The 72,089-nt window shown below is 43.4% G+C and overlaps 1 protein-coding gene across 1 annotated transcript; it reads left to right on the top strand.

Moving 5' to 3' along the window:
* The first annotated feature begins 34,718 nt into the window (after nucleotides 1-34,718).
* Nucleotides 34,719-36,288, top strand: C5H11orf87 (chromosome 5 C11orf87 homolog). Its single transcript, XM_063127824.1, has one exon. The coding sequence runs from the start codon at nucleotides 34,787-34,789 to the stop codon at nucleotides 35,249-35,251; it is 465 nt and encodes a 154-aa protein (XP_062983894.1). The 5' UTR covers nucleotides 34,719-34,786; the 3' UTR covers nucleotides 35,252-36,288.
* The last annotated feature ends 35,801 nt before the right edge of the window (nucleotides 36,289-72,089 follow it).

The raw sequence follows: 72,089 nt of genomic DNA, 5'->3' as shown, positions 1-72,089 counted from the left end.
ATCTTTTTAAAAATATTGCTGCTAGACTGATGTTGTAGCTGCAGTAGTATGGCAGAAATAAATAAGGTTTCTGTTCACTTTGTGGATATGAGAGAGCTGACATTATATTGGTTTTTGACTGACCGAGATAAAAGATGTTCTTTCACATACCATCCAACTACAATAGTTTCCCCCCTTTTTTCGTAGAGTCTTTGTAATCTTACAAATTAGTACCATTGTACCCTTGTATCTAGGAATTTCAGTGAAAATCACTTCTTTTGAAGTTCATAAGAATGTAGCCAAATGCACGGAGGACAAAAATAATATGGAGACATTGCTGCAACAATGATAGCATAACCGTGTGGTGTGTGGACCTTAGATGTCTATTAATATCTGAAGCTACTTACACCCCCATATATTCTAAATATATGTTCACTAGCTCCTACTTTCAGCAGAGATAATGAGATTCTACAGAGAAGGAGAGTGTAAGTGATGAGAAAACGAAAGCAAAGGCAAAATTGCAGCCAACCCAGAGTATCTGACATGACTTATACAGCAAGGAGGAAAGGGTCGGTTTCTTCAAATTATTGTTGTTAACCCTTTCTATCGAACAGTGGAGGCTGGTGGGTCTGATATCAGTGGGGCTGTGAATTTGTTCTGGGTTTCAGTCAGAACCAGTCAGGACTCTAAAGGAGCTATCCATGGTAGTTCCTTTAGAGTTCTGACTGAAATCCATAGTGGACTCACAGCCCCACTGACATCGGAGCCACCAGCCTCCACTGCTATCGAAGTCCCGTTGTTGTTTATTGTATACGAAAGACTTTGCAGATGACCCATCCATGTTCTGGTGCCTCCCCGATGGGTTTGACTACAACTCCAATCATCCCCAGCCAACATGACCATGCTATTTGAAGGGGTCCTCTATTTAAAGTGCTGCACAGTCCATGTCCATTTGAAAGTTAAAAGACCTTAAGAATCTGGCAGAGTAGCGGCCTTGAAGTTGCCCATCCATAGTTTTTTTAACAAAATTATTTATTTATTAAAACATTTATATCCCGCCCTATACCACAAGGATCTCAGGGCGGCAAACAGATAAAACCATACATATAAAATAGAACAAGAAATATACAATTCTAAAACAAATTAAACCATTAATATATTAAAACCAATATGAAATTTTAAAACAGTAAAATCCAATTAAAACACGACAGTGTGCAGGCTGTTGGATTTAGCCATCCAAGGCTTTGTTAAAAAGCCATGTCTTAACCTGGTGCCGAAATGAAGCCAGTGCCGGTGCCATTTGGGTCCCCAGGGGGAGGGCATTCCACAGCCGGGTTGCCACAACAGAGAAAGCCCTCTGGACAGCAGACAGAGCAGGCACACAGACCACCTGGTCACAATCTTCTCCACTATGGTGAGATGTATTGCATTTCTATTTACGTTTACATTTTAAGAATTATTTCTACATTTGCATCTATGACGGGTAAATTAGCAAAGGCACCTTTAATGCAAATCCATGTCCTCCTCTATGGCAATATGTCAGTGGGTGTCCACTTAAATCTCCCCTTGTGTGCTAAGTGATCCGACTGCCGTGGAATTGCTTTTGCCATCCCCTGGGAGCTCCTGCTCATTTGTCATTGATCCATCCCAAACTGAATCCAACGTATTCCAGGTGGAGTCACTTTACAATCGCGCAGGGAAGGGTTATTAGAGCATAGGCAGCCACAAATTGTGCTGACCTTTTCCTCTGCTGTATCAAATTGCAGTCTGGTGAATAACTTATTGTTCCCCTTTAAAACAAAAACCCTTTAAGCATTATTTCTTCCCAGATTCCTCCTTTCCTAATGAATCTTTGGGGTTAATCTTCCCCTAGGGTGACCATATGAAAAGGAGGACAGGCCTCCTGTATCTTTAACAGTTGTATCAAAAAGGAAATTTCATATATATATTTATATATATGGAGAACCTGGGGAAATTTCCTCTTCATCACAACAGTTAAAGCTGCAGGTGCCCTGCCCTCTTTTAAATCTGGTCATTCTAGTATAGCTCCTGCAGCTTTAACTGTTGTGATGAAGAGGGAATTTCACCAGGTTCCCCATATATACAAATGACACCTGCTGAAATTCCCTTTTCAATACAACAGTTAAAGATACAGGATCCCTGTCCTCCTTTTCATATGGTCATCCTATCTTCCCCTGGTGCACTGGCTGAAGCTTTTATTTGCCGGGAGACTCCTTTTTATTCACCCTTGCCCTGGGTTCTTCATTACTCTCCTTTTTCCTTATCTTCAGCGTCATTCCCATAAGTTTCCAGTTTAATACCATTCATGATAGTCTGTGATGCATGACGCTTGCCCAGGGACCATGGGATTGTTTGGATCCCACCTTCCAAGGTCAGAGATGGCGCTCCGTCCTTGGAAGGAGGAGTTGGAATTCTGACCTTCCTCCCCCATGCCTTCACAGCTGGTGCAGAAAAGAACATGCTGGCTGCCTTTCGAGGTCAGAAAAGCAATTTCAGAGGAGGAGGAAAAGAGGTGTTCCAGTGGGTGGGCAGAGGAGGAGACCAGAGAGGCCTGGATACAAGTTATCCTAAGCCTCCTTCAGCCTCCTCCAAAGCACCCTCGCTAAAAGGCCCATCTAGCGAAATCTGCAGGACAGGAGGATGGAAAGGCGAAGATCACCTTTAATAACAACAACAACAACAACAATAATAATAATAATAATAATAATAATAATAATAATAATAATAATTTGTTACCCGCCTCTCCCTCTGGATCGAGGTGGGGTGCAACACAATTAAAAACACCATAAAGTACATAAAACTACTTCAAACATTTAAAACCAGGGCATCATTAAAAGCAGCACACCATTAAAAAAGGCATCTTAAAATTCAGCTGGGTAGGCCTGCTGGAAGAGATCAATCTTTACACTTTCTTAAATTCTGGAAGACTGTTAAACTGACGAATCTCTCCCGGCAAGCCATTCCACAAACTGGGAGTGGCAGAAGAAAAGGTCCTCTGGGTAATAGTTGTCAGCCTTGTTTTCGTTGGCTGGAGTAAATTCTTCCCAGAGGACCTGAGTGTGTGGGGCGGATTGTACAGGAGAAGGCGATCCCACAGGTAGCCTGGACCCAAACCATGTAGAGCTTTAAACGTGATAACCAAGACTTTATACTTCACCCGGAAACTAATTGGCACACCATTTTAAGACTGGTGTGATGTGATCACCCCTAGGTGTACTGGTGACCAACTTGGCTGCCATATTTTGAACTAGTTCAAAATCTTGCACCCTGCATTGGATGATCAGATGCCTCCAAATTTAGGGGAATCCAGAGGGCTTCCAACCATTTCATTTCTTACATTTCAATACTGCCCCAAACCAAAGCTCTCTGGGCAGTTTACAAAGACCAATCCATCTTTAAGTGTATTCATGAAGCTATTGTTATGTAGTTTTGTGGCTTTGGGTGGTCCTGTGGCCTTTTTTAAAAAACAACAACCACAGAGGACCATTTAAAGATGTCCTTTATTTGAAGGGCTCTCCTGCCCAGTTCAAAGACAAAGAATTCTAAGAAGGGAGAGTCCTTGAAGTTGCCCATCAACAATTAGCACCCAAACAACAGACTGAAAAGGCAGGCACCAAGGGCCTTCCTAGACGAGGCCTTAGTGCGCCTTCAGACCCGGTTTCCCTCCTGTGCGTCCACATGACGCACAGGGGAATCCGGCGGCAGGCCACGCTGAGGCCTGGTCTAATGCGCCATAAGCGAATTCGTTTATGGCGCGCCTTTTCCCCAGCTCCGGCCTCAGGCCGGGGCTGGGGGAAGTGTAGTGACTTCTGAGGCTTTTTGCGGCTACTCACTTACTCGCGAGCGCTGTGCCCATCGGCCCGGGGGGGGGGAAAGAGAGGGGAGGGGGAAGGATGGCAGGGTGGGTGGCAAGGGTGGGTGGGTGAGAGAGCGCCTTGCGCCGCCGCCACCCGAGCAAGCAGGCGAGCGGCGCTTGCCCGGGCAATGCCGCCCCATGCCAGGCATTGCCCGGGCAAGCGCCGCTCGCCTGCTTGCTCGGTCGGCGGCGGCGCACGGCGCGATCTCACCCGCCCCCCCTTGCCATCCCGCCTGCCATCCTTCCCCCCCCCCCGGTAAAAAAAACACAAAAAAAAGGACTTACCAGTCCGCTGTCTTCGGGCCGCACCCGGCCCCTTTAAAAAAAAAAAAAAAAAATGGCGGACGCCGCAGGGATCCGACGTCCCTGCGCGTCCGACGTCTGGAACCCTGGGCGAGGCGCGCTAACGTTAGCGCGCCTCGGCCCCGCCTCCCTGCCACGATAACCCAGCAGGTCTAGCAAAGCCCCAAGTCACCAGGGCCTAATCTATACCAAGCAGGATATTGCACTATGAAAGTGATATGAAAGCGGTATTTGAAAGGCAGGAGCCACACCAAGTAGGATATAGCCCTATGAAAGCGGTAAATGGTACGTGTCAATGGGCCGTAACAGTTGTCAGTGTACTTCAGTACTGCTATAAAGCAGTAGTGTGGCTCCTACCTCTTATATACCACTTTCATAGTGCAATATCCTGCTTGGTGTAGATGAGGCCTGGATCACAGTATTCCTCACTATGAAATTGTTTTTGTTTTAAATTGAAATTAGAATAGTCTCCAAATTTGCATATATGCATGTATATTAGCATATGCAGACTGACCCATTTTGAATGTTATGCTAAAGTATGGTTTAGTGTTACATGGCTAAGCAGGCATGAGTCTTGGGTTCTCACTTCTCCTCTCCTCCTTTGATGGACTGACATAATGGGGTGTGGGTGGTTTGTTAATCATGGCAACAAGCTACTCTTGCTGGTTTCACACATCACAACTTCAATATTCACAACAGCTGCCGGCATGCACCAGACCCCAGCATGGTGGGCTGCGGCAATCATACGAAGTGGCCCACTGATTTTACAATATTGGTACGTTATGTAAAGAATGGGTAGGATCTTTGCACCAAAATGAAGAACAAGATCCCCCCCCCTTCCTTGAATTACTGTATTCTACATTACCATTTCCTGCAGTGCTTGGAGATGTCTACCTAAGAGGTGGGTCTGAAAACTACATTTAAGCGGTATATGAGTGCCCTAGCGCAGGGGTGGTGATTGGGAAGATGATTGGGATCTATTAATAGATCTCCGGGTGATTTGCAATAAATCTGCAAATCTTTCTGATTCCCAGTTGTTTAACAACAGCAAATACCACCCTCTAAATTAAGCTGTAAAAATGAAGAAAGCTTGGGAGGAAACCAGGGGTTTATCTACAAGCAGGATATTCCACTATGAAAGTGGTATATAAAAGGCAGGAGCCACACTACTGCTTTATGGTGGTATTGAAGTGCACTGACAACTGTTGGGGCCCATTGACACATCCACAGCAAGCTGGATATTGCGCTATGAAAGCGGTATGACAGTGATATATGGTCTGTGTCTACAGGCCCCAACTGTTGTCAATTTACTTAAGTATTGCTATAAAACAGTAGTGTGGCTCCTGCCTTTTATATACTGCTTCATACCGCTTTCATAGTGGAATATCCTGCTTGGTGTAGATGAGTCCTAGGAATGGATTTTTGTGTGAAAGGACTTTGATGTAAGCCTATGCGGCAGGGCCTTGCTATTTACTGTTTTACTCTGTACAGCACCATGTGCGTTGATGGTGCTATATAAATAAATAAATAATAATAATAATAATAATAATCGTTCTGAAACTGATATTGAATTCTTGCTCTCAGCCATGTGCTCAGAGACATCTGTTCTTTCATTCTGGGCATCTCTCTCTCTCTCCCCCATTTCCTAAACTGCTATGCTGAACATGGATCCAGTGGGTGGAACATGAGGTTCTGGTAAAAAAAGAAAAGAAAAGAAGATCCCAGAAGTCTTAAGTTTCCTCACCCATGCTGTAGAGATAAGGCCAACATAGGACTAAACTTTTGTAACTGTTAAGTCTTCATAACTATATTTATTTCATTTAGAAGAGTCTGCTAGAGATCAAGAGAGCAACATTTGACACCCATGGCTCCTCCTGCCCGATGCAGCTACTGCGGCTGCAACTTCTTAAAAATCCCGGTTAATAGAATCTCTTGGTGTGGGTTTCTTACAGAGTAAAATGGCAAAGATTTGATCAGGGACAATAAGGGAGCCGATTAGCTAGAGAAAGTCAGTCCACATGCATTAAGGCGAAGTCACGCTTAGCAAACTTGATTAATTTCTCTGAGGGAAAAGACGCCGAGAGTGGGGAAGGGTGAAACTGCGGACATAATTCACTTGGCTTTCCAAGGAGCTTTCAATACAGTATCCTCCAAAAGAGTGATGCACATATTAAACACAGGGCGGGGGAGTATTGATGGAGGAATTCTTAAGAGTATTTTATTCTCTCAATATTTTAACACTTGATTTTAACTTAAATTTAAATTTTACTGTTCTAACTCTGTATTTTAATCTTATATCAATTTTGCTGCGTGGTTTTATCCTGGTTGTGCTTTTTATACTGTATTTTGTATTTGTGTTTTTAACCTGCTGGTTGTTTTATTATGGTTTTAATTTTTGTGAACTGCCCAGAGAGCTTCGGCTATTGGGCAGTATAAAAATGTAATAAATAAATAAATAAATAAATAAATAAATTAAGAGTGGGGGGAAAAGGTCTGGCAGCAGGATGCATTATGGAAAAAGCAAGAGAAGGATGCAAGGGAGGCAGTTGCTGACCAATTAAACAAATTTATTCTGGATTGGGAAAAGCAATTGTCTCCCAGGTATCCCTGTCACCTCTGCCCCAGGAGAACCAATGCATCAGGTGCAGGAGGAGGAAGCAGTGGAGGCTGGTGGCTGCAATTTTGGCGGGGTTTGAATCCATACTGGGTTTTAAACATAACCAGCCAAAACTCTGAAGGATCCATCCAAGGCACAGAGCCCATTTTGGAGATAGGATTCAGCAGCTTGCATAGCCCATTTAGAGTTCTGGCTGGTTCTGACTGAAATCTAGAATGGATTCAGAACCCCTCTGAAATCAGAGTCACCAGCCTCCACTGGGAGGACGTGCTGTGGCAATCAGGTGGATATAGGAAGGCTGCAGAAAGCCTGAGGCCGTGGTCATCTCTGTTGTTCGCCATGTTGGGAGGTTATTTATGCTCCCGTACCTTTAACAGTTGTATAGAAAAGGGAATTTCAGCAGGTATCATTTGTATGCATGTAGCATCTTGTGAAATTCCCTCTTCATCACAACAGTTAAAGCTGCAGGAGCCCTGCCCTCTTTTGTATCTGGTCACTCTAGCTTAAGAGGGAAGGGCTCCGGCAGCTTTAACTATTGTGATGAAGAGAGGACAATTGTTCAGCAGATAGTTAAGTCACCAAAAGGGAAAAAAAATCTCTTTTGGTGCGCTTCCATGCCATTTGTAGCAGCTTTTATGTTTCTCTCCTGCAGCAACTTCCTCAAAGAGAACCATCAATATTAGGGTGATGGTTAGGGTGAAATACCCTCTTCACCACAACAGTTAAAGCTGCAGGATCCCTGCCCTCTTGACCAGATACAAAAGAGGGCAGGACTCCTGCAGCTTTAACTGTTGTGATGAAGAAGGGATTTAAAGAGGTGCCGCATGCATACAAATGACACCTGCTGAAATTCCCTCTTTTATTCAACTGTTAAAGATACAGGAGCCTTGTCCCCCTTTTCATACGGTCAGCCTAATTGATATACCCAGTCAGATTCAAGATGGTGACTGCCTATGAAGCAAGTTGATCCTCTCATGGCTTTTCCCGTCCCTGCTGTTGCAGCTGATAGGAACATCGTTTTCTTTTTCACTAATAAAAAGGCTGACTGCATCATTGGCATTGTGTTAGTAGCAGTGACAGTTACAGCTGCTACACTATCGAGAATGGATGCCAATTGGGGAGCATTCAAGTTGCTCCCTAGAGTGCCATCCAGATGTGTGCCATTATCTTGCCTGTGTATCTGTCACTGTAAGTGGATGTGTAGACCCCCATGATCCAAGAACGTGGCACCCACAGTATTTTCCAGGGTGCAACCTGATCCTTGACATTTTTGAGTGTCCCCAAAAAAGAAGGGGGGAAAGTCATTTTTTAAAATCTAAATGACAAATAGAATTTTAAAAAACGCAACAGTGTTTGTTCATAAAGCCACCTTGAGGGCACGGTTGACCCATGTTGGTAGGGCAGAAAAATTAAAATAAATAAATAAAGAAGCTCTGCTCTACAGGGGCCTTTTAATAATGTACTGAATGCAGTAAAATGATAGTGTTTCGTGTAAAGGATTGCAAGGACGGAATGGCCCCAGGGATTTTGAGAAGGGGGAACTTGCAGGTTACATATTATCATGCACTGAAAGGCATTAAGGGGGAGATGAATAATGTACCCATATGGAAGTGCTACTATATTCCTCTTGTGCTGGAGACAATAATTAGAAAAAGACAGCACCACTGCACAGAAGCTTAGGAATGTTTGAGTCCCTGTTAAGATCTTCTCAGTCCTTGAAAGACTATAGATGACAAGAGAAAAACCACAAATCCTGACTCAATTGCACCGTACATTTTATTGTATTGATGTATGCTTTTTCAGATAGCCATCTTAAATGTGGAGGTTATTGATCCATCAAAAGTGCATTTCAGCTTGCCATGGTATGAATCTGAAATTGGGCACTTAATGTTTCCTTCTGGGTCTAATACTTTAAGCCCATCTCTTCTCCTGACCTCTGGTCCTGCCATCACTCCTTGATATTGTTCTACCCACTTACTAAGGCCCTCCTTTTCTTTTTAGCACCGGAGAAACTAGAATTGTACTTCCTTACCTGTACTAATTGGAACGCAAACTCAATGATACCCTCCAGTGTGCAACAAGGGGGAAATAAATTATGTTTACTGTAGATCAGGGGTGTTGAACCTCTCTCAGAAGCACTTGGAGGACACATTCAAGTGGTGGGTGGGGCAAAAGGGCGGGACAAAAATACCAGCATATTTTAGCATAAAGGCTAGGGTGACCCTATGGAAAGGAGGACAGGGCTCCTGTATCTTTAACAGTTGTACAGAAAAGGGAATTTCAGCAGGTGTCATTTGTATGCATGCAGCACTTGGTGAAATTCCCTCTTCATCACAACAGTTAAAGCTGCAGGATCCCTGCTCTTGACCAGATACAAAAGAGGTCAGGGCTCCTGCAGCTTTAACTGTTGTGATGAAGAGGGAATTTCACCAAGTGCTGCATGCGTACCTGCTGAAATTCCCTTTTCTATACAACTGTTAAAGATACAGGAGCCCTGTCCTCCTTTCCATAGGGTCACCCTAGTAAAGCTCCTGCTAATAGTAACTCAGTGTTCGGAAAGGCATTTCAAACTTTTAGAAGGCGGGGTGGGGTGGGGGCAAACTTCACAAAAGCTAGAAAACCATCAGATGATCAGTGGGAAGGGGTGTTTTTTTTTGCCACCTGGTGAATGAAGGGCCCAATTGGGACCCATTTTATGCATGCTTATCTAGAAGTAAGTATGCTCACCCACTGTGTTCACTGGGGCTTACTGCCAAGTAAGTATGCATTGGATAGCAGCATAAGTGACCCAGCAATTCATATTATTATTTTACAAACATAGACATACAGTTTTCCCCAAGCTCTGGGAGGTTCAGGGCATGCTGTAAAGAACAGAACACAAAAGAGCTCCTGCCTTTGATCATATACAAACGAGCAAACTCACTGCCAATATGACTGATGCTATTTTTGTTCTCCCATAAAATCTCCTAATTTTAGGATCTGTGACTTTTCTCGTTCTGTTTTACTTGATGTTTTTGGGTTCTTGTGTCATGGCAGGCTCTGATCCCATAGCAGGCTTGTCACAGGCCAGATCTACACTTGGTGCCAAATCATTACGAATGTGGAATAAAATAAGCGGAAAATAACACTATGGAAGTGGTATATGGAATTGGATTTTTTAATTCATTTATTATATTATTGCATTTATATCCTGTCTTTTTTCCTCCAAGGAATCCAAGGCGGCATACATAATCCTCCTCCTCCGCTCCATTTTATCCTCACAACAACCACTCTGTGAGGTAGGTTGGGCTGAGAGTCTGTGACTGGCCCAAAGTCACCCAGTGGGTTTCCATGGCTGAGTGGGGACTAGAACCCGTCTCTCTTGACTCCCAGTCCAACACTCTAGCCACTACACCACACTGGATTGTGCCCCAACAGTTATCAGTGCACTTCAGTACCACTATAAAGCAGTAGCGGTACAGTAGCGGTACCACAGTCTCTCAGGGTGAGGCATCTGAGGCTGTTGCTAGACCTACCTGATAATCCAGTGGTGAAGTAGTGGTGTCGCTCCAATCCACACGTCAGATGTGACGGGCTGCAGGAAGGCCCTGTCTCGTCCGCCATTTTGTTTGTAGTGTTAAAGGGCTGGGTGCGCAGGAGTGCACCAGCGGCAAAGGTAAGTCTTTTTTAAAAAAATCGTTCTCCCCACTCCCCCCTGCCCCGACCGCCCCACCCAGCTCCAATCTCCCTGCCCTCCTGGCTCTGATCCTCTGCCCCCCGGCTCCGATCTCCCTGCCCCCCTGGCTCCAATCTCCCTGCCCCCCTGGCTCTGATCTCCCTGCCTTGCCCTGATGGCCTCAGCGCTCCTGCAGAGTGCTGCGCCCTGTCCTCCGCTTTTCCCGGCTACTTGCGAATAATTGCAGTAGCCGGGAAAAGCGGCGGACCGGTCTACATGCTGAGCCCGAGACCGCGGGAAATACCGGGCTACAACTGTAGCCAAATACCCTGGGGCAAGGGAGGGTTACCCCTGCCTGACCCTGGGATCCCCAGTGAGTCATCTGGATGCACAGGGGCAAGCCTGGGCTAAACCCTGGTCTAGCAATGGCCTGAGTGTTAAGGTCTGTGACATCAAAAGCCTTGACGATGTTAGAGCTGGTCAGCCAATGGCATCAACAGATTTGGATTCTAAGGTTGCATTGCTTTAAGACAGGGCATGGCTAGATGGGGCAATATCCTGGGGATTGCCCCGGGATCATCCCTGTGCATCCACATGACACACAGGGGATCCCGAGAGCAGGGAGGGATGATCCCTCCCTTGCCCAGGGATATCACCCTACCCTTCTATCTCAATTTTCCCCATGGTCCTGGGATGATCCTGAGACCACAGGATGAGTGGCCTGCCATCGCGGTTTTGTCCCGGCTCCTCACGAGGAACTGCGAGGACCCTGGACATCAGGGGTGGGGTGAGGAGGAGTGGCAGAAGAGAAGGTCCTCTAGGTAATAGTTGTAAGCCTTGTTTTTGTTGGCTGGAGTAAATTCTTCCCAGACAACCTGAGTGTGCGGGGCAGATTGTACAAGAGAAGGCGATCCTGCAAGTAGCCTGGACCCAATCCATGTAGGGCTTTAAAGGTGATAGCCAATACTTTATACTTTGCCCAGAAACTAATTGGCAGCCAGTGAAGTGATTTTTAAATTGGTGTAATATGGTCACCCATACAGCAGTCCAACCTGGCTGCCATATTTTGAACTAGTTGAAGTTTCTGGACTAGGCACAAAGGTAGCCCTATGTAGAGTGCATTGCAGAAGTCAAGCCTTGAAGTTACCAGTGTGTGCACTACTGTCTTTAGGTCTTCCAACTCTAGTCTAGGGCGCGTTATAACAGGGAACATTACAGTGATGATTGTAGCTAAGCTTTGAGAGAATAGAGAATTCTGGGGTGTGGGGTATGGCAGAAGAAGTCAGAGCCCCAATAATAACAAAAAAGTACTGGTGCTACACCCCTGTGGGCCCTGGATTCACTACACCACTGTTTAGTACACCCCAGGACTGCATCTATATAAGCTGTGATTGCAGGAGAACATGCCATCTTCCAACTCTGCCCTAGAATAGCCAGGAAAGGCAGACATGCATTGTCTCCCACTGGGATGCACCTAGCGAGATACAGGGCCAGCTGCTGCCACTGCAAGATGTTGGAACTGGAATGGATGCCAAGACCTACTTGCTTATTTATTTATTTATTTATTTATTTATTTATTACATTTTTATACCGCCCAATAGCCGAAGCTCTCTGGGTGGTTCACAAAAATTAAAACCATCATAAAACAACCAACAAGTTAAAAACACAAATACAAAATACAATATAAAAAGCACAACCAGGATAAAACCACGCAGCAAAATTGATATAAGGTTAAAATACAGAGTTAAAACAGTATAATTTAAATTTAAGTTAAAATTAAGTGTTAAAATACTGAGAGAATAAAAAGGTCTTCAGCTGGCGACGAAAGGAGTACAGTGTAGGCACCAGGCGGACCTCTCTGGGGAGCTCATTCCACAACCGGGGTGCCACAGCGGAGAAAGCCCTCCTCCTAGTAGCCACCTGCCTCACTTCCTTTGGCAAGCCATAGTGAAATTATTAGAGGAGAGGTATCCAGGTGGAGGAAAGGGCTACAGCTAGACCTAAGGTTTAACCTGGAATCATCCAGGGTTCACCCCTGCCTGAGCACTGGATCCCCTGTGTGTCACCTAGATGAACAGGTTTGACCCCTGGATGATCCAGGGATAAACCTTAGGTCTAGCTATGGCCCAAGAGCTTCTTGCGAGATGGGAGCTTGCAACCCGTTGCCTGCAACCAGCAATAGCCAAGAAGGTATCAACAGAACAATGGTGATGAAGACTACAGGAGGAATGAATATCTTGTGCTCATCAAGGCTTTCGTAAAAAAGGTCTGCAATTTTGTTTTTGGATGTTGCTGCAGCAGAGAAAGGCGCTGTCCTTGATGTGTTTCCCGGGCAGCCCCTTTTGAATGTCCACAGGAAAGAGGCAAAATAAATGAGTTGCTTCCCCAATTTGAAAGGGAACAAAGCAGCAACTGTTTGACTGAGCAGACCCCATTGTAGACACCCAGCAAACCTCCTTTGTGCAAGGCAGATCCTTCATTTTCTGAATAAAGAGCTCCAAGTTGGCACATTGTGATATCTAAATTTCTGTGTTCTCTTAGACAGCAAACACTCAGCTGTTTTAATATGATGTTTTAATGTTTTTAAAAAACCTTTTTACTATCTAATTTTTTTGTTCACCACTCTGGAATCCATTTTAGCTATGGAGCGGTATATAAATATTGTAAATAAATAAATAAATAAATACATTTTATTTATTTATTATTGATTTAAAACATTTCTTGGCAGCCTTTCAGGGCAGTGTTGTGCCTCTGTTTGGGATGGAGGAGGACACAGAACAGCTGAGCCTGATAGTGTTTGAGGAGGGGCCCAGCACACGGGCAAGCAGAAGATAGCTGCAGCTCAACCCAACTGGCCTCATTCATCAATCAGCCTCTGCATAAAAGCAGGGTGACCATATGGAAAAGAGGACAGGGCTCCTGTATCCTTACCAGTTGCATAGAAAAGGGACTATATCCCAGGCAGTAAGCCTGTGTACACCAGTTGCTTGGGAACATGGGTGGAAGGGTGCTGTTGCACCGTGTCCTGCTTTGTTGGTCCCTGGCCGATGGCTGGTTGGCCACTGTGTGAACAGAATGCTGGACTAGATGGACCCCTGGCCTGATCCAGCAGGGCTCTTCTTATGTTCTTATGACCGTAGCTAGACCTAAGGTTTATTCCGGGATTGTCCTGGGGTGAAACCTGTTCATCTAAATGCCACACAGGGCATCCAGCGCTCAGGCAGGGATGAACCCGGGATGATCCGGGGATAAACCTTAGGTCTAGCTACGGCCCAAGACTCCAACTATTCTTCAGCATGTCCCTTTATATGGTTTTGTTTTTCTTGGCTTCAGATGGAAACTCTCCTGAGGCGGCTCACAACAATAAAACACAAAAAACCAGTTAAAATATTAAAAGCGATAAAAAACATAAGCACAATAAAATAGCAATAAAAACAACCATAAAACCCAATAATAAAATAAATGAAGGACCTGCAAACTACTGAAAGGGAGGAATAACAAACGCACAATAAATAACTCATGCAGAAACGCTCTAAGTAATAGAAAAATAATGTGTCTGTGTGGGATTCACCTCTCCCTCCCACATCACAGCTGGGGGGGGGCGCATTTGTCCTCTTTTATAGAAGGCAGTCCTTTATTTTCATGACTGCCAGGGGACTGTTCTCTATTTGGAAAGCATTCTCTAGTTCAAGAGCGGCCTAGTCCAAGTCAGGCATAAAGATAAAGAACTCTCAGGGCCAGATCTACACCAAGAAGGATATAACAATTTGAAAGAGGTTTGAAAACAGTAAATGGAATATGTCATGGCCCCCAACAGTTGTCAATACTGTTATAAACCATTATAAAGCAGTAGTGTAGATCCTGCCCTAAAGAGAATGCTGGGCCTTGTTTGCCAACGTACAATTAGCAGCTGGACAGCAGGCTAAGTAAGGCAGACCAGTCACCCAGGCCCTGTCTACACGCCGTACTGAAGGCGCATGCATGCGCCCGCAGTACGACCCCAAAACGATGGTGTAGACGGCAGCCCAGAAGAGACGGAGGAGACGGCGGCGGCTGGGGAACCGGCCGCGTCCTTGCCGCCGCCGCCTCCCCGCCGGCCTCCTGCTGCTGGGGTAAGAGCGACCTGAGGCTGGCGGGGCGGCGGCGACGGCAAGGACGCGTCCAGTTCCCCAGCCTCCTCCTCCTCTGTCTCTTCTGGGCTGCCGTCTACACCATCGTTTTGGGGTCGTACTGCGGGCGCATGCATGCGCCTTCAGTACGGCGTGTAGACAGGGCCCCAGTCACCGTCTTCCACACTATGGTGAGGTGCACTGCATTTCTCTTTTAATTATAATAATTACTACATCTAGCCATATAAATCAGCAGACACAAATTTTATGGAATTTGGTCTCCTCTTTTTCTTGATACATGTCCTCTTTTTTGGTGATTCACAAGTGGCCACTCTAGCTCACTCCGTTCAGCAGGATCTGCTGAATCTCTGGGCAGCTCACCGTGGCTTATTTCAGTCCGCCCTATACAGTCCGCCCTGCACATTCAGGTCCTCTGGGGAGAACTTACTTCAGTCAGCCAAAACTAGGCTGACATCAGTTTCCCAGAGGACCTTTTCTTCTGTCGCCCCCGGATTGTGGACTGGCCTGCCAGAGGAGATTCGTAAAATCAACTCTCTCTGTGATTTTAAGGCAGCTTTGAAGACTAGCCTTTTCCGGCAGGGCTACCCAGATCAATGTAAAATCAAGAATTTTTAAGATGTGTTGATTCCTGTACTAATGTTGTTTCCCGCCTTGATCCAAAGGGAGAGGCGGGTAAAAAATATATGATGCTGATGCTGATGCTGATGATGATGCTGATGATGATGGTTTGCGGCACATGTGGGCAGCCGCTTTGAATATTCAACCCCCACTGGGGTTTTGCCATGGTTTGTTGCTTCATCCAAAACGAGGTGGCAGGGGTTGTTTGAGGGTTATGTGCAATGCAATGCATAAACCATGGGTTATGTGAGGGTTGTTTAACCCTCAAACAACCTCTTCTGCCCAGGTTTGGACGACATGACAAGCCGCAGCCTGAATAGCTAATGTGGCGGTGCCCATCGGTGCTGTGGCTCATTGTGGCTTAAATAAGCCATGGTGGGCTGTGATAATTGTGTGAACTTCTGTGTATCATTTCAGGGGGCTGGATGAGCTCTGAGAAGGAGGGATTGGGTGTGTGTCCACTTCCCTCAGTGCAATTGACTGAGAGTAAAGCTGGATTTAACCAAACATATATCTACATCTACACACACACACACACACACACACACTGGGGCGGTATGACTATGGATACCCTTGACGTATTGGATATGGGTTTGGATGTCATGATGAGCTCCTACACTTAAGAATTAAGCACTAGACCACTGAGTCAGCATTTCCCAAATTTTTGATAACTTCGGATCTCTTTTTCTTGAAATAGATGGGACAGTTCACTCTTATACCTGAAAATATTTACTTCTTAAATTCTCCATTAAAATGTGTGCCTTTTAAGTCCAACCCAAAGCAACGTTGATTTTTGCTTTTGTTTTAGGCAAACTCTTTGTCATTGCAATCCTATATTATCATCACTGAGGGTTTTTTATTGCAGTTTAGTGTCTAATGACACATTTGCAAATGTAATATTAAGAAAATTCACGCTCTGATTCTTTTGCCCTCTGATCATCTGAACCTCCTCCTTGCCTAACTTATTTATATGAAGTTTTAACATTAGGATATTAGAACTGTATAAACAGGCACGCCACAGAGCTAAGAGGAAAGAGGAGAAAAGGAGGTAGGACGAAGAGGAATGCAAACAGGAATTAAAATGGAAGACACGCGGCCCTCCAGTCAACACGGATAAACATAATGCAGGGAAAGTAGAATCTATAAAGTGGGCTGTGGGGCATTTGGTTGAGAAAAGTATTACATTTGGGATTTGTAGTATGCAATTTTGTTTCATGTTTTTCTGCTTTGAGGAAACACAATTAGTACAATTCTCAAGAAAATAGTTCAGAGGTGATGTAGAGCTGTAAGATGAATCTTCTATTTCTTTTCTTTTTTTACCCACCCCGCCAATCTGCCTAGGTTCTGTATTATTATAAAACAAGAAAGCATAGTCTGGTTGTTGTTGCTGTTAATGGTTGGTCCTGATTTATGTCCCTTGTTCCAGATGAAACAAACAAGTTAAAAGAGGTACTCTTATGTGGCTAAGCAATTCCAAGGCCCCTGCTGGTCTACCTTCTGCGATTCTTTGCCTTGAAACCAGAGTTGGACTGGACAGCCCTTCAGACAGAGGACACCTTCAAATAGAGGCCAGTTTTCCAAAAGAGAGGACTGTCCTCTGTAAAGTATGACACCTGGCTGGAGGCCCGACAGTGCTAGGCTGGGCATTCTGTGCAGTGGAGGCTGGTGGCTCCAGTGTCATTGGGGCGGTGAAACCTCTCGGTGTTTCTGTCAGAACCAGTCAGAACTCTAAAGGACCTATGGTTCTGACTGAAACATGGAGAGGATTCACCATCCCACTGACATTGGAAGAATCAGGCTCCCTCCACTGCGTTCTGGGGATGTGGAAGGATCTAAAGTCGGGGAAACATATGGAAAGGAGGACAGGGCTCCTGTATCTTTAACAGTTGCATAGAAAAGGGAATTTCAGCAGGTGTCATTTGTATATATGCAGGACCTGGTGAAATTCCCTCTTCATCACAACAGTTAAAGAGCCCTGCCCTCTTTTGTATCTAATCAAGAGAGTAGGGGTTGTGCAGCTTTAACTGTTGTGATGAAAAAGGGATTTCAAGAGGTGCTGCATGCATACAAATGACACCTGCTGAAATTCCCTTTTCTATGCAACTGTTAATGATACAGGAGCCCTGTCCTCCATTTCATATGGCCACCTCAGCTAGACCTAGCGCAATGGAGGAGTAGGGATCTTGCGATAATTTTATCGCGAGATGTCCACACATGCTGCGCAATGACCTCGGAGGTCATTGTTTTTGTTTTGTTTTTGTTAAAGAAGAAGAGCGCATGAACGCTTGTGCGCAAAAAGTAAGTTTTTTAAATTTAAAATAATTTTTTTCCGCTCCCCCCACCCCACCCCTGATGGGAACAGAGCTCCTGAGGAGGTCTGCGCCCCGTGCGTGGGTCCCAGCTCCTCATGAGTAACCGCAAGGAGCAGGAACGAACCGCGACACCCGCACACACATTCTGCGGTCTCAGGATCAGCCCGAGGCCATGGAAAAAGTGGCTAGGGCGAGATCCCGCAGCAAGGGAGGGATCATCCCTCCCTGCTCCCAGGATCCCCTGTGCTTCATGTGGATACACAGGGACGATCCCGGGGATTGCCCCGGGATATTGCCCCATCTAGCTATAGCCCCATATCTAAAGTTACCTCATTGTCTGAGATGCCCATTGATTGGGCCCCTGAACTATGCCATCATGGGTTGGGAAAGTTATTTTCACTCCCAGTGGTGTTAATGGGAGGAAACATAAAAAAAAAAAGCTGGGAGGGGGTAGAGCGAAAAGGTTGCCTTGTCCTACCAGCCTAGCAGCAGTTTAGGACAGGGGTGAACAATGTGATGCCCTCAGGAACCAATATGCTTAGTGGATAACTTTCTTGGTGCCTGACAAGGTCCATCCTGCCGTTCCACTTTTTCTTTTAAACAATTTAACACATTGTCTGACCTGCAGCCGGGTTTTGCTTTGGTATAAGTTTCTGTTGGTGCCAAAAACTGTAGCTTCGAAGGAGTTGTTTAGTGCGTTGGGGCTCAGACCCCACCTCTGCCTTGTACTCAGCATTTTGGGCAGGTTACTTTTCCCATGGCAGCCAGTTTGCGTTGGTGCCCAGGACAGTTGACAAATGTGCCCATGGCACAAAAAATGTTGCCTACCCTGGCTTAGGTAGTGGCGATTCTTGTGCCATGGAAATTCCTTCCCCCAATTTATTATTGCTCTGATAGTCTCCTAATTTTAAACAGAGCCTTAAATATTTTCCCTCATGAACTGTTACTAGAATATAGTTTTGGTTGGATATTTTTTTTCTGTTCCTTTGCGGTAATCATTTGTTTGCACACACATATTATTTTCACCCTGTTTGTTTTGTTTTGGATTCATTCACTTGATTTTTAGAATATTAACTTCTTTAAATAAAGAGATGTTTTTGGCTTTAACCATATTATTAGCCTATTTCCACCTCAAGTTTAATTCACTCTTTAATAGCATGCTGTGGTCTGTATACTGTTTTGACAGTATTATAATTTTGTCCGCGTGTGTTATCTCAGTCAAAGTGGCCTTCTTTTCCTTTCAGAAAATCGGAATGCTCTTTGCTCTTTGCGGGAGACTTCTCATTATAAAACAAAGCTTTGTTTTCAAATGGTTTATAATCCTCAACAGAATACTTTGCATTGCACTATAACACTTGTCTTGCAAGCAGAACATAATAAGATTTTGGAAAGGACAGAATTCTATTCAAAACTGGAGAAAAAGCAAAAATAAGACCTCTAATCTTACTTCAGAAAACAGTGTATTTTTCCAACATAAAATCTAGAAATCCTATATGAATCCCTATATATATTTATGTGGGACTTACTTTTGAGTAGACATGTATAAAGTTCCACTGGATCTCCATATGTGTATGGTATATGGCATGAGAGAGTTTCTCAAATTGTGCTGGTTCAAGACTGGGTTGGATCCAGATTTAGTCATACTTAGGGCATGTCTGCACCAGCCCTATATCACAGGATCGTCCCTGGATCATTCCTGTGCATCCAAATGCCACACAGGGGATCCCGGGAGCAGGCAGGGATGATCCCTCCATTTTCTTGGGATAACTCTTAGATGTAGAAAAGGCCTATTGAAATCAACAGGCGAAGTTAGTTATTACTAAGGTAAATCCCAACCCTATATTGATTATTATGGATCCACCCATATGTTGATTATTCTGAAAATGAGACGTAGAGCATCTTTAGATGAGTGTTTTATAGCACATTCATGACTGGCCACTCACAGATCTTCGTGGGTCATTTTGACAACGCAGTGATCCTCCTGCTCCTTCTGTTGTTTCTCCTGCTGTAAAATAAGACCCAGGGCTTGTCCAGATGGGTGCTTTCCCCCGCGGTAGCTTCGGAGTGGTGGCTGGTGATCTACATGATGCAGCTGCCACTCCGAAGCGATCCAGGGGCAAAGCCCCAAAGCTCCACTTTAAAAAAGTTGGACAGTTTCCTTGTTAAGGAAAAAAAAAACATTTAAGGGAAGGGGTTGGATATTCTCTGAGGGAGGGAGCACCCTGTTCCTCCCCCCCTTGTTCCCCCCTCATTTAGCTGTAAATGCGATCCTTTGCTTTTACAGCTTTAAAAAAAAAGGAAGGGGAAAAAAAAGAATGGAGCAATTTAAAAATAAACAAACCATGGAAGAGGGGGCACGGATGCTCCTTGGCGGCCCGGAATTGCTGCATCTATGCTTGGGTGCAATGTGTACCCTTCATTTCCGTAGGGTGCAGATCACATGTAGGGAGTCTACATGCATTTCAGTGCATGCATGTGTGCAAACAACATGCCATAGTGTTGTTCCAAATGTATCCGCCATTGATCTCCATCATGAATGCTGCTGGCACATGGCAAATGGTTTTTAGAACCCACTCTTTTCCTAGGTCATTACTTTGCAGTCCAAATGGATTCTGTATTCTGTGGATTAATCCCATGGACCACATGCAAGGCCTAACACGCACGTGCGCGCGCACACACACATACACAGTGTAGTCTCCCATGTTTTGAAGTCATTATGTTTGGTGCAAAGGATGCTCTTGTAGTGCATTCTGAACACAAGTCAGCTTATTTGTGCATGGCTTTAGAAAAGGTGCTGACAATACCTAAAATGGGTAATTTTTTTGTGAATGATGTCATTTGACTGACATGAATCAACAGATACCTAGGGATCCAACTAGGGATCTACCTTTATCTAGGAATCTTGATTTCATCGAGGTTCTCAGTTTTTCACCCTCTTAGTTCTATACGGGTTTCCCCCTTGACACAGAAATCCGTACAGATTTTTGTATGCGTTTTTGAAATGTGTACATTTTTGTACACATTTCCAAATGTATGCATATCCCCATTGATCAAGGTCAGATCTACACCAAGCAGGGTATAGCACTATGAAAACGGTATGAAAGCAGTATATAAGAGGCAGGAGCCACACTACTGCTTTACAGCAGTATTGAAGTGCACTGACAACTGTTGGGGCCCATTGACACATGTCATGTACCGCTTTCATAGTGCTATGTTCTGCTTGGTGTTGTTGTCGTTTATTCGTTCAGTCGCTTCCGACTCTTCGTGACTTCTTGGCGTAGAGACATGTTTATGCACATTTTTATGCATAAACATAAAACATAAAAAGATACATGTTTATGCACATTTTAGAAATGCACACTCTGTTTTTGCGCCTTTTTCAAATTGAATTCAGTTCTACACTCAGATCTGGGAAGTGTGAATTGAGTAAAACTGTCAAACAACAACAACAAAAACAGAAACCCTAAGCCTTGACAACTGAATTTCTCACCCATCTCAAGATGCAAGAAGAGCTACTATTGTTTACCACTTAAAAATGTATGAATCATCGTTGTTAATAGATGGAGCAGCTTTGTTTGTCATGCAATTAGGCATTTAGAGTGTGTTCTTGCCTAGACTTAAGGAAAACAATGAAAACCCATGGAGAATGCCTTTTGTCAGGCAGCTGATTTCTAAAGGACAATGAACCTATCTTTTGGAAAACTCTCCTGCAAAAGTCTCATTTAGACAGACGAAAGCCATGTGAGAACACATCATTTGAACAAGGCTTCCACAAGAGGATTTTGTACTCAGTATATACAGTATGAAAGTACTTTGGGTGCCCTTAGGAATGATTCATCAGCCTAGCATGTTGTTAGCTTCCCCCACCCTTCACTTTTCAATGTAGTCTCTTTTCATTTTGCCTTCAGATCAGTGTTAGCCATAATAGTAAATAAAGTTTTTTTAAAACAACAACAACTATTAAATGTAATTTTTAAATTGAAAAGTAACTTAAATTAAATGTGATAAGGATATTTAAGAATAACATAAATTTTCCAATTTCCCCAGGCTTCTCATCTGTTTTTAGCTCCAATTTGTTTTATTCCTGTGATATGTTCTTATGCTGAGTTTGATTTTCCTACCACGTGAATTTTTTAATTCAGCTGACCTGAACATTTACTTATAGGGTGGCCTATAAATACTGGACAAGATCCAGACTTAGAATGCAATCCCATGCATGCCTCCTCAAAATTAAGTCCTGTTGAACCCAATGGGACCTATCCAGGTTAACTGTGTATAGGATTGCAGTCTCAGTCCTAGTTATAGTAGACCCACTGAAATAAATGGGATTTAATTTAGTCATTACAAACCTATCCCCAAAGCAATAAAACAACAACAACATACATCCAATTGTTGTGACACTTTCAGGATTTCTTCTACCTCTGTCTGGGATGGTTTTAGGCATACTGAAAATTTGACCGCCATCTTGAACCATAATGGCAGGATTTTTTAAAAAGATACACTGCTTCAATACCATTTGATCGATTTCAACCAAACTTCCCATCATGATTCAGCATTGCAGTGAGCAGATTTTCACCATATAACACTCATGTCTTTCATGTTTTTTCAAACATTAAGAAAAGCCGCAAATATTGAAAAATAGCAAGACCAGTGTGGTATAGTGGCTAAAGTGTCAGACTGAGAGTTGGGAGATCTGGATTCTACTCCACACTCAGCCATGGAAGCTCACTGGATGACTTTGGGCCAGTCACAGACTCTCAACCAAGCGTACCTCACAGGGTTGCTGTTGTGAGGATAAAAAGGGGTGGAGAAAGATTATATACACCACCTTAGGTTCCTCGGGGGGGGGGGGAAGGCAGGATATAAATGTAATAAATAAATAAAAGAAATAACAACACACACACACACCCCAAAAGTTTGAGGCCATGGAAGATTAGTAGGCCGAGTTATAGACCTGTTCCCTCCCCTCTGCTGTGGGGACAGCTCCATTTAAAGGGGATAGAGTGGACAGGCCTCTCCCTCAGGGGGTTATATGGACCATGGCAAGGGCTGGGTCTAGGGATGCCAGCAAGTGGGCCTTTTACTCAGGCAGAAATGTGTCAAACTGTGACATCAATCCCAACCTGTGCGAAGCTGGGTCAGTTCACTAGTAAAGGATAAAAACTAGACTAGAAACACAAAGGTCAATTTCTGTTTGTTTGTATTTTTTTTTAAAAAAAAGATGATTGGAAGGAAACTACCATACAGGACCCATCACAAGAGCTAACTTTCAATTTCACACACACACACACTGAATTTTGGTGCAGTTTTAATTTGCTCCAGTCATTTCAAGATTTTTTTTTTTTAAATGTAAATGGTAGCAGTGAACTTCTATGAAAGGCATCAATTTCCAGGTAGTTTCTCTCTGCTGCCTGTTGGTGAATATAGCATTTATCTCTTCCCAAAAGCCACTATGCATCTGACAAGCTTGAAGGAATAATGTCAGTCATACAGCCCATCTCATTAGTTTTTCTACCTGTGCTAATGAGGCTACAATTCAAAATATTGCTCTCTGCAACACTTGCACTTTCCAGCCTGATCTTTAATTCATCTTTCTTTAATTATCTGCCTGAATTCTCATCAGATATATCTCTGGGCTTACTAAAAAAGAGAAATTACAACTTTTCCTTTTGTTACAAAGCAAATCAAGTGCAGCTCGCCCGGCTACCTTCCTGTCTTCGTTCTCATTACTAGGGGTTTCAGGTCAATGTACCATGATGTCGATTCTCATATTTTAACATTCTGGAACTCTCTTTTTTGGGAAGAGATTGTGCAGGGCTGTAAAAATTAATGCATCTATATAGAGGGCCATTTCATATGAACAAGGACAGACTGATATGGTTCACATATAATGTTAATCCATGGTTTATTAAAACCACGGTTTGTTGCTCTTCCCAGAGTTTGTCTGGCATATGGTTGGAAAATAATAATAATAATAATAATAATAATAATAATAATAATAATAAATTTCTTTCCCTCTGGATTGAGGCAGGGAACAACTTTAAATACAAAAAAAATATAAAATACATAAAGCTGATTAAAAATATATAAAACTAATACATTTTTAAAATTACAGCCAGACATCTTAAAACAAATTGCAGGAACTTGGTTAGGAAGGTGCTGTTGCACTCATGTCCTGCATTGGGTTTCTTGTTCAACAGCTAGTTGGCCACTGTGTGAACAGAATGCTGGACTAGATGGTCTTATTCAGCACGGCTCTCCTTACATTATGTTTTCTCAAACCCTGGGTTGTTTGCTTCCTTCCTCCTTTGCTTGCTTGCTCCCTCCCTGCATCCCAAATGCCTTTGTAGCATTGGAGTACTGGCATGTAGAGCAGCTTTTTTTTTTTTTTTAATCTACTCTTGCCCTTCGTCTCTTTCGCCTTGTGAAACAACCCATAAACAACCCAGGGTTCTGGCTTCACATGTAATAACAACCCACAGTTTAAACAATCCAGCGTTCACAACCCAACCGTGGCTTCTCTTTTTGGTTTTTTCATGGTTAACAAACCATGATATCTTAGTACAGCTGGGTTTGCATATCACAACAACCCAGAATTCAACAACTCATAACATAGGTTAACATTATGTGCAAATCCGCCATTGACTTAAATCATCATTTAAATTGCCAGGAGAAATGACATTGTCACTGATTTAACAATTTTCCATTTTGTAATTCACTTCATATATTTCCTGAAGAAACATGCACACTAAATTGCATTAGTACCAACTACAGTCCAATTTACAGTCCCTGAGCAGTCTCTGGGCTTATCTACACCAAGCAGGATATCCCACTATGAAAGCGGTACGAAAGCAGTATATAAAAGGCAGGAGCTACACCACTGAAGTGCACTGACAACTGTTGGAGCCCATAGACACATACCACATACCACTTTCATACCACTTTCATAGTGCAATATCCTGCTTGGTGTAGATGTGCCCCAACAGTTGTCAGTGCACTTCAGTACCACTGTTAAGCAGTAGTGTAGATCCTCCAGTGCACTTCAATACCACTATAAAACAGCTGTGTGGCTCCTGCCTTTTATATACTGTTTTCATACTGCTTTCATAGTAGAATATCTTGCTTGGTGTAGATGAGCCCTTTAAAAAGCTAAGGGCACAATCCTATGCCTGTTTAAGACAGAAAAAAGTCCTATAACTCCCAGCATACCCCAGCCAGCATGGCTAGAAGTTGTAGGACCTTTTTTCTGTCTAAACAAGCATAAGATTGCGCCCTAATCACCAGAGTGATGTTGAAATTTCCCTGTGGAAGTAAAATGGAACCATATGAGTTGGGTGAATGATGAAATTTCCTCCCATGCTAGTGATGCCAGTTCCTGAACAACCACACTGAACCCATAACTTACAAGAGCATTCCATGGCTTTTTTTTTCTTTAAAAAATGTTTGTTCCCTCAGCATGACTTGAATGATACTTTCGAACTAAGAAAAAAAAAGTATGAAATCTTGAATCCATTTATGTAGTTGTATTCTTAATGGGGCTATGTACAAATAACAGACATTTGGTTTAGAGTCAAACATACACATCTAATGATTATTAAAAAACATTTGTATCTCACACACACATTTGTATCTCACACACACACACTCATGCTGGATGAGTTGGATAGAAAACTGTCACTCATTAGCATTCCAACTGCGCAACAGAGCCAAAAGCATTTTTGGAAATAAAAAGCTTTCTCCTGTAACTGCCGGAACATTTCCAGCAGTTTCACATCAAGGATTTTTTTTTAAGAATGAAGTGAGCATAGTAGAGAAACCTAAATAAAGAGTTTTGAACAGCAATAGCTCTTCACATTTTGGTTTTAACGGCAAAGGTGCTGCAGAAGAGATATTTGCAATATACCGGAGAGCAGGCGTATCAAAATGAGAGAGAGCGAGAGCGAGAGAGTGAGCGAGAGAGAGAGAGAGAGCACACAGGGCCTTGAATGTCATCCTCTACCCTGGGATGTTCAAGCACTACCCAATGTACTCTGTCAGATTTGGGAGATGGTTGCTAAATGCTCTCAGCTTTGCAGCTGGGCAGCTCCAGAGACTGCTGTAGAAGAGTGAGGCATTTCTCTCTGCTCTTGCTGTTCCTAGCTGAAGCATTAGTATTCACCCAGGCACCTGAAGGAAGGAGAACTATACTTAGGAGTGACATTCTGCTTTTCCTCTCCTGAGGCTACAGAATATGGCAAGTTCCCCACACTTCCCTTCAGCTCCAATTTTGCCTTAACATTTAGGCTGGTTACATGTCCAGAAGAAAACCGCAGCTGTGTTTGGTGAACGCCACTGGAGTCTTTGATGTCACTGTGGCGGTGAATCCTCTCCGGGTTTCAGTCAAAACCAATCAGAAGCACCTTGGATAGCTCCTTTGGATAGCAGGATATTGCACTATGAAAGCAGTATATAAGAGGCAGGAGCCACACTACTGCTTTATAGCGGTATTGAAGTGCACTGGCAGCTATTGGGGCCCACTGACACATACCATATACCACTTTCATACTGCAATATCCTGCTTGGTGTAGATTCGGCCTAAGTGTACTGGGTCTCCACTATCAGTCCCCAAATTCCAAGACCCATCACAAATGGATGGAATTTGAGTGTTTGACTCATCTGCGTGTTTCACTGAATACATCAGCCAACAAATAAAATCACAGCCTTCATACACTGGTCATTTGTTCTCAGCTTGAGGAATTCACTGCATGTATTTCGGAAGGTGTGCATTGCACTTGACATTATTTGATCTGATCACGTACTCAGGTTGTGCTGTACAGCTGTGGGGTAGGCATAGGCCAAATGTTCTGCTTCTATTCATGCATGACACTACTGTTGGAAGCTAATGAGGACTCCAGACATGCGTCCAAGCATAAAATTTGACCCAAACAAGTATTTACCAATTCCAAATGTCATAGTGAATAATATACAGAATTATCTCTGAACTGTGCTCCAAATGCATTATAAGAAACAGATGAAGGGCTGTTAACAAAATCCGATTTACGTTATGGATCATTATGCTGCAACTTCTCTGAAGCACAGGACAAAATAATAATAAAAAAGCAACACATTGAAAAAGTCATTGGTAGAATGCACATTAACGTGTGGGACCTTTTAATCTGTTAAGGGTTGAGTTCCCTCGAGGGTAATGTTAGGGTGACCATATGAAAACGAGGACAGGCCTCTTGTATCTTTGACAGTTGGATAGAAAAGGGAATTCCGACAGGTGTCATTTGTATGCCTGGAGCACCTGGTGAAATTCCTTCTTCATTACAATAGTTAAAGCTGCAGGAGCCCTGCCCCCTTTTGTATCTGGTCACTCTAGTATAGCTCCTGCAGCTTTAACTGTTGTGATGAAGAAGGAATTTCACCAGGTGCTGCATGGATACAAATGACACCTGCTGAAATTCCCTTTTCTATGCAACTGTTAAAGACATAGGAGCCCTGTCCTCCTTTCCATGTGATCACCCTAGTTAGTGCTGATGTCACATTGGATACTGCCCTTTATTGTTCAAAATCCCAGTAACTGTACCAGCAATAAAAGCTATACTGAGAGTGTCATCTGACAGTCTTTCACAAAACTGGATGGGAGTCTTTGACCCCACTGTCTCCTCTTTTCTTTCCATATGGTCACTCTCCTCTTTTCCATATGGTCACCCTAGTAATGTGTCAGAGGCCTCATGAGAACCAATGCAAGCAGTGGGTGGGGGCCACAACCAAAGTGAGCAGGCCATGAAACAAACTTCTCTCTCTGTCTCTGCCCACCCCTTTCTCTCTCTATCACCCCCTTCTCTGCGCTCGCTCTTCCACCTTGGGTGGCCATGTGTCCTCTATCTGAAGGGCTGCTTGAAGACCTTCATCTACTTCAGATTGTCCTCTGTTTGAAGGGCTGTCCAAGATAATGAACGCTGAGAAGGGAAAACAGGCTCTGAAGTTGCCTGGCACCTGGACAGCAGGCTGAACAGGTAGGCACTTGGGTCACCTGGTCACAGTCTTCCCCACTGTGAATTCGTATTTTTATTTAAATTGTAATAATTATTTCCAAATTTGCATTTATACACATTTAAATCAGCATATGGAAATTTTATGCAAATCAGCACCCTCTTTTGCCTTCATTCTTGGTGATGCATTTCTTCTTTTTTGGCAGCCACTCTTCCAGAGGCCTGATCACTTGCAAAATCTTTCTGAAATTAGGCTAAGGGCCAAAAGCAACCCTAGGGCTGCAGGGAGCTCATTCATGCTTTATCATTCTGGGAGACAAACCCTTTCCCAGGGAACATTATTTCAGATTTCAGGGGGTAGGAAAGAGATTTCAGTGTGTGTATGCAGGAATGGGAGATTCTCGGCAAGGTTGGAAAAAATAAATACTAAATTGTTTATAAAAACTGTAACAACTCAAAAGCCCAGCATATATAAAGAGCATTTGTTATGGTTATTTCCATATAATTCATAGTATTTGTGGCAAGGATGTTAATACATTTCAAAGTCACATTTTTTTAAGTAAATGGATTTGTTCCCTTTGCATGCAAATGGGCCCATTTTATTGTCTGGTAACTCACTGTCTAGTAACAGTCGAATTAGCTAGAAATATAGATGCTCCTCAGAAACAAATAAAATGTGGACTGGAGAGGGGGTAATGACCTCATCTGCCCCAGTTCCTATGGCACCCCTGCCTTTAACGTCAACTGTATATTTTAAATGTGTTTTTGCATATTTATGACTTTTTGTTTGCATCATCTTAGATTCGCCTCCCCCACCACCACCACTACGAAGCTGGATCCAAAACACTAAAAATGAACACTTGCTGGTTTGTGGGTTCCCTATGCATGTGAATATGTATGCCTTAGTTCTATCACATCCCGTGTGATTCATTTTTTCCTACTTCTAAAATGTCTGTTGCCTCCAGTTGCACAAGCAAACAGTGTTACTGCATTATCTGTATCATCCCCACTATAACTCTTCTTCACCTGGTTTATCAGATTAATTAATCTTTGCCCACCGTCTGGCACAAGAGATTTACCCTTCAGCACTACACAAGACAAATGGTTTTATAAAATAAAAATAAGTACCGCGTAACTAAAATTAGCACTAAGCTTCTCAGCCTTTACTTTGACATGTTGTTAGCTGTATGGCTACTGAAGCAGGAGAGCAGCTTCAAATTAATTAACTTCTGATACCCAGGCTTACATTTGTACTTGAGTTTAGTCTTGGAAGTGTATGTTCCCTCTTCTCTGTGTTCTCCAATCCGCTGTGGTGCAAGCAGCAGACTTGGGAAGGGGGGTTAATTTTAATTGGAGAAATATCCCCTCCTGGTACTCTACTGCTCCTGCCAAACTGGCAGCTCCACAATTACATTTCAGTAAGAAAGAAAACACAAGATCCCATCATGGATACCTTAGACTACAATGCACTTAACTGGGATTAATATCCACAGAATAGAATGGGACAAAGTTCTGAGTTGACATGTATAGGATTGCACTGCTAGTTCTGTAAATGGGAAGACTGCATAGAATACTATGCAATTGTTTATTTCAAGAGAAAACCACTGCAACATGTTATATGTGGGGCTGCCTTTGGAGACTGATTGGAAATTGCAGTTAGTTCAAAATATGGCCACTTGTCTGCTAACTGGAGCAATGAGAAGAGAGCACATCTCACTGGTGCTTAAACAACTATTCTGGCTCCTGGTCCATTTCTGGGCACCATTCAAAGTCCTGTTGCATATCTTTAAAGCTCAGGGCAGGAAGGATAATCTACTTTGATGAGAACACACAGATCATCTTTTGAGATCCTCATCTTGGTGCCACTCCATCCATGGTGTATGCATGTGTGTTTGGGAACTGGAAAGAGGTCTTCTTTATTTGTGGTACCCCATTTATTGATAGCTTTCCCCAGAGAGGCTCACCTGGTGCTGCCTCTGATGCCCTTTTGGCATCAAGTAAAGACCTTAAAAAGAAAGAAAGAAAGAAAGAAAGAAAGAAAGAAAGAAAGAAAGGAAGGAAGGAAGGAAGGAAGAGCAACTCACACTTTTAATTCCTTTAAAAAAATGAATTCTGGAATTGTTTGGCTATTTATTTAATGTTGTGTTTATTTTTTTCAATCTGTTGAAATCTATCCGGGAAATGTTTCTGCTTTGAAGGATGGTGTATAAATCATAACACAAAGAATCATACACAATAGCAGGGTGGTGCCACAAACATCAACTACATAGACATTGGATGCAATAGTGCATGTGTTATTCTATGGCACACAAAGACTAGTAAAGGTGGGACATGAAATGATATCCAATAAGAACTGGAAATCAGGGCTATGTGTATGCCCAGAATATGATATTGCATTCAGCTTCCTGAGAATCTCAGCTTTTATTTTTTAAAAGGAGGAATGATTGTCACCTTTATGGCAAAGATATCCTTGAGACTGTGCGCATGCAATACCTAGTGAAATATCAGAACCCAGACAGTAGTTGCTGAACTAGATCTCCAGTGACCTATATAGCTCCTTGCCACTCCCCATGACTGGCAAAACTAGAATAAATTCTGTGAAATAGTGGTTTTCTTTTAAAGTAGAAAATAAATTGTTCAAATAAGATACATTATGGACATTTTCTGTTTTACAGGTCAAATAATTCAGCTATCCTTGGCACAGAGTTTGGTGTAGTACACACAGCCTTAATTAGCTCCTACAGTGCTGAGAATGTTTTACTATTATTTTGGAGCACAAAGCATGCATTTTGCTTCACAATGAACCCACATGTGGGTGCTGATCAGAATGTAGCTTGAAGGCTCAATCTCTCATGAACAAAATAATTCTGGAGATATATCATCCGAATACTTCTCTTGAATAAACTGTCAAGTCTCCCAGAATAATTAACATAGTAAAACTACGATGACTGTGTTTATCACCAATTGGTGCTATTGCAAATAGACATTTTGCTTATTTTAAACTTTACACAGGATTGTCACAGACTGTATTTTTTTGCATTTCATTGCCATTTTGCCCCCTCTATATTCATGCGTATATATGCCTGGCAGCTGAGGATAACACTTCAAGTGCCTGATGAACTTCTAGTCTATGAAAACGGATTTGTTAGTCTTTAAGGTGCCACAAGACTTCGTTGTTATCAGAAGCAGTAAGCCTATATACACCAGTTGCTACTTGTGTGTTAATTATTAACAGCTGGTTGGCCACTGTGTGAACAGAGTGCTGGATTAGATGGACCCTTGGTCTGATCCAGATGGCTCTGCTTATGCTGTAACTGACTAATACAGCTACCCCTCTAGAACTGATCTACATGGAAGTACCTTTTTGGTTATGAGTATTAATGACGTATTCCACTTACAACTCTAGTTTTGCAGAGGTCTAGGAGCTCTGAGTTCCATTGCTTGGAATCTATGCATATAACACACAGGAGAGAGATGGAGAGTCATAAAAGAGAAGAAAGATCCCACCAGTGCAACACAAGAGCTCTCACTGAACTAGAACAAATAAGGCCTAATTTACACCAAGCAGGATATTGCATTATGTAAGGAGTATATAAAAGGCAGGAGCCACACTACTGCTTTATAGTGGCATTGAAGTGCACTGACAACTGTTGGGGCCCATTGACACATACCATATACCTCTTTCATAGTGCTATATCCTGCTTGGTGTACATCTGGCTACCACCCTCCCTCCAAGGCAAAAGGTACTTCATTTTCATCCATTTCTGCAATCATGTTATTTGTCTAAGTCCTTCTCCCTCCTGACTCCTCCAAGCATTTTTAAGGTTTTGTTTTTGTTTAAGAGGAACACTGCTGGAACTTACAGTAATATTTTATTTTATTGTTTTAATTTACAGGGTACTATGGAGATATAATTGACACTGCTTGCCTTTTATACAAGGCAATTGCTCTACACTACTAGAGATGGAGAAGCAAGTGGACAAGTTATATCAAAAGGTGGGATTATATACCGTATTATGGGATTGTACCTAAATCTTCTTTCAGGGCATCATGGGCCAAAAACTGGGGTAGACACCTGGGAAGGAGTGCATGATTTTAACCACAAAAAGGAGTAAAACAATCCCAAGTAATTATTACAACATCTGTGATTTCATCCTAGGGGTGCCATCACCCTGCCTCATTCATGGAATTTTAGAGGTGGGGGTGTCCAGACATCCTCATCTTCTACTTGCAAACCTCCTGTGTGTTCCCATAATTTCTTCCATCTTTTTTTCTTACTGCAGAAAATCTGTCAGGGAGAAAAAGATGGAATAGTTGCGTAATGCCTTCTCATTGATAGTGCTAGGAGACCTCCATCTGGAAGCATCTCTTGGTCTCTCTACTCATGTGGACTATCTTTTGGAAATTACAAGCACAATTAAAGCATTGACCATGCGAAATAGGTTCAATTAGTCCATTGATTAATCAGCATTTAATCAATTGAAACTTTGAGCACAGAATGAAGATCACATTCCAGTTCATCAGGAAAAACAGTTGGTTTGTATGCTCTCTAAAAGGTTTCCTTTCTTGATTACAGGAAATTATCTGATGCTGAAAACTGAGAGGCTGTGAGGAGAGGCAGGAAGCACAACTGCCTTATGCTTCCTGTTCTCTGTGTGTGTTTGTAGCATCTAAAGTAGAACATTCTTATATTTGCCTTTGCAATGAGTTTTGAAAGCTCTCAGTGGGGAGACAACATGTGCATCTTACTTGCTGGGGTTTGATGTCAAAGTTCTGCTTCAGATATTACGAAGAAGGAGAGAAACAAGAAAGAAGAGGCAGTTGTGCTTCCACTTCTTGCTATATTTTGTAGTGTTTGAAGCTGCTCTCTGGTTCCCAGCCACATCAGTACCTATGAGGCCTATACAGTGAGCAATATGCAGCAAAGATATAAAGCCTAAGCAGAGAATCAAGTTCCCCACTCAATAGATGCTCTGGGATTACATCCATTATTCTCTCACCACCAAATGTCAATTCATCTCTCTGTTTATTGAATACCATTTGCCCAAACTCTTCTTCCTGATGCTGTCTACCCACTTCTTTCACTTCCTGAGGTATATTCCAGGCAGGGAAACACCGCAAGGGCAGTAGAGAAGGGCTAGGGCCATCATGCACGTACACATATAAAGCGCGATGTTTGGGTGTCTTCCATTAACAATTAAAGGAGTACATCTTAGCTTTCTGCAGTTGCTTGCTCATCTCCCGCATCCTTAGATCTTACACCCTAAGCTGTCAGAACCACCTTGGCACCATTCCCTGACCCCATCCCATAGCCCCAATTTTGAAATTAGAGATGCATACCTCCTCTCACTCCATGAGGGAAAATCAATACAATACTGTTGGGATCCTAAACACACTTACCTGAGAATAGGCCCCATTGAACTCAATGGGGCTTACTTCCAAGTAGAGACATATAGGATTGCAATGTAATAACAAGATAACTGCTGCCTTTTAATGTTGCTCCTGATGTGGGGCCTTTTTCCCCCCCCACTACAAATGTTTGGCCCTGCCTGGCAGCTTTTGTTTAAGAAATTAAAGGCAGGGGTCTGCTGTGGGAATGTAGGTGTGGGGGCACAATCTTATACATGTTTAGACAGGGTAAAAAGTTCTGTGCTGGCTGGGAAATGCTGAGAGTTGGACTTTTTTCTGTCTAAACATGCATAATAATTTCACCTTTAGGGCGCAATCCTATGCATGTTTAGACAGAAAAATCCTATGACTGTGTCCCTAAGTCTTTAGAGCTTAAATTCGGGTGGTTAGCTGCAGTGAGAAGGGGCTTGTTTAGCGGGGTGAGCACAGATGGCTCTAGCAGTGGAATTTCAAATTTATAGGTTCGTTCTTCGTTTGAAGAGATTGTAAATTGGGAAGGGCGGAATTTTAATTTATGAAGAGATGTTAATGCTTGCTGGCTGAAGCGATGACGGATTGGGTAGGGAGAGCATTATAAATGGGCTTTTCTTTTTCCCATTTTACCTCTGAAGGGGCGTCGTTTGGCTGACGTGAATATGAATCTCGGGGTGGGGTGAGGAAGGGCATTTTAAGCGGGATTTATTTATTTTTTATTTTGTATTCAGGCCAGGCAGCGTTTAGGCGGGAATGCAGCAAGAAAGGCGGCAGAGGAGCGAAAACCGGAGTGCGTGTGCACGGCTTGAGGGGAACGGCCCGGGCCTTCGTCAGGGAAGAACGAAGCGCCTCGGTCAGTACCGCTGCTGAGGCGACGGCGCTGAGCGGCGGGAAGCGGAGCCCAGTCAGAAGCATTGGCTGCGTGACGTCACCGCCCGGGCTGACTATAGGCTGCGAGCTGAGCTGACACAAGCGGCGGCTCTGCCCGCTTCATTCAGTGCTTTTCGCAGCCTCGGTGCGACCGCGGCGGCAATTGGGGGCTTCCCTCGCAGTCCTCTTCCCCCCTCACACCCACCCATATATATATATATATATATATATATATATAACTACACATAACTACACAACGGCCCAGGTAAGGAACAGGGGAGGGGGTGTCTCTTCTTGCTCCGTCGCAGCCTACTCCCTCAGCCCCGAGGCAAGGGCTTCCCTTTCCAGCAGCCTCCTGCCGGGTTAGCGGTCGTTCTGGGCGGGCAGGGTGGTGGTGGTGGTGGTGGTGGAGGGAAAGCCCCAGAAGAGGCACACGGTAGAAATCTACACAAGTCCAAACTTTGCCAGGCTCTGGAACTTGGGATTGGGGGTGGGTAGGGGTGGGATGGTCAGGCAGTTAACTACCAAGCGGCTGAGTAATTTAAGAAAATGAGGTTATCAATGCCGTCTATAGCATCCTGTCCCATTTCTCTTTTTCTCTCTCTCTCTCTCCTGGGATGTGGAGACAGCTGGGATTTATATTATGCAGTCCTCATTTTCCAGGGCATTGTCTTGTATTTTTCAATCCCTCCAATCCTCAGTAGGTTGTGTCTCGTTATTCCAAGTGCCGCCAACCCCCTGTGTATTTGTGTTTAAACTATTATTTTCTTTAAAAAATGTGGGGGAGGAATATTATGCTAGAAGGATTAAAGCTGGCTGCAGTGGGAGTTAAAGGGAAAATAAAGAGACAAGGAGATTGTTTTGGCCAGTATCTTGTTGCTTTAAAAAAAAAGCCAACAAAGACTCATTCTTTTATTTTTCAGGCTGGATCTTCATTTTCTCTAACGAGGGACTGCGTGAAGCTGAAGGCATTTCCTGAACGAGCGTAGTACCATCGCCAGCATCCCGGTACGAGCATCTGCAGCGAGAGAGATCCCTGATCTCCGTCTTTACAAAAAGCCTCTCAATGAGTGCCAAGCTGTCCAAGGAGTTGAGGCTCTCCCTGCCAACCTGCCTTTTCAATAGGACCTCTGGCTCTTCAAATGCAAGCAGCACCTGCATCACGCAAATGGGGCAGCTCTTCCAGTCTTTCTCTTCCACTTTTGTTTTAATTGTTCTGGTCGCTCTGATCTTCTGCCTGATTCTCCTCTCCCTCATTACTTTCCACATTCACAAGAGGAAGATGAAGAAACGGAAAATGGAAAAGGCTCAGGAGGAATATGAACGGGACCACTGCAGTAGCACCAGCAGCACCAAGGCGGGTGACACATATGAAACCCCCCAAGGAGGAGAACCGTCCAGGCTAGGAAGAACCACCCAGGATTCTAGTATCCAGTGTACTTCTGCCCCAAAACCTCAGAACCCCCATCCCGAAAGATCATGTTTGGACACAGATACTCCAGGGCTTTTGCAAACAGTGGTATTGTCTTGATTTTATTCATTGATTTTGTGGGGACCTCACCAAAAGACACAATTTGGTGTTTGTACATATTTGAGTGGTTATTATTATAATCCTGAAGAAGACAACGACAGCAAAAATTATTATTATTATTATTATTATTACTATTAATAATGAAAGAACAAACCAACGAAACAGAATTCAAACGTATGACAAATTGCATTGCATTTCTCACTGACTTTTTGCAAAAGGAAGGATGCGTCTTTATTTATTTATTTATATTTACCATTTTGGAGAAGACAAGAAAAAGCTGCACAGTGTTACCAAATATAAAATAATCTGCCCAAAAGAAATGGTGTAGCCAGTATGATTGTGATGTACATATATAAGCGATCCAAATTATATAGAACAGTGAATCTATATTTCTTTACCTTCCTTTATTATTGGGAATTATACTTAACTGTAACAGTATTTAAAGGACTGTTTTTAGATCAACTGCCAGTAATGAAAATGGAAGGGAGAGCTGAAGTGGGGAGGGTGTAGCAGAAAGGGAGAAATGACTTCTTTGGAGTTTTGTCTCAATAGCACTGGGGTAGAGATGGGGGTGGTCTTTCACCCCAATTTGCAGCGAACCAAGAATGAGCTGACCTTTCTGTAAGGTTTAGCATGCCAGTAATTGTTCTCTCTTCCTCTTTTCCAACACTACCGTTCTCCTTTTCAGAGATTGGCTTTTGTTTCATTTTGAAATATCTGCCCCTGCTTAAGCGTAAATAAGTAAAAAATGACCTCCCACCACCCAGTGCTGATTCCCCTCCTCCTTCTTCCTTTTCTTTTCTTTTATTCTCCGCTTTCTCTTTCTCTGTCTCTCTGCAGTATTACATACCCTGCACCCTGCAAAGCAACGAATGCCAAACAGTTTAGCTATGCTTCTATATCTATATATTTATGGGAGGGAATGGAGTTGTTACTCCACAGGAATGTTTTGGGTTGTATCTTTCTCTCTAGGCATTTTCAAGTGTAACAGCCGTTTTCTTATATTAAATCTGGAATAAGATACCTTTTGTGGTTACCAAGACCAAGGTGATGTGCAGTAACTTATTTTATCATCAGATCTCTTAAAAAGTGGTATCATTTTTGGGATGGTAGGAAATCCATTTCATGTTAAATCTTATGCACCTTCTACAATATATTCTGGTCCACCCTAGCCCACAGTTTGCCCTACTCAAAACTGAATTCATCATTAATATAGTATGGAGCTGACTTCTACAGTTCTTAGTGGGATGTATCTTTGGTTTAACACTGTGTGGTGACAGCATACCACTGTTTCCCTCCTTCCTGCTCTTTTCTTGTGAATCCAGACCCTAAAGAGTGTGTGTCAAAATGCCATCTATTAATACACAGTCAAATATTTCAAATGAGACTGATGTGATTTCCCCAAGGGGAAACAACCATAAACTACTTGAGGAAAGTGAGTGAGTGAAGTGGCTGCCTGTGTGGTATGTTATTAATATTAACAAAGGGAGCAATCCTGCTTAACTTAACCACTTCTGAGTTCTATTGACTTCAATGGATGAGAGTTAAGTATGTGTCTTATACTGCAATCCTTTATTCATTTACTTAGGAGTAAATCCCATTATACAAAGTGATACTTCTGAATAAACATTCATAGGATCGTACTGTCTTCTCTAGAAGTTAATAGGACTTAAATGTGCTTAACTTTGTCTGAATCATATCCAAAGGGTTTGGGGGTAGTTTTTTGGGGTTTTTTTGGCAATTCGTATCTCATTTATTTCAGTCAGAAGAAATTTTATTTATAGGAAATGCTGTTGATTTGGCTCAACAATTACTTAATAAATAATCAGCTATTATTCTTTGCTGCAAGTGCTTTAAGTGTAGACTGTTACCTAAAATCTCTTGTGTACAATACTCAACATGATGGAATCCCTTTAGTGCATGTTAATTAACAGAAAGTACAATGAAGAAAAATAAATGGAAGAGGACTTCTAGATAGACATTAAAAAGTAAAGACTAACGATGCAATGTTATCACCATCTTTAATTTATGTACTTCTGCATATTCTCTCCTCTCTCCCTCAGTGATTCTAGAAAGCCCAATGCTCACTTAGATGACTTGATTATAGACTGTAGAAGATAATTGGGGGAGCATTGGGGAGCACAAGTTCCAACAACTTACGTTGTGTTGCCATTGTAGCATTAAAATGTAAAGACTTGGGCTCGTGGTAACTATTCCGTATTTTCTCCCTCTTTCCCCCTACCACTCTTGGCTCATTAGATGAAAAATTGTTGCTGAGCTAGAATGTATGCTTCCAGTGCGTTTAGACAAGCGCTCTATCATCTAGCCAGAGGTAGCTTGTTTCAGAACCTCTTGGTGTATCATGCCAAATATACCTTAGTACTGGCAATTATATTTTAAGCAATGCAGTTATACTGTATAGAACTGGCACCTGACAACTTTCTTGAGTAGATGCAGTTTTCTTTATTTTCTGACATTCATTGGTGTTTCATTTTGACACAGCTGCAGTCTGAAGTGGAACACCCTAGGGAGAGGTTTACCACCTCAGTTAATACTAGGCCACAGCCACATTAAAACCAATGTAACAATCTAGCTTCAACTGGTTGAAGTCCCATTGCTTTCAGTGGGACTTAGGCTTAGTTGGCACAAAGAACAATACAGGTGGTGAACCTGTGTCTGGGCTGTACCACTTCAGCCGGCAGGTGGGAGCTCATAGGATTGGATGCTCCTCTCTGAACTGCCCAGAGAGCTTGGCGTATTGAACAGTATTGAAATGTAATAAATAAATAATAAAAATGCAAACAAGAATAGAAAACTAGATGTTGGGGAGAAGGATTCTAGTCTCACCTTCTCCCCAAAACATAGTTTTTAAAATAATGTTTTGTTTTGTTTTGTTTTCTGGATGGAGGAGCATACAGTTATGTAAGCTCCTACTAGCAGGCTGAAGTGGCACAACCAAGACACAGGTTCACCACACCAGTGAGAACTTGGCCTGTGTGCTACTAGTCTAGCTGGACTCGGATCCATGTGTGTGTATGTATGTATACAAGTAAGCTTTGGTGTACCTAAAAGTGAGGGTCGTGGAAAGCATTGGGCATGATCCCGCTGAAGTTAAGCACATTCAGGCCCCACTCATATCAACTAAAAAGATTTAAGATGTAACCCTATACCTACTGAGAGTGAGGTCCTTATAACTAATATGACCATAATTTGAGTAGACATGTATAGGATTACACTGTTAAGCATGCATATACTTAACTCTCTCCCATTCAAAATAATGAGAACTATTAAGTGCTTTTCTTTGGCTGGATTATGCCCGTTATTTTGCTTCCATTAACGTTGTGCTTTGTTATAAACACGTTTTTGTTTTTCATAATATCCAAACGGTATGAAGTTGCAGATTATTCTAATGCATTTCGGACTGAGGATTCTTCCCTAATGTCTGAAATCAATCATTTCCTTTCCTTTCCTAGCCACTCAGTACATGCAATAATTCCCCAGAGGTGTACTGTCTCTCAGACCTTATTGCAATTATAAAATGGTGCCATTTGTGGGGAAGGGTATAAAAGAATACATCAGAGCATGAAAACAGCTCTGCATTTTTAAATGCAAAGAATAATTTATAGCATCTATACATTAGCAAACATTGCTGGTTTTGTTAGTTATCCTTGATTTGTATTATCCCTGTTGGGATTTAAATAAGCTAGTTTGTGATTAAACTTTCACACGTGGCTTATTTTTCAAGAACCAAGAGATGTTCTTTTATTTAAGGATTGGCTTAAAAATAAACAGTAATGCAGAATGTATTAAACACACACACACACACATGAAGTGCTGGATATTAGAAATGCAAGGTATTCTGTTGAAAGACTGCAACAAAGGTTAATGAGGGCATTCAGCTTACAGCAATAGTTTAAAAAACTTTTTAAGTATTTGCTTTAAGGGTTGATTTGAACAGATTTGGGAAAGTGAGAAGATGGGAAGAGAATGTGTAGGTTTGTTTTAATTTGCTGTGGAACAATGTGCCATCTGAAGAGTAGCTAGATTTTTTTTCCAAAGGGACTTGAGGCACAGAGATTCTGTCAAACCAATTGCTTCAAAGCCCTACAGCTACAACTAAACTTCTCCACTTATCATTCAGTATTAATAAGGTGGATGATTCTTTCACTTTGAATCAGAAGAGCAAGGAAAATGGTTTACATTAACTATCTGAGGAGACTAACAATGGAATTCTATGCTTGCTTACTCAGAAGTAGTTCTGCAATTTTTAATTAGGCTTACTTCCAGATATATCTTTTAGCATAATGCTGCAATTCTATGCACGTTTACTTGAGAGCACATTCCATTGAATTTATTAGGGCTTGCGTTTGAGTGTTCATGTAGAAGATTAGGTTGTAAGGCTAAAAACTGACAATAGCTTTTAAGAGGCCAAGGTTGCAGTCTTATGAAAACTTACTTGGGAGTAATTTCTAGAGTGAACAAAGTATTTATTTCTGAGAAAATACACTCAGGTCTGTTCTGCTAGAGGTTGTTGTATAGCACTGTCATAGACTGTAAAACATTCATTTTTGGTGTCTCACTGCAGACTGTGGTCAAACTGGTGTTTTTTGCAGTGCTTCAAGGTATACGCCAAAACAAACCCCTGGTAGGGTGACTACATTTAGGTGTGACACTTATTGGATGGTGCCCATAATGAGTAAGACATTACCATGCCAATGACTAGCATGGTTACATTTTTAGAAATGTAAAATTTTATTTTTCGTTTGTGTGCTTTAAAATTGATTGTATTTCCACAGATGTAGCCATAGTTCAAATTACTGGTGGTAATTCTGGTGGTGGTGGTCGTGGGGGCTGGCGGGTATGTGTGTTATGTTTTGTGACAACCCCTTAGGTGCTGTTTTTAGCAGGCTACTGAGGAGAGGCATGATTTCTTTAAAAATTGGAGGAAGTCAGGGAATGAGGCTTTAGACTTCATGACTACTTCTACCTTTCTTTTCTTCCATATTTTAAACAGCGCACATCGCCTTTTTTTTTTTTAAAAAAAAAAGGGGGCAGGATTCTACAAAGCTTCCTTTAAGGGGGTGAAATTGGCTAAATAAGAATCCTCCTGCAATCTGATTAAATCAATTTCACCACACCATTGACATGAAGCAAATGAGATTTTCTCCCTGCTGTGGGGGGTTATATTCCATTTCCTCCCTCTATTTATGTTTGTAGAGCAGGCATATATTCTTTGAGCCAACAAGAGGACTCAGCTGACTAGCCATGTGTTTTGGCATGCCAGCTGCCTGGCAATATCCCTATTTTTGTAGTTCCAGGCAGGCAGCAAGAAGTTAATCATGTCCCTGGCAGGCTAGAATACATGGCAGGGTGGATTGCATTCAGGGTGGTGAAGCAGTGCAGGTCTGCTGTAGAGTAATCAAGCTACTGATGCTGGATCACAGCTAATATAATTGAGGCGATAAGAGGCAAATAATCCCTGTTGTTTCAGAGAAACATTTGTCTGTACACAACTTGTACCCATCTCCTGAGGCGAATGTGTTGTCCCATAACTTTTAAAAGCTGACCATGCAGCTTCTGTCACTAAGGAAATAGATGTCTGTATCCTCCCAGAATTGCCATCTTTCTGCATCCTTGAATGTCCATTTGGAGGGGCGATTGATTAATGGTGGGTTTTAACATGGTGGTTAGAGACCTGCACAGGGTCTCCCCACCCCATGTTCATAAGGACTATGTGGTAAGTTTTAAAGGCCCAATCTACACAATCAGCAGAACAGGGTGATGGGGTGGACTGTAAAATAAAGTGCATGTTTGATTGATTGTTGACAACCCCCTTCTCTTTTTTATTTTATAAGCAATAAATGCCTGATAACTTCAGATATCACCTCATGGAGCTGATAAAGTAAGTTATCTTCAGGCAAAGGCTATCAATGGCTACTAGCCCTGGTGGTTATGTGCTATCTCCAGTATTCGAGGCAGTAAGCCTGTGTGCACCAGTTGCTGGGGAACATGGGTGGGAGGGTGCTGTTGCATCGTGTCCTGCTGATGGCTGGTTGGCCACTGTGTGAACAGAGTGCTGGATTTGATGGACCCTCGGTCTGATCCAGCAGGGCTCTTCTTATGTTCTTAAGTTATCAAGGTGCCCCAGAGCTTTTTTGCAGTTCATCTTTGAGATTAAATCAGCCCCATTTGACCCAGTTTGCTGATGGAGAATGATAATATTAAGAAGAGAATGATCACAAAGGGTGATGACCATTTACTTAGCGTTTTTAAAAGGGCAGGAATTTATTGATTTTCATTCTCCCCTTCCTCCCAGGAACGTTGGGTGCCTTGCATAGTTTCCCCTTTTTTATCCTCACAATGTCTCTGAGCTAGGTAGGGTGGGACAGAGACAGACAGGGCCAATGTGATTTTGAAGCTGGGTTTTCTCCGTTTCTAACCTCTGCCCCACCTGGCTTTCTGTGTGGCCAGATAGAGGACTAAATATGCTTGTTACTAGTGACATGACTAGGCTGTCTCCTTTGCTTTTTCCAATGAAATTTGGAAAAGGTGCTGTGGCTCAGTGGTAGAGTGTTTGTTTTGCATGCAGAAGGTCCCAAGGTCAATCCCAAGCATCTCCATGTAGGGCAGGAAAAACTCCTGCCTGAAACCCTGGGAAGCTGCTGCTGGGCTAGATAGATCAAGGGTCTGACTCAGGACAAGGCAGATTCCCATGATGCTAATGAAAGTCCCCCCCCATTAACAGCAAACAAATGGGACCTGCAAAAAACATTGCATTGAATCTTCACCACCTAACAGAAGTGCTCCTTTCCATGATTCTAGTCTGCCAGCCATGCGCTCCTCCAGGATACTATAAGAAGCTCAAACAGCATTCCATCCTCCTTCATTTCCCTCTTTTCTTCTCTAACTGACCTAACTCACCACCTGAGATCACTATTAGAAGGAATTATGAGGTTTGGGTTAGGCAGTGATTATGAGGTTTGGGTTAATTCAGAAGATTGCTGTCCACAAATCCACCATCTTAGCTGGGACCAAAATGTGGGGAAAACATTAGAAAGTCCTGTCTGACATAATACTTACTCTGTTATTAGGACACGAGCACACCGTGACAGCCCAGTGTGTAGAAGCATGGTATACTGTTGTCAGGGAGGTCTCTATGGTCTGAGATGGTGAGGGAGAGTTGGATGTTTATCGTTCTTGCTTACTGGACTGAAAATACATTCAGTTCCGTTTTGCTTTTTAAAAAGAGTGATAAATTATGCTGTTATTTTTAATCTCTATGAGGACCTGATGTACCACAAATACAGTCCTGTAGACAAGAATTCTATCCAGAAATGTTTTAATAAAGAATGAAGAAGAATTAAGATAATTTTCAGTTATAGAACTGGAACAAAAAATGAAATGGCAAACTCAGTGCATGAGAATGAGCATAAAAAAGACTGAAGTTTTACCATTGAAGTATGTTGCGATGATTAGTCTATGACATAACGACTTGGTGATCAAAAACTATGAATAGCAAATCACTTCACTGCTTCCTCGACTGTTTCCATAATATCCAAATGCTATTAATTGATTTAATTTTTTTTACAATTTTTTTACACTTAACAGTCCCGTTCCCCACCACTAAAGTCCTCAATGTGATTTGTGACATACATCAATATAGCAACATTAGAAGTGCAATAACAGTAGACTTGTGAACTGCCCAGAGAGCTTCGGCTATTGGGCGGTATAAAAATGTAATAAATAAAATGAAATAATTAATAAATAAATAATTTTTCATTCAATAGACCTCAGGCTTGCAGGATCTACGTTTCTTACTATTATCTTGACATCCACTAACCAGAGTCTGGTGCAAAAGACATACACTTAGAATCCAAGAATGCTGGCTTCAGTGTGGTGTAGTGGCTAAAGTGTTGGACTGGGAGTTGGGAGATCCGGGTTCTAGTACCCAGTTGGTCATGGAAGCCCACTGGGTGACTTTGGGCCAGTCACAGACTCTCAGCCCAACCTCTACCTTACAGGGTTGTTGTGAGGATAAAAAGAGATGGAGAAGGATTATAAACACCGCCTTGGTTCCTTGGAGGAAAAAAGGCGGGATATAAATGCAATACTAATTATTATTATTATTATTACTATTATTAATAATAATAATAATAATTACAATTCAAGAATGCTGACTCCAGGAATTTGTTTTGAGTACCAGAAGTGAACTGAACTGAGCTGATTTTTCAACACAAAAACCCACCTCTGGTCACTCTTCCAAGCTTTCTTCATTTCCGCAGTATAATTTTGTGTGCATTTGTATGACATTGTGCTGCTGCTGTTAAACAATTGGGAGTCAGATTTCCTTGCTGATCTACTGGAAATTAGGGATGTGCTCCGCTTCTAATCGGACCGGCGAATTAGAAGCGGAGCAAGGTGCTTCGCCTCCTCTTAAGGCGGAGGCGAAGAGGATTGGGGGGCCGGCGGAGCGTGGTGAAGAGGATCGAGGTGAAGGAGGATCCTTCGCTTCGATCCGGAGCTCCGCCGGAAAGGTAAGTGGGGTTTACTGGGCCCTGCCACTGTCGCTGTCGCCCATACAGCGGCAGGGCCCGGTAACCCCCCCTCCTCTCCTTTACCTGCCTCCATCCGCGGTCCGTCGGCTTCTTCAATTGAGCCCGCGGTTCAACCAGGAAGTCTAGGCCGCACTTGCGACCCAGACTTCCTGGCTGAACCGCGGGCTCAATTGAAGAAGCCGACGGACCGCGGATGGAGGCAGGTAAGGCCCCCCTCCCCCTTGGTCCCTTATCGGGCTCTGCTGCCATCGCCGCATGGGCGACAGCGACAGCGGCAGGGCCCGGTAACCCCCCGCCCTTCTCTCCCGGCCTTACCTGGCGCCACTCCCCTCCACTGCGGAGTTCCGATTCGGAGCCGGAGCTCCACGGCGAAGAGGAGTGGAGTATGGGCAGAGCGGCGCGGAGCGGGCCGATCCGAAATTTTCGGATCGGCCCGCGGGGCAGAGTGGGGGGTCCGTGCACACCCCTACTGGAAATTACCTAGAGACCTACTAGTAGATCCAATCTAACTTCTATTCCTTCCCCGCAATAATCCATGCATAAAATGCATGAACAAATCCACTGGAAAAGCATTGAACAGGAAACACAACAGCAAAGACAAAGAGTAAAGCAAAAGCAATTTTAAGCAATCCATTTTTCATGCCACTACAATTGATTTTGTCACAAAATTATCGGGTGACTATAGTATGTCAGACGTCTTGCAATCACAGCTGGTAGTCCTTCCACATTTCCTGCTGAACTGCAAAATAGGGATGAATGGGGAGTCTCTGCTTTCTCCTCTCTGGAGTGGGGTGGGGGAGCACAGAAGAAGAGGCTGTCCATGTACAGGTGCTTGCTTTTGCAGGTGTGCATCCACGGATTTGGCAATGGCATAGACAGGATGCTGGAGCCTGGGTTGCTACTCCTCTATAGTTTGTTACGTTCATGAAGGGGTAATCTGTGTTCCAAATTGAGAAAGTGTGTGTGGTTATGATGTGGTTCTATTGGCAGCCAAACTATTATTCCTTATATATTAGTTCCTATGCTGCTAGGAATAATTCAAAAGCAACAGAACATGCTTCCTATTCTGTCATTGTGACATGCAAGAGTAAATTATTGTGTAGGCACTGAAATGATTCATATTGTACACGTACAAAAGTTGATAAGGGTCCTAAGAGAAATTGGAAATTCAAATCTCTGGGGGAATTCCATTTACAAGACTTCATACAGCTAGATGGTATTCATGTTTACTCAAAAGTAACCACTAGTATATCCAGAGGATCTTACTCAGAAATAAATGTATGTATAAATGCAGCATCAGTCTGCTGGGTGATTTAGGGCGCAATCTTATGCATGTTTAGACAGAAAAAAAGTGGCTGAGGAATGCTGGGAGTTCCAGGATGTTTTTCTGTCTAAACATTCATAGGGTTGCAAGTTAAGTTGTCTAGATGCACTGTATTAAAAACCCCTCCTCATATTCCTCAGGCATATTTGCATATATCAGAACAGAATAACTTCCTTTTATATATGATTGCTCATTCAAATTCAGCTTTAATTCCACTAGCAGTGAACATTTACAATGATAGAAGGAGTTGTTTTGTAGCTGACACAGAATTATGTTGTTGCAGCTGACCCAGTTTTCTAAAAACCTTATGTTCACAGGGGGAAGGGGTAACCACAATTGGCAATATGTGGCATCTAGCAATGTCAGAACTGAGTCAGGCAGAATCAGCCTTCGTACGGGTAGATGCAGCTCTTAGTTAAGACCAATGGATGGAAAATCTCAGAGGACCCTAAAGCTCCGGTGTTCATTCTTCATGAATATGAACGAGAAGGAAACCAGACTGCCAAATTCAGTTGTAAGTCAGTGACGCTTGACTGAGTTCTATACAGCAGTTGAAACATCATACATCAGGCCTACAAATATATATTGTGTTAATTTAAATGTGCTGTTTATCTTGCCATTCTTTTAGTTAACCCATTGAAGAACTGGACTATAAACTTGTCAACTAATTCCACCCCCCCCCCCAGCTGATAAGTTCCCTCTCCCCTCCTTCCCTCTCTCTGTGTGTAAGACCCCTCCTGGTGTCCCAATCTAGATCTCCGGGGTTCTCCAGATAAACACACACTTTCCCCTATCCTCACCCCATTTCCCCTAACCAATATTTTAGTGGCTTCCTGGCTTTTGTGCATATTCCCCCTCTCTCCTAAGGCTTATGTACTTGCAGTAAGAGCTTTAAGCTACAATATACTGAGATTTTTATATTTTTGGCCACACTCTTTTGCCTTTGCCCCACTGCCCTTGGAATGCAGCTCCTGAGAGTGTCTCCAGAACAGACTTCAGCTCGCGACTGAAAGAGGTTCCCCAGCCTTAGGATACACCCATGATCACAGACCTTGATGCAACATTGGGCAGTGTACCTTGTGCACAGTTTTGCCTAGATCGGGTGGGTGGAAGGTAGATCTCCAGGTCTTTTGGACAGAATATCCAGCAGTCCAATCAGAAGGGCATATTGTAATATGACCAGATGAGAAGAATTATATTTGGGCAACCGTGTCTCAAGGGTGGTGTGGCAACCATCTGTTTTTACAGATGAGGGCCTTTCTTCATAGTTATCTAGTTCTACAGAATTTAAGAGTGTTTTCAAACAGAAGATTTTTCAAATGTCATTGCAATGGTTCAGTGAATCTGTTTCCCAAGGAACATGGGGATTACATTTATTCCAGGGGTGGAATTCAGGGTGGGCCTAGGTTGGATTTGTGTGTGTGTGTGTTATATTATAATCAAAAAGTGCACACACATTAAAACAGATAACAGCACGGTCCAGAATTGTGGTTAAACATATTGAGCTAAACATTGTGCTTTTAACCTGTTGGTTGTTTTATTGTGGTTTTAATTTTTGTGAACCGCCCAGAGAGCTTCGGCTATTGGGCGGTATAAAAATGTAATAAATAAATAAATAAACATTGGCCCTGTTCAGATGACACTTTAAACCACGGCTTTAACTGTGGTGAATAAAGCAAAAGGCCTTATTCACTGTGGTTAAAGCCATGGTTTAAGGTGTCTTCTGAATGGGGCCATTATGGCTTAACATGTCATGTGAACCATTCCTAATCATGGTGGGTACATACCTATGGTTTAAGCACACACACTAACCATTTGTTGTAAAAGGGTTAGTGGCTTATCCATGGCTTAGCATGTTGTCTGAACTGGCCTATTAGTTTGCTTGTTTGGATTGCTTCTTGGCTAGGGTACTTAATATTGAATGATGTCCCATGATTTGATGTAATATGTAGGGTTAAATTTCTAAACTGGTGGACTGTTCACTTTTGATGAAGATGAGGTGAAGACATCATTTACTGTCAGGGGAAGAATATTTTATCATATTCTTGAGTTAGAATTCCACCACTTGTTTATTCCCATTAATTCAAATGGCCCCATGGGTACCCTCATAGAAGGAATAACCATCTCTTAATTCTTACTCATTTTATAAACCAGCTGGGATTCCCTAGTATTAACCTTTCCATTTCACATAAAAGAATATAATTCTTGTCACCACCGTCTAATTCTTCGTTATTAAAATGTAGTTATCCAGAACTTGGAGAACACAAAGCAGAAGTAATGTGGGACACTGAAAGGAATCAATGTCTTACAATTCTGAGCATTTTTATCCCTATGGTAATTAATTAGCTTGAATAGACAGTAACTTAGATTTAATAGAAAGTACCTGTTGCAGAAACTACTACATTCAAACAAGGAAGTATTTATTTGTTGGAACACAAAAACAGCAAGAACGGGGAATTAGAAATGAAACAAAGCAACATATTTGCTAGCCTTCTATACCCAGGCTTAAATTTAGCTGGAAATCACTCCGTTGGCACAAAACCTTTAGTTTACAAAGTATTACGGATGTATGAATGTAAACAGAAATAAAATCTGCACTGGGCTTCAGCACCATGGACAGATCCAGAGCTCTATTCCAGCATTTCGAAAAGCAACTGTAAAAACGAAGCTTTTTTTATTCAGGCCACATGTTTTATACTATATTTTCACCTGGGATTTCCAGAAGTGACCAACCCCCTCTGATTGCAGGTTGGTTCCAGCTGCTCAGAAGCACTTTGATTTGAAAGAGAAGGGTGTAAATAATGGCATCTTGAATGACTACCACAGTCCTGCTGCTACTCATCTGTTCTATAGAATTGGCAAATAAGTTTCCCTTTGTGCTTTAGGCTTGCACTGTGCAAAGAAAGAAAGAAAGTGTTGTCACTTACTGAGCGTCTGGAAGCTTCATTAAGTAGTGGGTCAGTTTCTAGTGCTTTGGAAACACACGTTAGGAGTATTACTATTTTCTGTGCCATTGATCCCGCAATGCCAATATCATAAAATTATTAAATACACATTTACAACATGTATTCCAACTAAACAGAATATGACTAAAATTCGTATATCAATTAAAGTTGTGCCCCACCCCACCCACTCTCTCAGAAGAGGTCCTTGGGGGAAAATAATTTAAAAAAATATATTACCAAAAATATATTCCTTTCTAGCTGACTGGGGAATGATGGGAGTTGTAGGCCTTTTTTATGTTTAAATATGAATAGACTTCACCCTTCAGATTGTATTCTAGTAACAGATAAATGGGATCCTCCTCCCCCCCACTTTTTTTTTCTGCTATTGTCACTGCCAGAATGGTTTTATTTGGAGAGATGATCCTGTGTAAGTGCAACCATTTCAGCAATCTTGGATGCTTTGGTCAACCATCCGTAGGTATGAATGACAAAGTTCTTTATATTAAACACCTTTCATGAAGTGATCCTCAAAGACCTTCTCTGTTGATTGTCCCCAGTATCTGATATTCAAAATTAAATAGACTCAGAACAGGACTGTTCCATTTCCGGTCAATAATACACACATCTGCTACACAACTGGAGGTGAAGGCTATCAATGGCTACTAGCCCTGATGATTATGTGCTTCCTCCAGTTTCCGAGGCAGTAAGCCTGTGTGCACCAGTTGCTGGGGAACATGGGTGGGAGGGGGCTGTTGCATCATGTCCTGCTTTCTTCGTCCCTGGTCGACAGCTGGTTGGCCACTGTGTGAACAGAGTGCTGGACTAGAAGGAACCCTGGTCTGATCCAGCAAGGCACTTCTTATGTTCTTATGAAGAACATAAGACTTACCAGTTTGTGATAAGAAGTCTGACTTGGTACCACTGAAATCAGTGACCCCTCCTTGTTTGGAAAGGGTGGCCATATTCTCATACAAGCGAGATAAATCACATTGCTGGCCCTGTCTAAGCCTTTAAAATGATGCTTTTCACATCCTTCCTGGAACAAAGGGTGGTCCCAGAAAGGACACAAGAGGAAGACTGGAGGAGCCAACCTGTCTCCATCACACCTGCACATTTGCCCTGGTTTATCATAGAATTATCTGCCCTCGTTTCCATAGCATATGAAAGCTTGCGGACTTACACCTGTGCCCTTGTATGTTCCACCTTACAAGGTGGATTCCTGCATTGAGCAGGGGGTTGGACCCGCTGGCTTATAGGCCCCTTCCAACTCTACTATTCTATGATCCTATGAATTTGTTGGATCTGCTAAAGAAAGATAATAAGACATCCGAGCTAATGGCTATTAGGACATATTGTGGTACTGAATCCCATAAGTTCTGAGACAATCCTATGCATGTCTACTCAGAAGTAAGTTCCATTGAGTTCTGGGGGTTGTTGTTAAGCGGGCATAAGATTGCAGTTTTAAGTATGCAATATTTAAACAAGCACTTCTTTCATCTATCCAAAACTTGCAATAAATCAATTTCACTGGGTGACCTAACCAGATGGAGAGGAGGGAGGGGAGATCTGACCTGGTGTGCATGCCATTCCAGGTTTGGTGTCCATACATGCCTTCCTTAAGCAGCTACAGGGGTTCTAACACACTGGCAGGGCCCACTGCCAACATTTTCCCTGACCCCCATTACCTCCCCAACTCCACTCCCACTTCCACCCCACCCCCACTTTAACCAGTGCTCTGGCCTGATGAGTGCCAGATGGACCAGGGAGCTTCCATTTAAATTTCCCACAGTTCTGCAGAGCAATGCTATGTTGGGGGCACTGTGAGCAATTAAAATGGCAGCTCCATTGGAGCACAGCTGGCATCAGCAGCAGGCAGTGGAGTCTGGTGGCTCCAATTTCAGTGAGGCTATGGAGCCCTTCTGGGTTATAGTCAGAATAAGCCAGAACTCAAAAGGCGCTGTCCAAGGTGCTGATCCCTATCCCCGAAATGGGTTCAGTGCCTCGAGTAGCTTCTTTAGAGTTCTGGCTGTTTCTGACTGAAACGCAAAATGGATTCATAGCCCCACCGAAATCAGAGCCACCAGCCTCCACTAGCAGCAGGTAAGCCCATTGAGTCAGACAACTTCACTGTCATAGGAGCCACTTTGTTGAGGGCTCTGTCAATTCTGGAAGTGGCTCTGCACTTATTATTTTATAAATCTGTATCCAATCTTTTCTTTGGCTGCCTTTCCCTCCTAAACTAAAAAGCCCAAATGCTTTAACCCAGTGGTTCCCAAAGTGGGCTGTATTGCCCCCTTGGGGGCGGTGGGATTGCATAGGGGGGCGTTAAAAGGCAATGGGGTGGCAGGGGGGTGCTAAGAGGCAAAGGGGCAGCAGGGGGGAAGAAGCGCCTCTCCAATAGGTCTTAAGACCGAGGGACATTTTTATGGGAGAAGGTAGTTTGGTCCCAAGCCATATAGGGGAAGAATCCACACATGTATTAATACCGTTTAAGAAGAGTCCTTTTAACAATGAATAGAAATGTTTCAAAAGCACCAAAACGCTAATGAAGAGACATACCCTGCTTGGTGTGCCCCACCATGCCGGCTGCAAAACAGAGGCGCTCGCTCTCTTTTCCCTCCCTCTCAGCAAGCCTGCGGCGGGTGCTTCCCATTTAAAGGGGCCGCACGCAGGGGGCACTGGGCATGAGTTTGTGGAACCAAGGGGGCGGTTACCTGAAAAAGTTTGGGAACCACTGCTTTAACCTCTCTTGGGATGATGCTCCAACTCCTTGACAGTTTTGACTGTTCTGCTCTGTGCATTTCCAGCTGTGTCTGATTCCTTTGAGGATATTTGGCAAACGACAAATCATTTCAAAATAGGCTTTTAACAGGAAAAAGTTCCCCCTCCCCCAATCCAGGTGTTATTATACTTCTCAAATTTTCCAGATTTCAATGACTCAAGCTAGAAAGAACAGTGGATTTGTGAACGGCCGTGACTTCAGACCTGTAATGGTGATGGGATTGATAATAGGTATTTTGTTTATCTGAAAAGCAGGCAAATAACTCAATAAGTAATGTCCCTTTTTTGCTGCTTCTGTAGGCAGCAAAGACACCTACAGATTATTCTGTCACCCAGGGATGATTTTCAGTCATGTGAAATGACCTTTAATGCTAGTTGCAGCCGAGCAAACAGAAAAAGAAATCCCAAATGCCACTAGACTTCGAATCTTTAGCAGTCATTATACAGAGTTAGAGACAAATTCAAACACACAGGAATGCAGATGGAGATGTAAAGACTCTGCGGAGAGCAACAACATTGAAGAAAAATTAAAAGGGCTATGAATTTAAATAGTAAAAAAAAATGTGATTGTTGGTAGCAGATAGTAAATTGGTCAGTAGGAGGAGCCAACACAAGAGCAGGGACGGCCCTATACTAAGCAGGATGAAGACGCTTCCCTCAGACTGTAGATTTTGAGGTAAAATAATAGGGCAACAAATTCTGAATTAGTTTATCATAATTGTTGTTTACAGCCATGGTGAGTGCCATTTGGATTTTCTAAATCAAAATATCTTGAGGCAGAATAACACGGAGAGGATCCAACCGAAAATGGGAAGGATAGGGTAAGGTAGAGCCAGGGTTTTGTAAGGCAGGAGTAAAGCTTTATTTTTTATACGCTTTTACAAAAGTACCCAAAGTAGCCCACAAAGTATTGCAAAACCAATGTAAAAATACAACCTAAAACCAATGCTAAGAACAAATCAAAGAGCAATTTAAAACAGCAGTGGGGCAAATGATAAGTTTCTAATAAAAGCCTGCTGAAATGAAGTCAGCTTCACCACCTGCCTGAAAGCAGCCTGAAGCAGTGAAGGAAGGTCAAGCACAGCTCTCGGGAGTGGGGGGGTGTTTCCGATTCTGGGTGCCACTGCGAAAAAGTCCTTCCTAATTCTCAGGTACCCACTCATCTTATCTTGAGCCATGTCAAATAAAATGAGCAGAAAATGATAGAGAAGGACAAGGTTTAGGATATGGAGAAGAAGATATCGAAGAAGCAACACTATAGTTCAGGGGAAACAGCAAAGGTTGATAGAAGGGGGTTGGGTGGCCATGTGTCTTCTTTTAAGGATGACAGTCCTCTATTTGAAGGGCTGCCCTATCCAATTCTGGTTGAAAGATAAAGAAACATAAGAACCCATCAACCATTAGCACTTGAACAGCAAGCACGCAGGAGGTCACCTGATCACAATAAGCCTATATTCACCAGTTGCTGGGGAACATGGGTGGGAGGGTGCTGTTGCAGCATATCCTGTTTGTAGGTTGCTGGTCAACAGTTGGTTGGCTGTGTGAACTGAGTGCCGAACTAGATGGGCCCTTGGCCTGATCCAGCATGGCACAGTCTTCCACGATTATGGTGAGATGTTCGGTATTTCTATTTAAATTATAATAACGGGTTGTAAATTTGCATGCATGCATATATATTGGCATAGGCAAATATTATGCATATTGGCATCTTCTTTTGTCCTCTTTTCTCGTAATGTGTTTCTCCTCTTTTTTTCTTTTCTTTTTTGGCAATTCATAAGTAGCCACACTAGATGGGACTGAAAAACGGTACAGTGGGGATTGCAATGCAGCGGGAAGATTATATCAGGCGGTGAAGGCACCTTTTCCAATTTTGTTTATGAAGGGCAGCTCACCTTGCTTAGGCTGCAGTTATTAATTTGCCCAACCCAGCATTCACCTTCCTTTCCGCTTTTCTTCTTCTGAGTACTAGAAGCCCAGCAATCCATGTGTTTGACTCCAGGCACCTCAGCTTTGCCTTGCTGACAAGGGGTGGTTGTTTCTAATTTTAGATTTGCATCATTTACAGGAAAAAGAATAAATTCGCTTTAAAAAAACTAACTTAACAGTTACTAGGATTCTGTGTTAGATTCCCCTTTCCCCCCAACTTCAATTCTCTTATGAAGAAAGTTTGGAGCTGACAAGCACCTTAGCCAGAACACTTTGTAGATAATGAAAACCTGCCATTGGCATTAATGAGGCCTGGAGGTGGCCCAAGTGCTTACCAAGCACATTGCTAAAACTTGGCAGTGTGCCTGTCATGCTTTTGACTGTTCCTTTGAGTGTATCAACTTAATACATTTATTGTCTTTATATTAAAAGTGTCTCTATCCCAGAGAAGGCTTTAAGGGCACGGAATCAATCATGTCAATGCCGTACATGAATCATGAATTTGCGGCTGCCATTTTGTCACGGCTATTTTAAGGGCAGTTTACTAATGGTGCAGTTTAGTCATGAAAGTAAAATGGGAGGGGGGGGCTCCAAAGGAAAGAAACACACCATAACCGTATGTCACTAGGCAAAAAAACCCTCAACAACATTATTCTATACGTTTTGTGTGAAATCTGTGAAGGGACAGTGTTCCTTCAGAAGAAGCTGTTTCCAAGCTCCTGACCCTCCTCTCTCCTCATGAATGTGCAAATCAGCAAATCCTGAGCTGACCAAAGTTCTACAAATTCCATCTCGAAGCTTGATCTGACTGAAATTTGTAGCAGATGACAAGGTTTTTCTTTTCCCATGAAAAGCTGTGCATATTTCTGAATGTACACATCAGTTGTGCACACTTTTGAAATGCACTCCTTTTGAAATGCATGCATTTTTGAAAGGTATGCATGTTATCAAATGCAGTTTTTTTAAAAAAAAAAATTGGTCCACAAATCTCATTGCAACTCAGAAATGTACGAACTTCGACTGTAGATTGTGTCCGAGTCTGTATTTGGTCCAGGAGGTGCGAACTCTCGCTTATTTTCCTCGTTAGTAAAACACACTTAAATAGGGTGGTCATATGTCCTCTTTTACAGCAGACAGTGTATAGAGTATGAAAGAAAGACCGGCAGCCGTGATGAAGTAGAAACTAAAGTAAGTGCTTTTCCCAGAGGGGATAGCCTCTCCTTTATTGAACGTCTCCTTTCCTTCTTATTTTCCTTTTAGCTCATAAAGAACCATAATGTATCATGGCACATCTCCCTTTCTTTAACTTTAAATTACCACATTAAACTCTCATAAACCTCATAAGCTACTATTACTGAAATATACTGGAATAGTGAATCTTTCTTGCCAAACTATTAATAAAGTGTTGTTGTTTTTTTAAAAGGTCCAGTCTTTGAGGGGGTGAGGTCTGACAATGCTTCCAGGGCCATCCCAGTCCAGATGTCATGGTCAGCCATCAATTTGACTGTTGACGTGATGCCTCATGCTTATGCCTTCTGTCCCCTGCTTTTGTGCTCTGATTGGCTCACTCATTTTCTGGTTTGTGCAAACCATAGTTTCCAAGCCTGGTTTGGAGGGAAGCTATGGTTTGCACAAACTGTAGCTTTCATAATTTGGATGTTGCGACAAACTGTTTTTCTTCATGCAAGGGGAGGAGATAAGGCAGCTTTCACCAACCTGATGCCTTCCATATGTGTTGGACTATAATTCTCAGCATCCCCCAACCAGCTGAATTTGGGTGTCATGAAAGAGCAGCAAATTGTTAGATACTTAAATTATAATTGCTGTATTGTTGTATTTTTACTGCCAGAAAAGGAAAAGAGTGGTTGTGGGATTTTCCACTGCAGGTGCCAAAATAACTTGGTTGGTCTTAGCACTATACACCTTGACAGATGAGAAGTGGGAAGGTGCTATTGACTTCTCCACCTCAGGTAGGAAAATTTCTCATGGCCCCATTTGGCCATGACAATTGGACCATCTCATTAGGCAGCCCACTAGGCAAAACCACCATCTGGAAAGGTTCCTCAGGAAGTGAGTTCCACAAACCAGATGCCACCACTGAGAAGGCTGTGCTCGTAGTATCCATTAAGAAACCCACTTTGGATGAGGTATCCAGAGCAAGACCTCCTGAGAGGGTCTTAATCATTGGGAAGGTTCATGCAGAGCCAGCTCCAGGTTATGGAGAGCCCTTGGGCAAGACCTCCTCAATGGGCGCTCCTCCTCCTCCTCCTCCTTCTAGTCTACCATCTCACCAGTATTGTTGCCTGCTCCTCCTCCTCTTCATCATTATTACCACCTACTAGTAGGGATGTTGCGGGCTGGGTCCAGGAGTCCCCCTGTGATGAACTCCCCTGTGTCCGTCCCCCCACATGCAGTCAGGCACCTGTGTTGTGTTTGTGGACCTGTGGGTTGAGTGCTCACATGGTCCGACAAACACCTGGCACCTGTCTGCTCTTGTCTGGAGCCTCCATTATGTGCAAGAGTGGAGGTTCCAGACAAGGGTGGACAGGCTCGTGACTACAAATCTGATGGAGGGAATCTTGCACAAGTTGGGGAAGGGGAATTCCCGGGTGCAAATGTTTTCTTATTTCATTGCATACTGAACAAAGGTAAGAGTCACATCTGTAATCCTGCCCACTTTGGGCTCTGGCCGTGCACACTGCTGGATGCAACCCCAGCCGGTGCTGACCAAAGTAATTGAAGGATGATAGCTCAGTTGGCAGAGTGCCTGCTTTGCATGCAGAAGGCCTCAGGTTCAATCCTTAGCATCTCCAGGTAAGGCTAGAAAACGTCTGCTGGAAGCCCTAGAGAGTTGCTGCCAGTCAGTGTTGACAATACTGGTCTAGATGGACCAACCTGGACCGCCAAGCTTCCAGTGTTCCTAATGCAGACTTCATCAGGAAAAAATATTCCACACTCTGATGTAATAGAAGATGGACCCTAGGAAATATAGTTGATTATATTCTTGACTCTACTATCCATTTTTGTGACTTCCTCTTCGCTGTCATGATCTGGGGATGAAGAAAAAGGCTGGCAAAAGAGGCGGGTGTGTCCATTTCATGACAATGATCTCCCTGTTCAAAGAGCAGTGCCAAGGATGTTCTCTCTTAATCAATATCCCATCTTGCAACACTTCCACTGAACATGGCAGGGGAGATCCTGCCTCTACAGACTGGAGTTGGGCCAATGACACTATGATTTGTGGATTGCCAAAGAAGAGGACATGCATCACCAAATAAGAGGACACACGTTTGCATAAAATTGGAATATGTTAATTTATATGCAGAGATGCAAATTTAGAAGTCATAGTTATAATTTAAATAGAAATACGATACATCTGACCATGGTGTGGAAGACTGTGACCAAGTAGGGATAGCATGAGCATCTGACTGGGTTCCCGAGGACAACAGATCGGCCCTTACGGACCCAGGTGGGCACGCTTGCGATAAGTGCTGACCTGTGCCTGTGCACTTGTGAATCCCCCATGGGCACTTGGGTATGGGGTCCACCCTGGCTTCTGGTCCTTTACTCCTGCAGGTTAATTGCTGCATTGGGCAGAGGGGTTGGACTCGATTGCCTTATAGGCCCCTTCCAACTCTACTATTCTATGATTCTATGTGCAATTTCCAGAGCCTCCAGAAATTGCACTTTCTGCCCCCCCCCCACCTATTAAGGCCCTCATAGGCGCAGAGGGGGGGAATACGCAATTCCCTGAGCCTCCAAAAATTGTGCATTCCCCCCCTGCTGCATTAGTGGTGGCTGCCATTACAGTGGTGGAGGGAAAGGGCTGGAAGCCAGGGCAGGCAGCTGCTAAGCGCTCGTGATTTCAGCCACCGTGTGCCTTCCTCAGCCTGTTGTCCAGGTGCTGTTGATGGGCAAGAACTTTCTTCTGATGGTTCATTATCTTTAAATTGGAGTTGCACTGGCAGCCCTTCAAATAGAGGACTGTCCTCTGTGAAAGAGGACATATGGCCACTCTACTTGTCACTTATTATTATCCCTAGACAACTGGTATGATTATACTGGGATGCTGGCTAAGCAGAGAATGTTTACTCTAATTATTTTGATTACAGGTGTGTGTGTGTGATAGAGAGAGAGAGATTTTCACTGAACACCATTTCAGTAAAGTTTTTTCTCCCATAAATGGGTTATGTAAAACAATTTATTATGCCAGACTGTTCAAGAATGGAGACTTCTTTACTGAGCTAACTGCCCAGGAAGCACTTCAAATTGCTTATTAGAGTGCTTAGGCAGTTAGAATATTAATATCAAAATACCATGCTTTGCTTTTCAATTAAACTCACGGATAAAAATTCAGATTTTTTAAAATTCATCATCTTTATTTTTGAATTGTGGGTTACTGATTGAGATAATACATATTGAAGCTTATGATATTTTTCTCCTTTTTTCCATGCCTCTTATCCCTCCGCCTTTTTCTTTTTTGCAGTCTTAACAGGTGTTACAGGACATTAACTCTGATCATTGACTAAAGTTCAGTGCAACAATAATGTGGGAACTCTTTTCAAGTGCAATAAGACCAGTATATTTATGGTGGTCTGCTGCTCAGATATGGTGTGGTATATTTAATCCAAGCCATAAACAAATGCTGAGTGGAATCTGAGATAGCCATCTAAAAAATGTATACATTTTTAAAGAGGGACAGCAGGGAAATTAAAATGATACAATTTGGTTTGGTTCCATATACTGCATCGTTAAAGACATTATATAAACCTACAGTGAGGACACATTTAGAATACATTGTGCAGGAAAAAAATGAGATATTATAGAACTGAAAGAAAAAAGCAACTCACAGCCCAAAGCTATACATGTCTACTCAGAAGTAAGCATCGTTGAATTCAGTGAGTTTATCCCAGGGTGAGTATAGAATTGTAACCTAAAATGATCAAGGGATGCAAAAGAAAACCTTCTCTATGAAGAAAGGCTAGAGAATGTGGGAGCATTGGGATTTTAGGGGAACAGGTGACAAGGAAGGGATACGATGAGCTTATTTAAATGAGTACACTCATGACTGGCTAATCAGGGAAGTTTGTGGGTCATTTTGCCAATGTTGTGAACCTTTTGCATGTCTCCTGCTCCTTTCCCCGGTTATTCCATTACACAACAACAACTTGGATATCTTCTGAAATATCTTGGGATTTCCTATTGTGTGCAGCCAAAGTTGCATTACAAAACACTCACTAGAGGATGCTGTCTCATTCAATACTATGAGCAGGGGAAGTTTTCAGTTACAGACCATATGGTTACCCCTCTCCTCCTGTGTAATTCAGCTCATTACAATTGCGCAAGAGAAGCAGGAAGCAAAGTGCCAGTAAGCGAATGAGATTTTCCTTTAATTTGAGAAAGTCCAATATACAGTTATAAAATTATGAATAGTTTGGAGAGCATTAGAGCCTCGTGTGGCACAGAGCAGTAGAGCAGCAGTTACTGCAGCTGAAACTCTCCCCACGGCCTGAGTCCAATCCCAGCGGAAGCTGGTTTCAGGCAGCCGGCTCGGGTCAACTCAGCCTTCCATCCTCCCGAGGTCAGTTAGCTGGGGAAAAGGTAATAATGGCCGGGGAAGGCAACGGCAAACCACCCCGCTATAAGGCCTGCCAAGAAAACATCAGCGAAAGCTGGCGTCCCTCCAAGAGTCAGTAATGACTCAGTGCTTGCACGAGAGGTTCCTTTCCTTTCCTTTCCTCTTGGAGAGCATTGGCAGAAGGCCTTGCTTTATTTCTCATAAGAATAGAATTCTCTTTGTTTCAATTGATTACTTTTTTGGCAATGTAAATTGCTGCCATGCCCTGCTTCCTGATCAGGATTGGGATGATTGCAGGAGGGCAAGGGTAACCTCCCTTTCCTTCCTCTCCCCTGCTAGAGTCCCAATTTGGATCAGGTCCCTTGTGCTTGTTTTCAAGTGAAAAGGGGGAAAGAGACATCACTGCTAGTTGCATCTTTAACGTATAGTCTGACCCTGGGTCAGCCCATGAAAGTGACTGGCAGGGGGGTCAGGGAAGAGAAAGCATGCACAGGACTTTATTAACTCATGGGGTATACTAATACGTGACTTAGTGACAGACAACTAGCTTAGATGGCATAAGGATTAGGCAAATTCATGGATACACCTATGATGGACTGAGGTTGGCATGATTCATTCCATTTTTTAAAAAAGTATAAATTCTATTTGGGGATCTATATTGCTTATTAGTTTCAAAGCCAGACACATATAACTGATAGGTGAGTAACAGCTATTGACCCTGTTCTAGGGTGACCATATTTGGGAAACCAAAAAAGAGGACACCTAGTGTGTGTGGGGGGAAGCAGCTTTCTGAGTCCTGCAGAAAGTACTTTATTCCCCCGCCACCTTAAAGAACCCGATTGGAGTGGAGGAGGGGAAAGGATTTCATTCTGCACCACCACCATCCACTCCAATTGGGGCCTTTTCTATAATGTCCACGAATGACCCACTTTCCCCTTTAAGACCTCAATTGGAGCTCGGGTGGGGGAATGATGTGCCTCAAGAAAGCATGTCATTCCCTCCTGCCATGCTAATGGCAGCCTTAAAGGAGAAGTTGTGTCATTCCAGGATATTATTGAAAATTATAGAAAATCCCCCGACACCATGGAAAGAACAAAAAACAAGACTAATCCGGGGAAATCCTGACAGTTGGTCACCCTACCCTGTTCAGATGACATGCTAAGCCATGGTGGTTAAGCATTTGGAGCTAAACATTATGGGTTAGCGTGTTGTGTGAACTGTTCCTAACCATGGTGGCTATAAAACCACAGTTTTAACACACTCACTAACCATTGCTGCCAAAGGTTTAGCACCTGAGCATGGCTTAGCATCTTGTCTGAACAGGCCCAAAGTTTCCTCGACTCTACTGGACCAATTTCCCTATCCTGTTTATGGGGATGAGCTGTTGGGGACCTAGAGCCCTCTACATCCGATCAGTTCGGATATTGGACAAGAGCAGTCTGTCCCTCCTACAACAATCCACTGGGTGAAGAGGGAGAGACTTGGCCCTGCATCCGACTTTAGAGAGCATGGTCCTAGATTTGGAGGTGTCACCTCTGTTTGATGGGCTGTCCAGTTCAAGTTTAGTTTAAAGGTTAAAAACAAAAACATAAGAAGAGAAAGCAGCAGCAGAAGAAATGAGAACAGGGGCCTTGAAATTGCCTATCCACAGTTACCACCAGGAGAGTAGACTTAAGTGGGCACACAGGTCACTTGGCAACAAAATACAGAGATGTATTTCTGTTTACATTATAGTAAATATTTCCAAATTTGCATCCATACACATACATCAGCACAGTCACATTTTATGCAAATCCGTGTTCTCTTTTATTGTGAAGAGTTTCCTCGTCTGAGAAAATCCGAGAGAGAGGGGGGGTAGGGAGAGGGGAAGAGATTGGGAATAGATTGGTAGAGAGAGAAAAGGAGTAGCTCCACTGATCTGTGGCTCTAGCCCCACCCACTACCGTTTTGGCCCTGCCTACTAGTGGCATGTGTCCCATCCCCCCCAGGGAATGTGGCCCTTGGCAGAAAAAAAAATGGTCCCCATCCCTGGCCTGGACCTTCTTGCAGACTAGGATAGCAACTCAAAGCTATCATTTCCTGCTTCCTTTCCAGAGTTCGTAATTAAACTATTAATAGCCATTGTTACTTGGAGAAGGCATGTTAATGCCACATGTCATTAATGACTCATTGAGCACTCACAGGCTTAGAGGGCTGCTCTGGTTCTGCAAGAGAAAGGGTTGAGGTTTTTTAAAAGAGGCCCATCTAGAGTTAGAGCTTTTTCTTTTGTGCTTAGTTCACTAGATGCCATCTTAAGAGCCCTGCCCTCTTTTGTATCTGGTCACTCTATTATAGCTCCTGCAGCTTTAACTGTTGTGATGAAGAGGGAACTTCTCCAGGTGCTACATGCATACGATTGACACCAGCTGAAATTCCCCTTTCGATGCAACTGTTAAAGATACAGGAGCCCTGTCCTCCTTTCCATATGATCACCCTACCTAACAGGGAGCAGACAACTAGAGTGGCCTGCTCTCCCTTCTTAGGTTTCTTGGACCAGACAGACCTTCAAGTAGAGAACACCTTCAAAATATAAGAGAGTCCTCTGGTAGTCCTTCAAATAGCCTTTCTATAAAAGACAATGAAAGGCCACCCTACTCACACAAGCTTTATGTAACAGACTGCCATAACGGCTTCACTTCGTATTCCTTGGAAAAGGCCTCATGCTCTGATCAGCCAAGGGCAACCCAGAACTTTGGCTCATACATATGGAGGTGTCTCAAAGGCTTTCAAGCAGCTCTTCCCATGGCTTGTGTTGGTTCCAGGTATCCCAGACAGAGACCTGTCTGGAATATCTGCCCCAAGGTATTTCTGGCTTGATTTGTTAATAGCAGAGATGGCAGCAATTAATGAATAAGCCTTGCAAGCAAAATTAATTACATTCTTGGCATGCTTGAATGGAAGGCTTATTGTTGTGAGAATACTCCTTGAGGGGTTCAAAGGAAGTAGGAGGCTACAGTTTGAGATGTTGGGCTTTGAGCTTGCATGCCAGGCCAGGGCTCAAACAAGGGTGGTTGTGGTGGGGACAGGACAACAGCAAACATATTTATTGTTAAGTGAGGCTTACCATTGGTGGCTTCTTTTTAAAAAACAGTGGTAGCTGTCTTGCTTGCAGTGGTACAGGAACAGAGCTTTAGGGAATTAATAAAGGTCATTAGCGAAGGCAAGGTCAGTTGGAAATCCAAACACAGGGAGTTCCAGAGAAGTGCTAGGCTACAGTGGAGGCTGGTGACTCCAATGTCAGTGTGTGTGAGAGGTGAATCTACTCTGGGTTAAAGGAGCTATCCAAGATGCGGAAGTTTCACCTGTTCTGGCAGCCACCTTTGTAGTGGCCACCATGGTTTCCCCAAAATTCCACAGAATGACACAGCATCCAAGGCATTCTAGAAAGGACTGCTGCCCACCAGCTACTAATATGAGCTCCACCATGGTGGCTGTCATGATGCCTCTGGACGACTGCTCCCCGGTGGATGACATGGAGCCTCTCCAGCCAAACATTGCAGAGCAGCTCCCTGGGTCTAAGGACCTTGAGGCATATCAGTAGAATCCTGGGCCCTCAAGCACTCTCCCTCACAAAATGTTTAGCCCCTTCTCAGACTCAGAGCAGATGCCAAGTGGCCACCTAGCCCCAAGGAGCAGAGTTTCCTAGCCCAGGTGCAGGCTCAGCCAGTTGCTAGATGCAGAAGTACCCACCTGAGGAATAGGGACTCCTTGTGAGTAAAAGTTTACTCATGAGCAAGGCCCTGGTCATGAGTAGAACTTTCCTCAGGTGACACTAATGGCCTAGGAGGGTCTCTAAAGGCTCAGTCTTAAGAGCCTTCCATTTTATGCACATAACATCAGACTTAATATTAATTAAGTCAATTGAGGGGCAAACCCAATGACAAGTCAGTAAACAAGCAAAGGGACAAACACAGAGGTGTCAGTCAGCAAAAGAGCAATTCAAGGCAGGAGTAGTCAATAAACAGGCAAGGAACAAAGGCACAGCATTCCCAGGCAAGAGGGAGAGTTGTGAGAGAAAGATCTGAGGCCCGGTCAAGGTCCGAACACAGTCCAAGAAGCAGAGTCAAGCAGGGGTCCAAAGGTCAGTAGCACAAAGGTTCGGTTAGCGAAACAAGGGTTTAAGGCACTAGAAGCTTAATTACGGTTTATTGCAGTATCCTGCAGGTATTTTAAGTCTTGTGATAATTAGTGCAGATTAAAAACCCACAGGGATATCTTTCCCCTCAGATTTTATGCAATTTGTGTGGGATTTTTCAAGGACTTTCAAACAATTTGAGATTTTGCTACTCAATACGTGACCAATAGCTCTGTTTCCAGAGTGTTGCTTCCAGCTGTTCTCAAATTCCAACTGAGAGCTGATGTAGCCAAAGCCCTACCCTGGGCTCAGCTCCCGTTCATCACTGCCCCTTTGGCAAAAGTCCTATTGTGAAGATGAAGGGCTCCTGTATCTTTAACAGTTCTATAGAAAAGGGAATTTCAGCAGGTGCATGCAGCACCTGTTGAAATTTCCTCTTCATCACAGCAGTTAAAGCTGCAGGAATTGGGCAGGGCTGGGCTGCTGCAGCTTTAACTGTTGCGATGAAGATACAGGAGCCCTGTCCTCCTTTTCATATGGTCACCCAAGAGGATGGCCTTGCTCATGAGGAACCCTTCACTCTGGAGGAGCCAGGTTGCTGCCATCATTGGGACACATGGTTCACCTCTGTGTGGCAGCTTGTGCCTCTATTTTCCAGCGCTGGCATGCTCTAACGCTGGATGGATGCTTGGCCTTCTCCTCAGACTGACGGGGCGGGGGGTGGGTGGGGGAGAGGAGGAGGTTATGAATGGTCCACAGGTGCCCTGTCCAGGAGCTTCTCAGTGTGTCCACCAGTACTGAAGGACATGTTGTAGTTTCCCTGGAGGGGCTAGGCAAGGTAGTTCAAAATGATGAACAGGTTTGTTTGACTTCGTGGTTTCCAAAGCATCATCTGATGAGGCATCCCGGCCTGGGTCAGGCATGACAGGCACGAACCCGACAGAATTATGTATGAGCACCACTCCTTTGCCTTTATCTGAACAACGCGGACGAACCCTCACAGGATTGAGAAGTGGCTATTAGAAATGATATATTGCCACGTTCAGAGGCAGAATAGCTCTGAATACCAAGTCAAACCCTCAGGGATCATTATAACCTTTCATGTCCTGCCTCTGAGTTTCCAGTGGCCTTGGGCTGGGTGCTATTGGAAAGAGAAAGTGAGGTTTGGGGTTGCTTCAACAAGGCAATCCTTCCTCAGACTCTTCATTTTCTCATCCAAAACAAATTTTATGAGGAACTATAAAGGTTATTTCGTGTATGAAGATTTTTTTCTGTATTTAATAGATTGTGTCTGCCTTATCTAGACAGACGGTTCATTTAAGAATTATATTATGGTCTAACTGATATTGAGACTATTTATTGCAGTATCATGCAGGTATTTTAAGTCTTGTGATAATTAGTGCAGATTAGAAACCCACAGGGATATCTTTTCCCTCAGATTTTATGCAGTTTGTGTGGGATTTTTCAAGGACTTTCAAACAATTCGAGATTTTGCTACTCAATACATGACCAATAGCTCTGGAGAAACATTTGCTTTTAAAGGTATGTTCTGAGTCTTCAGACCATGTTAGCAAAACCTAGAGTTATGCATTTTCCCAAAGAGTTGATCAGAATGGCACATTGCAGCATTTACTTTAGAAATAGATTAAAGGCTATTCAGATGAAATAAGCTTTTTACACCAACTTTGTTGGCTGTTTCTTAGGGTGACCATATGAAAAAGGAGGACTGGGCTTCCGTATCTTTAACAGTTGTATTGAAAAGGGGATTTCAGCAGGTGTCATTTGTATGCATGCAGCACCTGGTGAAATTCCCTCTTCATCACAACAGTTAAAGCTGCAGGAGTGACCAGATACAAAAGAAGGCAGGGCTGCTGCAGCTTTAACTGTTGTGATGAAGAGGGAATTTCACCAGGTGTTGCATGCGTACAAATGACCCCTGCTGAAATTCTCTTTTTGATACAATCGTTAAAGATACAGAAGCCCTGTCGTCCTTACTGTATTGACATTTTTGCTGGATTCACATGTTCATGGGGGGACAGAGGGAAAATTATCCACAGAGAAAGAAATGCCAGCAGGTGCAGCATTGCAAATCAGGCCGTGTGGCCATAGAAAAAGTCTGTGTCATCAAGAGTGTTGCTGGAAGTAGCGGTTGTTCTTGCCAGCGGACTCTGTGGTCACTGCCATTTTTTAAAAAAATAATAATTCCCACTGGAATGATGGCAAAACCCCATGGAGATACTGTCAGATGACACATGGGATCCACTGTGGATGCCCACTGCAGCAGGTGGGTAGCAGGCCTGGGTAGATCACCCATCATGGACAACCACCACACGAAGTGTTAATCTACTGTGAATCGGCTGCGGGAATTCAGGTGAGGGGGTCTGGATCTCTAATTCCTCCTTCTGGGGTCAGAACACTGTCTCTGACCTTGGAAGAATTTTTCCAACCCATCCTATGGTCCCTGTGACACTCTCCCAGGGACCATAGAGTTGTTCTTTTCGGCTGCAAACCTATACACACTTACCTGGCAATAATTTCCATTATTGCTCTCAGTAGTCGCAACTAGGATTGCACGGCCCTTCTCCCCACCCACCCCTTTTTTTTTTTTTTACTAATTTGCCCTTTCCTGGTGATAGAATGATGTGAAAAAGCCAAACAATTCAGAATTGGTTGTCCATACAGTCTGACGTGCATTTGTTGTGCATTTGTCTTCTTCCATTAGGATTCTTCTTTTTTAATTTGTTCAGATATCCATTGATTTTTAAATGAATATTTTAACAAAATCCTCTTGCCTTTAGCGTCTTGGCAGCTGACCCAAAATAGAGTCTGATTGTTGCTGTTGCTGCTTGTTGTTTTATAAGTATTATAGAATGGCTTTGCTTCAATGACTCCTCCACCAGAACGAAATCTTGTTTTTAAAAGGAAAGGGAGAGAAAAGGCTTCTTGACTTCCCAGTTGGTTCAGAGCTGCTTTAATAGGGCAAAGTTTAATCCTCCTTAGAAATTTAGGTTCCTCTTGCTGCATCTGCTGCCTCATTAAGGGGGACCATGTCAGAGACAGGGCTCTGGTTTCTAGCCTGCCGTCTACAAATGGGAGCATAGTTACGGCTTTAGAAAATGCCATCTTGATTCATCCCTGCATTTTCCTTTGGGTTCCTCCCCACACCCATAAACTCTCTGATAAGTAGCTACAAAACACATACCTGGAGGGACCGAAGTCTTCTAACAGAAGAAGCACCAGTGCTAGGCATCATTGGGCATCTGTCAGGGTCCCAGCAGGGCCCACTGCTAATGATTGCCTTTTGCCCCCCTCTTAGTGTTGCCGTGGCTAATTTGCATAACGCTTGCTTATGCAAATTTATTATTTCATTTGTATGCTGCCCCATAGCCGAAGCTCTCTGAGTGGTAATATTAAGCCACGTAAAAATATATATATACAAAAATTAAGAACCACAAAAACATGCAATATACATATACATTTAAAACCACTATAACAACTCTTAAAAGTATGAGCCTAAAAAACAGACCCAGGCTCATTTCATATTGCTAAATGCTTGGTAGAAGAGAAAAGTCTTCACCTGGTGCCAAAAAGATAGCAATGTCAGCGCCAGGCGAGCCTCGTCAGGGAGATTGTTCCACAGTTGGGGGCCACCACAGAGAAGGCCCTCTCTCTTGTTGCCATCCTCTGAGCTTCCCTAATTTAAATTAGAAATAATCATGATAACTTCAATAGGGATGCATTAGGTCTCATCATAGTTGAGAAGACTGATGAGGCAAGCTGTTGGTGTTCAATCTGCTGTCCAGGTTGATAGGCAGCTTGAAGGCTGCTTTCCCTCCTCATGGTTCCATGACTTGAAACCTGACCTGGACTGCACAACAAAGAGATGACATCTTAGAGTAAAGGACTGTCCTCTGCCAGTTCTCCAAAATAGAGAATTATCCTCTGTAAAGTAGGACGACTGGCCACTCTACTCCCTCCTATTTTTTAGCATGCCACTCCAAGCAGTGCCAGGCAGTTGGGTCTGGCCACTGTTTAAATTTCCCACAATGCTCCTGACTCCGTGTTACTGCATTGCCTCCTATCGGAGAAGGTAAAAGCTCATTCAACATCTCTGGGTTACAACCTGGCAACTCTATCTTCCCCTGAGCCATTGCACTTGCAAGACCCCATTTGCCAAGCTGACACATGGTCCATGAGGACCTGGTGAGCTGCCATTTTGCAATAATAATAATAATAATAATAATAATAATAATAATAATAATAATAATGGTGGCTTGGGCTTTTCTGTAAATGTAATGCTGTGTAAACAGAGGCCATAAAGGGTCCTTTTATGCAATACTTCAGGCTCATGCACAGCAGCCCTGCATCTGTGAACAAATGTTGTCTTCTTTCTCCAGGGGCCCAGGAAACGGAGAAGGAGCCACTTGCGCCTCCTGCTGTAAGCAAGGAGAGCATAGGGGGTTGTCCCAGCAGTGGTGGCATTGGATGGTGCCAACGGGGACTCCTGACACCGCTACCACTGCCTGCCACTCCTGCATAACCCCTCCAGCCATGCACAAACCCCAAATTCCAGCGAGGAACCCACAGCCTAGCTCACTAATGCAATCTGGGGAGCCCCCATGTGCAGGACATCCCTAGCTCTAATGGGAAGCCCACAAGTAAGACCTGAGTGCATCAACTCCATCCTAGCTGTGTTCCTCAGCAACTAGGGTACATCGGGATACCGCCTCTGATACTGGAGGTAGCATATATAGCCATCAGGACTAGTAGCCACTGACACTGCCCCATTTCTCTTTCTCTGTCTGCTCCATCTCATATGAAATTAGGCTGAGGGCTGCAGGTTCTCCACCCCATGTGTTCCCCATCTTTTGGCATTCATAGGCTTTGATGTCCTCTGGCATCTTTTAAACCAGTTGAATCTGAAGCATCATTTAAAGCAGCTGAATCTGATATTGCGCTTGGGAAAACAAGGTTCTGAACTATGTGCAAGAGAAGAGTCCAGCTAAAGTTAAGTTAGCACAAGCAGTTGTGGGTTATGCTTGTGCAATCTGTTGCACATCCTACTCGTGCAACCTGCTGTGCAACCAGCAGGTTGAGCAAGTGTAATGGAAAGGTTCGGTGAAGCTCCCTTAGTGGCATTTGAGTTTGTGGAGTGACGTGACTGGATTCTGCCCAAAAAGTATAGCCAAGGGGAAATCCTGGTTGGGGAAGACAAGAGTTATAAATCTGAGCTTGTACAGCACCATGTACATTGATGGTGCTATATAAATAAATAATAATAATAATAATAATAATAATAATAATAATAATAATAATAATGTCCTGAGCTTGAGTATAGAGTAGGGTGACCATATTTGTGAAACCAAAAAAGAGGACACCTAGTGTGTGTGTGTGGAAGCAGCTTTCTGAGTCCTGCAAAAAGTACGTTATTCCCCCGCCACCTTAAAGAACCCAATTGGAGTGGAGGAGGGGAAAGGATTTCATTCTGCACCACCACCATCCACTCCAATTGGGGCCTTTTCTATAATGTCCACGAATGACCCACTTTCCCCTTTAAGACCTCAATTGGAGCTCGGGGTGGGGGAATGATGTGCCTCAAGAAAGCATGTCATTCCCTCCTGCCATGCTAATGGCAGCCTTAAAGGGGAAGGTGTGTCATTCCAGGACATTATTGAAAATTATAGAAAATCCCCCCTGACACCATGGAAAGAATAAAAACCAGGACAAATCCGGGGAAATCCTGACAGTTGGTCACCCTAGTATAGAGACCTTGGTGAGGAGGGGCCTTCTTTTGCCAGCGACTGGCCTGGCTTTTCCAGCCAAAGTTTGCATTCAGGGAGGGGAAGGAAAAGGAGAGGAAGGGCAGGTCCGTTGCGTGGGCCAGCTGTCTCAGCCTGTCTCAGCGTTCATCTCAGGAGACTGGTGGGAAGCCAAATTGCGTTTGTACAAAAATGACCATTAATCCTGTGTCACCTTAAAGACTAAAGGATGATGTATTGAGGGGCAAGCACTTCACAAATCTGCCAAAGGGAGCTCTGGACCATGAAAGCAGAAGCTCCAATACCTGCGTCCATCTTTCAAGTGCCAAAGGAGGTTGTGTTGCTTTTGTTGCCGTAGATCAACATGGCTGTCCCTCTGCATTTATACAGCTCTTGGGAATCTAAATGTGAATACAGCATAAGGCTTTGTGCTCATGGAGTGTTTTTTGTGCATATGTGCATAAATCCAGAGTTGATATCATGAGCGTTCCCCCCCCCCCTTCCCTGTCTGGAAATTAGTTCTAATGTTCTTCTTCTAGAACAGGGCTGGAGGACCTGTGGCCATCTAAATATTGTTGGACTCCAACTCCCATTATCCCTGACCTTGGGTCATGCTGACTGGGGTTGATTGGAGTCAGAATCCTGCACTATCTGGAGGACCATGGGTTCCCCACCATCTTTTAAAAAAACATGGGAACATCCAGTTGGGGCTGGCTTCTGGTTTGAGGGGGCCCTGAGGCAAAGCCTCCTCTGGTGGGCCCCTCCTCTGTCAGTGGCAGTGGCCCTGACTGGAGTGGCAGTCAGCTTTTTAATTTCCCACAATGCCCCAGAGCGATACTATATCAAGAGCACCATGGGACGTTGAAAGGGTGGCACAGCTTAGAGTGCCAGGACAGTAAGAAAAATTAAAGCAGGAGGGACAGGACAGGTATCAGGAGTTGGTCTTGCCAGGTTGCTGGAACCCTAAAAGGTGCCCAAGGATACCAGCTGTTGAAGTCATCTTTAAGAACATAAGTAGAGCTGTGCTGGATCAGACCCAGGGTCCATCTTGTTCAACATTGTGTTCACACATTGACCAACCAGCTGCCCACAGGAAACCCACAAGAGGGAAATGAGTGCAACAGCACCTTCCCACCCATGTTCCGTGGCAACTGGTGTACATAGACATACTGCCTCTGATGCTGGGGGTAACACACAGCCATCAGGAATAGTAGCCATTGATAGCCTTCTCCACCAGGAATTTATCGAACCGCCCTTTAAAGCCATCCAAATTGGTGGCCATCACCACATCTTGTGGTAGCGAATTCCATAGATTAATTATGCACTAGTTTTGGGATGTTGCTGGGTTCTAGTATTTTGAGAGAGGGAGAAAAATGTTTACCTTTCCACTTTCTCCAAAACCAGGCAGACTTTTGGACACCTCTATCATCTCTCCCCTTCCTCGCCTTTTTTCTAAGCCAAATGTTAGTGAGACCAGTAGAGAAACTTAGGAAAAGAAACAAAATGAGTAAGATCTACCACATGAAACTGCATTGGGAAAGGGGGAAGTGAGAACATCCAAGCTAGGCTCTCATGCATTCTCTCTCTGTCTGCGTCTCTGCTGTCCCCATTCACACACTTCATGTAGCAAATATCACCTGTTTCTGGGATCTGTAATTTACCCAGCCCTCACTCATCCACCCATTTAGCCTAAATCAGAACCAGAATTGCTGCTGATTTTTCTGGTGGCTTCCTCTTTGCTTTCGCAACACACAGCTGTTGTAAATCCCGAAGGCCCATTTGCTGGCACTCTGTTACATTTCATAGTGGGTGGGGACAAACTGGGGGATCTGTTTGTGCAAACGTGGATAAATTATGCATTGACAAGTCATGCTAGCTGGTTGTTAACTAGATCCATTAGGGGCGTCTTCTTCCAAATAGGGACTTGGTGCATCTGAGCGCACAGGAAATGCTAAGCAACATTGCATAATTTATTCTAAGATTTAGCTTTCCAAATATACCAGAGGTTTCAGCAAGGACAGAGGCAGCCAAGGACGGCGGGGACAGCATGGAGGCTGTAAACAGGGGAGAGGTGTGCAGAGGCAGAACAACAAGAGCCACCTTCCCCAATCAAGCAGCTTCCAGATGTGTTGACTACAAATCCCATCATCCCCAACCAGTGTGATCAATGGCTGGGGATGATGGGTCTCTGGCATTGTAGCCCAACACTGGAGGTGTTGGGTGAAGCTGTTTCTGTGCTTACAGTATGACTCAATGTTAAGCTTGCATAATAACTTTTCTTTCTTTCTGTCATACTATATGGAGGCGTGTTTTTTGTCTCAAAATGGAATATGCTCTCTTTATTAGAACTTTTTTTATATATAAAAAAGTACATTTATTTTACTGAAGTACAAGTACATGTATTGCAACATGACCAAACAAATTACAAAACCAAATGTGGATAAGAGAATGTATAACAAACTTGAGCTCATGGGCCAAAAGCTTACAGAGCAGATGACGGCATGATCATCATGGTCAAAGTCAAGTAAAGGTGCAACCGAATGCATGTTTAGACAGGAAAAAAGTCCTACAACTTCCAGAATGCCCCAGCCAGGCTGGCTAGGACATGCTGGGAATTGTAGGACTTTTTTCCTGTTTTTCCTCTGACATCATCCAGCCCCCAGGGGGTGTCCTGAGGGGCTGTCAGGCCCACGGGGCCGCAACAGTTCCCTACCTCTGATCTGAAGCCTTCTATGAATGGAAGGAGCCCTTCAGTTTGTGGAAGTCATTTTTTGGCTCCTAGCCCTGAAAAAGAATTATGATCACAGAAAACGAAGCAGGAGGATAAGCTAAGTGCAGGCTTGCAAAGAGCGGACGTCCTGCATGTTTGTCTCCAGTACCCAAAGAAAGCCCTCATTTATTCTAATTCTTTATCCATCTCAGCAAAACCTACGGGGGCAAGGGAGGAAAAGAACTCCCCCCCCCCCATCTTCCAAGTAGGCTGCAAATTGCCTGGTTGAGTGTGATGTTGGGAGGCAAATTGCCATGAATACTAAAATAGGGATTTATATTAGGATGGGGGAAAGCTGTCTCCAGACTCGTTTGTGGAGCTCCCAAAATCCTGTATTCAAAATGCAGATCCACAAGCCCCCAAGCGCTTGGCATCTTGGGTAGTTCTGGATGTCTGAAGTTTCCTTAAGCCAGGCAGGCTGATGCTGCAATCAATGCTTTTTATGCTGCCGGTGCATTAGGAGCAAAATGACGATACTGGGGCTTTCCTCAGCCTGGTGGCCTCCAGGTGTCTTGGACTACAACTCCCACATGCCCCAGCCAGCTCTAGGAGAGACCTGGGTTGGGACCCAGGGGTGGCCCTAGACTAGCTGCCAGCAACTGGCACCTTAGGCTAACCATGCATTCGGTGCCCCCACCCCCCAAATCCCAAGGGCCAATCTAGGCTGAGGTTTTGGGTAAACTGGGCCTGCCTTTCCCTACATTTCACTTCTATTTTCCATTTAATGTTCTAAAAGCGTATTTCTTTAAATAGTTTTTCCGTCGGTTCATCCAATCAATGTTTCTGAGCTCGGATATAATAGAGACACATTTTCACCTGTGTTTTTAATAAAAAATGTGTTTTTTTCTGCCCTTGAATTTGATGCCCCACTTAACTCGTCACCCTAGGCAGCCACCTAGTTTGCCTATACGGATGGGCTGCCCTGGGGGTACCAGCCTGGGGAAAGCGGCTTTGATGCTTTGAAAAGTCGATGTTTGTGGGTGAGGGAAGGAAGGCGAGAAATTGTGTTTCATTGTCAAAGTGTTAATTTAGAGCAAATCTGGCCTACGCCTCTACTTGCAAAGGACTAGAGGTGACAAATGATGG

Source organism: Elgaria multicarinata, chromosome 5 (genome assembly GCF_023053635.1).
Source record: "Elgaria multicarinata webbii isolate HBS135686 ecotype San Diego chromosome 5, rElgMul1.1.pri, whole genome shotgun sequence".
Taxonomy (NCBI): Eukaryota; Metazoa; Chordata; class Lepidosauria; order Squamata; family Anguidae; genus Elgaria; species Elgaria multicarinata.
The sequence above is the reverse complement of the archived record's forward strand: the minus strand, read 5'-3'. Positions and strand labels throughout refer to the sequence as shown.

Excerpts from the sequence above, each read along its gene's own strand:
- C5H11orf87 (XM_063127824.1), top strand. The coding sequence starts at position 34,787 with ATGAGTGCCAAGCTGTCCAAGGAGTTGAGGCTCTCCCTGCCAACCTGC.